Source organism: Eleginops maclovinus, chromosome 13, assembly GCF_036324505.1.
Source record: "Eleginops maclovinus isolate JMC-PN-2008 ecotype Puerto Natales chromosome 13, JC_Emac_rtc_rv5, whole genome shotgun sequence".
Classification (NCBI taxonomy): domain Eukaryota; kingdom Metazoa; phylum Chordata; class Actinopteri; order Perciformes; family Eleginopidae; genus Eleginops; species Eleginops maclovinus.
The window spans coordinates 5,661,086-5,733,174 of NC_086361.1; the positions used below are offsets into that span (position 1 = coordinate 5,661,086).

The following is a 72,089-nucleotide window of genomic DNA, read 5'->3' on the forward strand; positions in this document are numbered from 1 at the left end:
TTCTTTCTCTCTCTATATTCCAAAAGTCTGCACTGGAGGTACACTGTATTTTTACTGTATAATATTGTTCACAATCTTAAATCATGCAATGTGGCATCTATTAACAATTAAAACTAAATCTTGTGTTTTCCCTTCGTTTCAAATATCTCTTAACATTGAGGTGTATCCTGCCGAGTAGAGTAATTTAAGAATTGTTAAAATTACGCTTTCTTTCATTTTACTTTTCACCATATTCAGCCTTAACTTTTATGAAAGATTCAACTCTGAAAACAATATAATTGAGTACTTGCAAATGTATGCTAGTTCATAATCCTGCTGCACTACATTTCTGAGCCAAAATGTTGACTCTTTCCTACACTTCTTTTATAAGACAGCAAGTTCATTTGCAGATTGAAATGTTTTGAATCAAAATATAAACTAATACATTAACAAACAATAATAAAGATAAAAGGAATACCAGGGAATATATTTTTTAATCAAATATAATGAAACCTATATCTGCTGCCACATAAAAGTGACAATTAATGCATTGATAATTGTAAAGCAATAACTAGAACATATAGTACAGCTTTTCTGAAATAGGCCATTTTACTTTTGGTTCTTAAAGTATACATTTGATACATATGCTTGTAGCTTTACTTGACTACCTAAATATCATGGATTTATTTGAATAAAGGCAGACCATGTTCAGGGTTTTTATTTTACGACAGTACGACAGTATTGACTTTTGGTGGTAAGAGATGCAAGCCAATCAGAGAGCCGACATGCATTGTGATTGGTGGTTTGTTGTTCACTGATGAAGTGGCTACAATGTTGTAGAAAATTACTTCCTTTCCCCTTCCAAATAAAATGTCTGGCCATTAAATACATGGTTCAATGTTAAAAATGGCCACAGTGTGTTCAATGATGTACTCTAAAGAAACAGAAACAAGATACAGTTGTTAGTACCGGTAAAAGAAATGTGAATCTTGAAGTTCAGCATTTGATATTTGTTTCATCTAATGTCTAACAATATTTAAATGTAAAGAATACATAGGAATATTATGTTCACAAGTGTGTGAAAAGATGTGTGGGTTCATAAAATATTATAATATAGATATATTTATTTTTCGGTATGTTGTAAATACAAATATGACAAAGAAATCAATGCTGACAGGACATACATAGCCATAGATGATATTTTGGCGTTGTATGTTCTTATGCTTCTTTGTCTCGATATTAATCCAGGCAACTCAATGTTTAGATTTCAGCTCATTCACTAGCGACAAACTGCTTGTTTTATTTTGAAATTCCTGAACCGGAACCACCTTCATAGCCCCACTTCGCTTTAAGAGGCCAAGTAAAACTTGCTGATCGCAGTTCATTTCTGAAAACACACTAAACACGCATTGGCAGTAAACTACTTCTAGTTCTAAATAATTAGGGAAAGCAGCGAGTTTAAGCTCCACGATGTCTGGACACGGTCATGGCCATGGTCACGGTCACGGCTGCGGGTGTGAGGGGGAGCATGAGCCCGCGGAGAGGGGCCTGGAGTACGGACTGTACCGCAGGATCGACCTGGAGAAGATGCAGTGCCTGAATGAGAGCAGAGACGGGGACGGGAAGCTGGTGTTCAAACCGTGGGACCAGCGCAACGAGCGGGACAAGGTAACGGACACACAAAGCCACTACGCCGGCCAGCCATCCTGTTTATGTCCGGGACAGACAGATGGAAGGTTTACGGGTGAGGTTGCAGGTTTTTGGGCTTGTTGCAGCGGAGCCTCGCTGTGAAGCTGCGTACAGGTTCAACTTTCAAAGGGCATGAGGCTACAGCTGGAGCCTGGTCTGTTGTTTACTGTAATAGGAAAGATCAAAATACTTGAAAATGACCAAGAACTTACTTGGGATAGTTTTGTATGTTACATACAATGCTGCCCTGCTGTTCAGATACAGCCACTACAGTATTAGCCTGTCAATAGTTACTTTTCAAAATACAATTTGAAATCAAACATAATGTATAAATACAAGTTAGTTGCAGCTCTCTTTCCGTTGGTGCATCATTAACATCCTATAATCTAATATATTACTCAGAGGGGCCCTTTCTTTTTCACTTTGATTCTTTAAACCAAATCAAACATGGCTTTAAAATGAACATTAATGACACACTGGTATATCACAATGTGGCAAATGTTGGTAGAATGACACGTAAAATAAATGAACAGATACTTGCTAATAAAAAGGTGCTTATTTTTATTGATGAAAAACTCATTTTGTCTCTAAAATGTCAGACTCGGGGATAATGCCCAGATCTAATACAAGCATCAATAGGCCTAAAAAAAAAAACCCCAGTAAGACATGTATCCAAATCTGATGATGTAGGGTGTGTTTAATTGCCGCTGCATCTCTATTAATACTGTATTCACTCTTTTTTGTCTTTTTTCACTTAGTATGTGGAGAGCGACGCAGATGAAGAGTTGTTGTTCAACATCCCGTAAGTCCTGAACTCATCATAATTTATTTTATCAAAGTATATATTTTTAGATGACACATATGTTTTTATAATCATATAATGTGTATTTAAGTTGCTAACAAGTTTCTAAAATAATACAAATACTAATAGGATTAACTGTATGATATTTGCTGTAATTTCCAATATGTTTGTGGTTGTATTTTCATTTTTCCCTTAGTCACCAGTCATCTTCATGTGACAGCTTGTTGTCTTTCTCAGCGTTCTATTTTTTTTTTTTTGTCCTGCCATCTCTTTTGGCAAAGATCGCATTGAATATCAATGTGTCATCTCTTCCAGTTTTACAGGCAGCGTGAAGCTGAAAGGCATCATTATCTCTGGAGAAAATGACGACTCTCATCCAGCTGAGGTTCGACTGTGAGTGTTCACTGCTTCTTTGATCAGGGAGATGCACCCATTGCACTCCTTTCTTTCTAAGAACTATAATTGGCAGGATACACATGCTTTTATGTAACTTTTCTTTTATGAGAGACAGAAATTTAATTAAATGTTCATAATAGAACATTTACTATCATTTACTATCATTCCCTCTGACCCAAACAAAAAGGGGAAGGTATCTGGATAAAGTAAATCCAACTGAATACGAATTGCAGTAGATACCACCTTTATTATGTTAGTGAATTTTGGTACGGTCACAGAATATGAAATACGAGGTGCGTAAGGTACAATAACATTTTATTGTCAGTCACGTCAGACAATTTTCTTGCGTCAAAGCTATTTAATTTGCAACACGAACAAATATTTAAAATAAGAAACAAGGATTCAGACATTCAACACAACACAATCACTGAAGACAATGTGTTCAAGACTCTTCAACGTACATTTGATCTGGGCTTAAACTATGAATTGAATTAACTAGTGCACAGTATAGTTCCCAAGTCCAACCATATAAAAATGTAGGACCCTTTGCTGTGGTTTTTCATCAAAATTCATATTTACTGTAGAGGAAAGAGTTGGGGCATCTCTATTCAGGAGGCAAGGTTGAACCGATCTGGATTTGAACTGGGGACTTACCCCCCAGAACACCCCACATTTTGTTTATAAATTACTTGTCGCCATTATACAAAAAGAAAGTGTTGATTTGAAATCCTTTTGAGTGTTGAATTATTTATTTTTAATAAAAATAAATGAAAACCTGCTAGAAACTTTGATAAAATACTTCTCCATCTTCTCTCACTAGAGGGCAGCGATTTCATGAAATCATTTTTCTCTCCAGGTACAAGAACATCCCTCACATGTCCTTCGATGACACTGGCAGAGAACCTGAACAAGCCTTCAGACTCAACAGAGACCCCACCGCTGAGCTGGAGTACCCGACAAAGTGAGAGAATTAACCACGTTTAATCACCTGAGCAACTTTCTGCCATTTAAGCTTCTCTATGATGTTGTGTGGACACTTGCTGTAGACTTGTTCTTTAGTTTTCTGCTGCTTTTAGTTGTTGGTTTTGTTGGTACACCTTCCCTAAATTGTGGCTGCTAGCTGGACACTGATTGCCCCGACCATCCGACTGTTGACAAAGCCTGAAGATAAGACTGATTTTGTGGAATACTCTCTAAAGTACCTTTTATTGGCTTAGATGTAACAGAATTGAGTTTTTCAAATTTCTGTGTAATCTTTAAGAGAATTTGAAGACTTTCAGATTAGCTCTTGATTTATTTGAAATGAAATTGTGTAAAAATGGATTAAGCTTGGTGTACAAGGAGCTTGATGACATGACAATGCAGTGAAATCCAATCTTCTGAAGCGTTTAAAGCATAAGTGGAATCATTTATCCGTTTGTCTTTCTGTTTGTCTCAGTATGCTTCCCTTTAATGCATTTGTATGCGTTTCTGTTCTATTTAAAGACAAACTCCCACCAACGCAACACTCTGTATTAACAGGTTTCGTTTTTCCTTTACAACCCATTACAAATGTCTATCTAAATTGTCACAATTTACTACTTTGTTTTTTAAATTTAATGCATCCCTTTGTGTGTCATCGCTTTCAGGATTGCTCGTTTCTCCAACGTTCAGCACCTCTCCATCCACATCTCAAAGAACTTTGGAGAAGAGAACACCAGGGTGTACTATATCGGCCTGAGAGGAGAATACTCGGAGGTCAGTCGTGAAAAAGAAATGCTAAAACATGTTTAAGCGTGTCATTATTTTATTAATCCTTTATTAACCCCCCCTTACCTTACGGGTTAAGAACACCCTGTTGAAGACCGGTTCATTAAAGTGAAAGTTTGAATTTTTCTAAGTGGGGTTGTATTAGGTACTCATCCATTGTCAGTCTACTTCTTTAGGGTTGCAACTTATCTGAGAAACACACTTTTTTAAGGGAGTGTTTCTGAGCTTGCACTACACTGTAGGTGTGTATATGATATGATATGACATTAAACCTTTTAAATCTTTTAATGTAATTGATGAAGAGTATCAGTACGAAACTTTAATATGTTGTGTAAATGGCCTTTTGTGTTCAGAGAAATGTTTTTTCCCACTGTTCTATGTTTGGTTTTTCTGTGTGCGTCACGTTATATCTACATTGAAAGAACATATTATTTGGTCTCTTCTTTTATCCCCAGGGCTGCCGATTTTTTCCCAAACTGTTTAGGTATTTCTCCAGTGTTACTCCAGTTTCCCTTCCACCCTACAAAGAGCACTGTGTGTTCATCAGTTGTTGCAATGCAATGTGGTTACGGCTGTGTTGGCTGTTCACAAAGCGGCTCTTTTAAATCAACACCAAACAGTTCATGTTGAATGTAGCTTTGTAAAAACATGACAGTGTCCTCCATTATTTTTTTTAATGTTATTACGTGATTGAGTCATGGGTTTCCATTTTGCCCAACATTACAGGATAGCAACAATCAATAGCTTGTCCAGCATGAACAATATTTTCTTATTTCAGTTCTCTGTATCTTTGTCTTTATTAATCAGAGGGGTCACAGTTTCATTTTATATGGTTCACAACAACCCAATACTGGATCAATGTGGTTGGAGGGTCTGACTCAGAAATCCTTTTTGAAAGTGTTCTAAAAGCAAAGGCACAGTGCAGATGAAAGGCAAAATAAAATAAGTAGGCTAACATTAAATGAAGAGGTAAGCAAACGTGAATTAAAATGAATTAAGTACACAACCAAGGTAAAATAAATAGCATAATCAAAGGAAGTGAACTAGAAGCCAGTAATAAAAGTGATACATAAAAAAAGACATACAATACACCCAAATAGATAGTCAGCAGTAAAACAACTCCTTTTATTTAGTTGGTTGTTATTTTAATATGTAGGTTACTGAGTTAGTTAGTTAGTTAGTTAGTTAGTCTTGAAGATTCTCAGGTTACGTCACTTTCGCCTTTCTATCCTGAAACAATACTTCTACATCTGTTTCTTTGCTCTAAGTCGATATGTCTTTCTCTCTGTTTGCCTTTCAGGCTCACAGACATGAGGTGACGATCTGTAACTACGAGGCATCAGCCAACCCTGCAGATCACAAAGTGGAGAGCGTCATCCCACAAACCAACTTCATTTCCTGAAGAAGCTTCAGAGAGTGGGAAGAAAGAGTGGAGGAGGAGGAGGAGGAAGATGAAGAAATGTTTAAGTGACGTCTGCTGGCTGTCATTGTTGAAATTCAAAGTGGATTTCAGCGCTGTGTGGCGGCAGGTTGGTTGAGCTCGACAGGGATCGAGCACTGAAATCTGACCGCAGAGCTTCAGTTGTGCCGGGGAAGTGCTAAGTAGTTGCTCTATTTTCTATGGCAATAATACAGCTTAATGTGGGCAGAAAGCTTCCTATTAAATGCATGAAACATTTCACACGCAAATCGGTTGCTATCAGTTTAACCTGTTTTCATGTCTAAAGATATTCACCACTTTAATCAGGTCACAGCTTCTATGAAATAAAACACAAAAGGCTGGAATAAACCAAGTGATAGTCTTTTTTTGATTTGTGAAAAACATTGGTTGCTATGTTAATATGCTGGATTCATGATTAGCTATACACAGGAAGAAGTAAACATGTAAAGAAATGTATTTCAAACATCTGCAGGACATAGAAAACAGTGGTAACAGTCAGATTTTCTTAGCCACTCTGGATCCACAAGCAGGTACATAAAAAATACATTTATGTATTGTACTTAACGTATTTTCATTTAATGCCACTTTGGAATTTTACTCTATTACATTTCCAATATTACCTTGCACTTCATTTTTTGTAAGCTTTAGTTGCTTTAAACACAAAATATTAATTAACTAATAAAGTCTCATCTATAATCATAGATGAGACTCCCGAGTAGTATATACAGTTATCGAAATTATCTCCACCTTTACCAGCTACAGGATAAAAAGATGGACAAATTAATGCATAAAAAAAGAATAAACCAATAAGTTAATATACATGATTTTGAAGTGGACCTTTCTACATAATGAGTGCTTTTACTTTTGGTACTTTTTTAATACATTGATGCTTTTACTTTCAATGCAGGACAATTACAAGTATTTTTTTTAATTTTGACTGGTAAAAGATCTGAGTACTTCCCCCACTTCTGGTGAGGCAAACACATCCACTAAGTACTTGCCCGATATTATCGGCCAGCTAACCGTTTGTTATGTGATTAGATCATACAGTAAATGGGTTTGCTTCCATAATCCAAAATTCTGTGTTTGTCTTTCCTTGGTTTTTATCTCTGTGATGAGATGAATTCCCAGCAGCTGCATGGAGCGTTGACACAGTTAATTAAGTAGGCCTGGACCAAATCCAAGGCTTCCTGCGGTAAAGGTCTGAGCTGTGATTCACTTTAGTACAAACATGCCACATTAATAACATTAACAATCTTATCACCTACACACTTTTATCCTTTGTTTTTCCAGCAAGGGGTTATGTTGTGTTATTTTAAGTGATTTCATTGTTAGTAATGCGGTGTGTCATCATACAGTCAGCAGCAGGTTGAGTGCATTTATGGCAAATTGTATGATCAGTGTTAGAAAAGACCAATATTAGAAAATAGGATCTTTGAGTTCTATATTTTATTTAAAGAAAATAGAGTAAAATTATTTAATCACTGATTTATATATTATTTAATTCTTATTTATTAATAGATGTTTTAAATGTTTTAAAAATCACAACAACAAAAAACATGACAAGGGTTTAAAAAAAGGTGTGTCTACTTAAAAAAGGTGACATACAAATGTATTCATATTGATTTAATTTAAAATTTCAGTGACCAAATCGATTAATCCTCATTGAAGTTTTCTTTTTGATGCTTGAACTTAATTCTAAATATTTTATTTAAATCGCCCATTTTACTCTAATTTGATCTATGGCTATTCCATATGTCCAGGGGTGTGCTAAAGTACAAATATTTAAGTGTTCTTAAAATGTTCTTAACAAATGAAAAGGAACATATTAATTTATTTATGGAGCATGCTTCTCATATAGTGTCATATTTCATACGCAACATATGTGCATCATGCAGGGCAATTTTCATAATGTCACCTCCATTACTGTTGGAAATACAAATCTGTATATACTTTGAAGATAATGTACAGCAGAATGATATACTAACTTTCTTGAAATTAGAAATAGATTTGAAGCAAAAATAAAGCACAAAGAGGAGCAGGGAAATCCAAACAATAAGAAACAACGTACAAACCACAAACATTTCTTGCCATTTTACACATTCTACATTTTTTCAATCAAATCATTAATAATCGGAACAAATAAAAGCCTTTCATTTCTGACCTTGATCAAATCCATGTTTCCACAACCATGATGATTATATTAATCATGAAATAGAGGTTTTTTAAATTATATATCGATACAAATATGAAAAAATGTGAAGGGGCTCAATAGAGTGCCGCTGCTTTCAATGCAGTAATATTATTTAATCAATGTTTTTCTCAATAGTGTCTGATTTATATTTTGAATAGTTGATTTGCAGATTTTAAACATATATATTTCAGGGATTATAATACAAACGAAGTTCATTATAAAAACCATTAAAAAGACTATAATGGTATCTACAGTAGGGCGTTGCAATCCGGTTGCAATGCGGTGACGTTCTGGCCCCACCCCCTGCTTGTGTGCGGCCAGTACCGGAAGTTCCGTTCCGTCGCGAACTGGGACAGCAAAGCGGTAAGTGTAATGCATTTGTTTTAGCTAGCGGGCCTTGGGTGTTAATTTTTATCCACTTTATCCAGTTCTAATTTGATTTTTATTGGAGTATTTTGTTGCTTAAGATGACTTCTAAAAACTACCTGTGTTTGAGGTCCGAATTTGATTCACAACGTTAGCGAGAGGTAGAAGAAGAGAGGGACACCGGCAGGAGACAATACATTGATGTTAGCTAGCAGCTCTACTACAGTTAGCCCCGGTTATTGTGCAGTGAGTGCTCGCGCGCATGGTGTGTGTATGTGCGCGCTTTTTGGCCAGCTATAAATACAGATTAAAGCCGAGCGATGGGAGTAGTGTTTTTTGGGGCAGGAGAGGCTTTGCAGTGCTGAATGCCATCACTACTGAGGACGGTGATGGGTCGAATAACCATTCATTGTCTCCTTCTTATTCGACACCCAAACCACCCGCTCCCTCTGCTCCAACTAAAGCTTTTATTTTATTATATAACCGATTAATCCTTCTGCTTTCACTTTGCTCTCTTGACTGCGGTTTTTAAATCTGCTAGTAGTCGAGCTATTAACCTCAAGCAGCAGCAGGCGGAAAGCTGGTGATGGTGTGTATGAAAGTAGGAGGAAGGAGGGGGGTGCCTGTCACTCATTGCCGCATATTATCCTGTTGTTTGCCACCCATCCGAAGCCATTGAGCAAAGAGCTGTGAGAATGCAGCAGCGGGTGTTTGCGTGTGGACGACCTCACGCAACCAAACTGCTGCACGACTTTGTTTATGTGTGTGTGTTTAATTTAAATGTAATTGGAGTCATGCAGGATGGCGACTCGTGATGTGCTTTAAGTTGTATGCTGCAACACACGAGGCTTCTTTCTTTCCTATCTCGGTGTGTGTGTCACCTAAAAGTATCAGTCATGTGACAATATTTCCTTATCCTAATAAAATAAGTATCACTTGACTACAGCACAATATTTAATATAAAACACATCAATATTCCATGATACCACAAGGTTTTAATGGCACTAGCTACAGTTTAGAAATGGCAAAGAAAATGTTAAGTCCTGAGCTCTTCCAACAATGCAACATAGTTATAGAAGACATAAAACCATTCAAACAAATAATTAAAAAAAGATTAATTAGTGAGATTAAATGAAATACTGTTTACTATAGTGATAACTATTTAGATAAATAAATTGTAAGATGAAATGAGTGAACACCTACATTTAATAAGATCCACATTTATTAGATAATATTTTCACTATTCTTAAAAAAAATGCTCTTCCCATTTTCTCAAAGTCCAAGGTGATTTCATTAAATGTCTTATTGTTCAGTACAAAAACCAAAGATATCCTCATAATGTATAAAAAATAGAGAGAAGCCTCAAGTCACTTTTAATTTATCAATCGTCTAAATAGTTGGTGATTGTTTATTGACTGGTTATCGCTCTACTCTTTGGATCAATCAGCTTTATCTCTTAATTCAACCTGTAACAGAAATGAATGGGCATTTCAGTGCTGCAGTAGATATACAATACTAATATTGTTTGATAAATGAATAACCAATTCAGAGCTGAAGTGATAAGTTGACAAACAGAGAATTAACGGCAACAGTTTTGATAAACATTTAATAATTTGATAATTGTGTAAGTGTAATGGAATGATTTTCTGTTCATATTCAGTATTTGCTAATTTGAGATTTATTTGCACAAAACAAGTCAGATGGAGATCTTACTATGGGATCGGAGAACTTTTTTAATGCTGTTATAACTACACCAATAAATTATTTGCAAACACAAATGAATTAGCTCTATTTTAGCTGTTAACATGAGAAGTTGAATCATCAAATTAGCAACATGCTTCACGACTAATCCGTGAAGCACGCCCTACAGTAAATAAGCTTCTCTGGCATGTACATTTATAGTTGGTCAGATTAGATCTACTTTGTGCTACACATCCTGTTTCTTTTCAACACCCAACATGAATTGGACAAGATGCTGGTACACAGCGTGACACTATTTTTAACCAGCAGCATCCTCTAGTAGCATAGAAAGCGAGCCATTGTTTCTTAGAGCGTGCATTGAAAACCCACATGGTTATTTGTGCTGGTACTCTGGGTTACGGGTCACTGTGAACCTGCTAAACAATAACAGGTGGAGGGGGCAAAAAGGGAATAAAAGTGATGAATCGCCTCTTTGCATGTGCTGGCATGTTTAGAGAGCTTCTACCAACAGATTGTCCAATGTTCCTGCACCCCTCCTCCTCTTCCTCCATCTTTCTGTCTTTCACTCCTCTTGTGGTGTGCTATTATATTATCTAAGTGGCTCTGTTTGTTCCTGTCCAGGGCCAAATGGCAGCTAAATTGCATTTATTTCAACCCTCACTTTAGAAATTGGAAATAATGATCAACTTGTGAAGCACATGTTAACCCCACAGATATTCTATGTGTCTAAGCTTTTAGTTGAGTTAGAATTAATCACATCTTTTACTTGAGTAAGTACCAATTCCATCATTTCTCAAATACCTATTTTACATAAAAATGAAGTTATTGCAATACTTGGTAAAGGCGAAAATAACTGAGAAATATATGAAATATTATGGGACTGCACAGAAGTCCAGGTCTACAAATGGTATTCTAGACTAAATAAGAAACGCTTGTTTGGTACAGATCATCTTAAATAATAAAACAATTCTCCATTTAATATATTTAACAATTATCATTAAAAAGCTGTTTAATCCTCTCGAATATAGCAAATTATATTGTAATTAATAGTGCCGTCAATGTGGTCAAAATAAAGCGAAGCATATAATAGAAATACTCAAGTACTTAAAGGCATATTTTATTTTATAATCACAGTGTGACACTCACGCCCACCCTCTCTTCACCTCACGCGGCGGGCTTTTGTTGTCAGGCTCCTGATGCGTGCAACATAGAGGCCGTCCTTCTACACACACGGCACTGACTCAGTGCTGGCTGCAATTGGTCAAAATGTCCCTTTAAACTAACTCGAGTAAATGTAATATGTAATTGTGCATGTGGAAGATGTCCTTGAAGCTTCACAGTAGAGATTTGTACAGTTCTGAAAGACTGTTTCCTGTTGCTTCATTCTGCCCCGTTATTATTAAACTATTACTCATTTATCAAGGGTCAGGATGCAGGGCATTAACCACCGCCCTTTGCCTACTCTAAATCACTAATTCCCCGTCCACTTCCACAGGTCTTAGCTTAGAATATGACCTTCAGATGATAAATTGTCACGTGCCAAAGAGCAAACACAAAGTCCACACGGGCTAGACTAAGCAGCATTTAGCTGCTCGGCCGTAGCAGCGGAGGAATTTTAACACCCGTAGAGTGTAAACCTGCTCAAGGTTTACACATTAACTTCTGTGTCTAGACATTTCAACGTCTCCCCATCACCTATTTTCTAACCCGGCACTATGGCGTCTGACCGGCTGTCTGTCTCTCCTCATTTTTTCCCACATTAACACAAAGTGAAGGGCATCATGAGGAGGTTTTATTGCACTTTACTGTAACGCAACCACCTGATCACATGCTTTTTATCGATAGCTTACTCACAGCGCAGGGATGAATGTCTGCAGAGTACAGTAGAGGGGAGGGGCTGCGTTTCATTTAGTTAATGAGTCTCACCACCGGCTGACAAACAGACACACCTCATGACGTGTGTGTGTGTGTGTGTGTGTGTGTGTGTGTGTGTGTGTGTGTGTGTGTGTGTGTGTGTGTGTGTGTGTGTGTGTGTGTGTGTGTGTGTGTGTGTGTGTGTGTGTGTGTGTGTGTGTGTGTGTGTGTGTGTGTGTGTGTGTGTGTGTGTGTGTGTGTGTGTGTGGCACTTTGTTGTTTCTCTCTGCACACTGAATGGCTGCATTGATGACCAGCTGGAGTTGTAACTGACTGTGAGCTGGTCATTGTGTCTGCAGATGTAAAGAGAAAATGAGTGGTCTAAAATTACATGACCATACAACTGTACACCACACTGCCCATTACTCACTCTGCAAATAACCTGTTTTGAATAAGCTCCTCTTGTTTCATAGTTTAAACATCCTGGTTATCAACACATTTACTGCTTGGCTTTTTGTGAACAAGTCATGTAGTTGTAAACCCGGTTTTGTGCTTCTACATTCTATATATGGTTATTATCATCGTTCTAAATGTACATTATAAACTAATTTAACATGATTTCCATTATAAAGGTAAAAAGAGCTTCAGTAATTGATGGACCGAAAATGTGTGTAAAAAGAAAACTTGACCCATTAAGCAGCACTGATACAGATATTATTTTGTAGAACTAATACTTTTACCATTTGCATTACACAGATCACCCATATTAGTTTTTTTAGACTTTAGATGAAATTAGATGTCACTTTTTGGACTATTTGCCAGTGTTTTTAGGTGGATTTATTACCTGATAGTGAGACAGTTTCTAAGTAAACCTCTAACCTAGTTTGGCATTACTGTATTGCGATTTATTTTTGGGCGTATACAGCTTTGCAGATTATCTCTTATTCATTAATGTGATTGTATATTTTTTTTGTTCGTGATGTTGTCGGACAACACAAATTAACTGGAGACATCACTGTAGGCTTCCAGAAGTTCTACTTGGCACCAATTCAACTATATTTTGACATTTAACAGACTGAAGGAACAATTTTGAAAATAATCTCTACATTATTTCAATGATAACAACGACTTAAGTGAATATATTTAACTGAAAGTAAAAGACTATGAGGATCAAATTAAAATGCATGTCCTTGTCTGACTCATTGAAGTTGCACATCACTTGTCTTGCAGATTAAAAACACAGCGAAGAAAAATGTTGTTAATATGTGTACTCGGATGGATCAAGTTCCCAGGGCTGATTCATTAGAAGAAGTGTTGAGTGGGGATTAGCTTAAATAATATATTTGTAATATTAAAATCATTTCCAGTTAATGTTCCTGTAGATAAGGGTCTAACTAATCTCTAAACCACATGAATAAAAGATGTATAGTTTGAACTGTAAGTAGAGTCTTTAATATCTGTCATGTGAATAGTCTTACGTTTAATATGTGCAGTAGGCTCTTGAATTATGTGACAATTTGCTCTGAAATGTATGAGTTAAAGAAAGCTCTTTGTTTAGTCCCAATGCACATGACACCATCTTTTTAATGTGTCCACACTGAGCTGACCCTTTTTCTTTTTCTGTCCTCTCTTCTGCCTGCAGTACCTCTCACAGTGTATGTGTGGCAACAACATGTCTGTGCCGCTGCTCGCCGAGGCTGTGACAGTGTCTGGGATGGAAAAGGAGACTGCGGCGGTGAGTGGAAACCGGAAAACCTCTCGTATTAATACTCAGAGCATCTTACAGTACACTAAGCAGTTGAGAGCAGGTAGAGAGGAGATGTCTATGTGACCTCCAGTACTCATCCTGCTCCATTTAAACTACATCAGACAGTCTATTAAAACCAAAGTACTTTTACATCCATTCTTCTATACTTTTGGCCACCAATTCTCTGGGTAGAACATTTCGGAGGCAAGATGAGCCTTCTCTCATATATCCAGATGTGGATTTAAGCTGTAATATCCCTTTATTTGCCTTTAAGATTAGTGTTATCGATTGCCTCATTTGACATCAAAATACACAATAAACAAATTGGAAAATAAAGTTAAACGGAAAAACAAAGACAATAAAAAAAATCTGAAATAGAATAATAAAAAATAGAAATATATTGAATAAAATAATTATATATAAACATTAAAGCCTATTGGAAAGCGCTTGAGAATAATAACATTGAGTCTAAAGTAAAAATATAAATGAGGGGCATTCCTAAATGGAAATATATTGTTATTCTGAGGCAATAAATGAAAACGGAATAGTATTTAATGTCAAACTCATTCATGAAAAAGGATTTGAGGAATATTTGAACATTTGTTTGACATTGTCAGTAGGACTTGGTATTAAGCTTCAACTTATTTTAAGCAAAAGCAGAGATTTCCATCACTCCTTTTATTAGCTCATAAGTTGTTTTGCTTTTCTTTTTTATATTCACATACTGACATGACTTGACATGTTTAGTCTATACACTTTGATTGAAATAGTTTCCTTGGGTATGATAAGCATTACACTGCAGTTGTGAATTCTCAAATCAGGTGCATAGCGCATAAATTGTGATCAACTTTAAATAATGACAACCGGCAACAAAACTTCTAGTTAGATCATTGTCAAATACTTTCTTCAGGTTGTTCCTGACACTTTAAGTATTTTCTTTAATTCAGGTTTAAAATCAATTGACCTCTGAGAATTGTTTTTCTGTTTGATGAATAAAAGGGTTTTGTATTATTTAAGTATTTGAAAATGTCCGAGTTTTTACCCTCGTGTAATAAGACCACCCTTGGTTTGAAAATAACACATTAAAGGGGCACTATTATGCTTTCCCTTTCCTGTAGTGTGTTACAGTACTGTATATAGGTCCTTTTGCATGTAAATGGTCTGCAAAGGCTAAAATCCCTGCGTTCCCTCCAGAGGGAGTTTTCCTCCCACACACTACCCCGTTGCCTGAAACGCCTCCATTTGACTCCTTTGTTTTCTTCAGTTTCATAGTGACATCACTATGTAACCATGCACTTCTATTAGCTAGCACTGATAGTGTCATAAACGACAGTGCATTGTTGAAGGTCTGATAAGCTTTCATATAGTTCTGTTACTCAATCTTAACCCCGCGGGCTGTACTGGGTAATCCCACCTGAAACGTAGACACTAGCTTACTAGATACAACACCTGTAGCAGGAGGTGTAACAGGTACAGTACAGGGAGCACATATTCAGATACTCAGCTGGATCGGAGTGTAAAAAGGATCTGAGCGGGGGTTTGTTGAACGCCACAATCAAAGCCGCACTCCCCTCCAATCCTACATGGAAGAAATGTGTTTTGATCTGCGCAAAGACAGCTGAGTCTCTGATTTCCAGCCAGCGAGCAGGGAATAGCCACATTTCTTAATTGTTGTTATTCCCTTTCATGGTTTTTCTCTGGGGGTGGGGGTGAATACTGGCAGTGAGGCCATATCTTGGCAAGAATTCCAGATTGGCACCTGATTTTCTCTGTTTCTTTGGAACAAGTACGCACTCTTACCAGTCATACATTGTGGACTACAGGATAGATGTAATGTGAAGTTCAAAGACAGATTATTTTGGGTTTTCCCTCCAGCAATTAATGTGTCAGATGTGAAAAATCCCGATCAGAAACTTCTCAGTATCTTTGTATCTGGAGGGTTTGTAAGAAGTTGATCATTTCAACCAGGCTTGGAATTTCATCATTTTAGGGGCAAGGCCATTTGGCCTTCCCGTTCACATTTTTTTTAAGGGCACAAAGGCCGTTTGGTTAAATTACGCTGGTTTACCTTTCAGATAAATACCTTAACATTCTCATTCACCAAGAAACATTAATTATGTATTAAAACATTTGTTTTAATTTAAAAACATTGAGTGAGTGAGAGAGTGGGTGAGAGTGAGAGAGAACTTCAATCACTGATTCTTGAAATTAGGGAGAAAACATGTCTCCCGTCTAAATGTTGCAATTTTCCTTAAAAATCAATAAATTATTTCATTTAAAAAGGCTTTAAACGTTGGATATGAAAGATCTGTGAGTGTTTACACACTTAGTTTTGTATGTATTTATATTATTTCATAATAATTCATAAAATACCGGCACTGTACAATGAAAGTCCATGCAAATGAACTTGTCCTCCGTTAGAGGTCACAGTATCAAACTGCAAAAATAAGTGTTAAAAATGGCAAAAATGTATTTGAAGTTAATTGGAAGGCTTAATAAGAGATCACAAAATGCTTAAAGTGAACATTGCATTATTTTATCCATTAACAACAGCCTTTCAAAGTAGTGGCCTCACTTCATGTCAACTCCATCAGACTTTTTTCAAATTTGAAATAAATCAGGCATATCTTGGTCAGTTATAACCCTGAGGACCCCCTTTTTGACTTCTTTCTCTTGATGGATGCAGCAGTACACCACATGGTCCCGTAAGTTTAACATTTTTGTTAAATATTCAGAAAACAAGTTGAAATCCCTGTGGTCACAGCTTTTATGTGTCAACACTGTCTTCAAATTAGGGACTATTTCAATCAAGAATTTTGAAATAGAAGTTAGTATTTTTGTTTAGTTTGTAGTGGCAGTCGGCAACTGAGGGAAATCAAAATGGCTACCATGTACTAGACATGATTAGATTGAAAAAACATGGTAGTTTCGTCAACTCCATCAGGCGTCAACTCCTTCAGATATTTTGTCTGACGGTGTTGACATGTAAGCTGACGGAGTTGAAAAGTGCTCTAAATACTCAAGTTATTCAAATAATCCTTATACTAAAGTAATGCAAAATAACTGCATAACTTGATTATGATCTAATAACTACATGTTAATTGACTGAAAATATCTAAAATGCCAAATTGCAGCTAAAATGCATGCTTTTATCTGTACCGTAGGCAAACATGGCTAGAAAAAAAACTATCAGTTGAAGATCAAAGGAAAAGAAACAGAGAATACCAGAGAAAAAGGAGAGAAAGGTTAAACAGCAACCCAGAGAGCAGAAGGGAGAATATAGGAAAGGTGGAAAGAGAGGGTCCTAAAGAAAACTGTCAAACAAGTAGGACAATTAGGACCAAGAGAAAAGCGTCATCGCAGAAAATATTGGAGGAAAGCACAGAGAAAGTCTAGGGGGTCCAGAGCTATGCAGGAAATAGATACCCCACCAGATAGTCCAGAGCAGAATGAGGAGCCAACTACCAGCAGGCATACTGTTGCAGCCATGAGGGAGAGGAGAAAAACCAGAAAACGGCACTCGAGGGAGGTGAAAGCATTGAAAGAAAAGATTGGGAAATTGACAAAAGACAGAAACAGGCTAAAAAAACAGAAATGGCGGGTAAAGAAAAAGGCTCAAATTGACAAATCAAATGACAAACGAAGTGATAAATTGATAGTAGATTCTCCACGAACAGCAACAGACAGGATGATAGCAGGAAGCCAACTTAGGAACCCTAACATTAGGAAATCACTTCTTTTCCACAATGTTCTCTGCCGAGAGCTGAAAATAATAAAACAACGCCTGTGGCACGGAGACGTGCCATTGCTAAATCTGGTCACCCACAACTGGCATTATCAGGCAAGGTTTTAAAGAAGTATCGGCTTCTTCGTAGGGTTCGCCAGTTTGGTGTTAGCTACAAGTTAATGAATGACAAAAAACAGACAACAAAGAAGGCAGCAACATATCTCCAACGTGTCAGCCATACTGTTAAGGAGTTCATTGTAAACTCATCTCGCATGACAACTGATAAGACAGACACCATCACAAGGAACAAGATGAAACATCAACGGATGATTTTAACGGACTCAATGCTGAACCTCCATAGTGACTTTCTCAAGAAGAACCCGAGCGTGAAGCTGAGTTACTCCTCCTTCTGTGCTCTGCGGCCCTACTATGTTACAGCACCGAAGGCATCTGACAGAAGTACTTGTCTGTGTCGTCATCATGAAAATGCAGACTTGATGCTTCAGGTTCTAAGGTCATCGGGTGTACTAAAATCAACCAAACTGGAGGATAGTTTTCACTTAGTTTGTTGCACTCCAGCAAATGAGGCCTGCCTTCTTCGCAATTGCTTACGGTGCAAAACCAAGCATACAGCTCTGGCTGCTGCTCGGAGGAGCAACAGACTGATGCAAGGGCCAGGAAGAGACGTCCATTGACCATGTTGATGGTGGAGATGGAAAAAGAGATGGGAGAAGGAGGAGATTCGGTAGATGAAATGGAGGCTATGGTGGAAGAAATGGAAGAGGAGCCATTGAACGGTCCAGAGGGTGTTATAGTGGATATAACTATCAACAGTATTGAGACAGGAGATTGGCTTGCAGTGGTGTATGATGATCACTGGTGGTTAGGAAAGTCCATTGATGTAGATATAGAGCACCAAGATATCAAAGTCGAGTTTTTACATCCCTGTGGTCCTACTGCCAATTTTCACCCAAAACATGGGAGAAGGGATGTCTGTTTCTGTCCACTGAAAGATGTCCTTCTGAAACTGACAGGGACAGCATGTCCTCTCCAAGCAAGTCGGACTAGGGAACTCTATGCCATAACCCCTGATGTTATGGATTTCATAGAGCACAGACATGTTCAACACCTCTTGTCCAATGCCCAAGTCCTGCAGGTTAGACAACCAATTATATAAATATCTACATAAGATAAAATAGATGCAATTATTTATTTACTTACGTGTCGAGAGAAATTGAAGCAATAGAACTTACCTGCCTGAGGCCCTTTGGAAAAAAGAAGATGATTTATCTGTCTGAACCCCTGTGTTAGAGCATAGCTGGATTATAACAGATATTTCAACCAATTGAGATTTACAGAAACACTAACCTCATGAGTGCAACTGCTCACTTTTCTTTCAGTGAGCAGTTGGAAGGAGTCAGGAAACACATGGCGAGGATTATGGATCCTGTTACACTTTTTACACAATTAACACTATTAAATAGCTTTCTAAGTTAGTCCTCAGCTTATTGTGTCCTCAGTTCAGTTAGATATACAGTTTAGTTAAAATACTGTATAGATCACCTATAGAGGACCTCCAGATGGTCTACATTTGTTTTCTCTTTTGAGACCAGGAACATTTTGACCTTTTCATGTGTGCCTTAAATATCCTGTCACCAGGTGTTCTTAAGCTTGACATTCTTTCCCTCGATACTCTCTACCTTTTTCATGTCAAAAGTAGAGAAATATCTTTAATAAGTTTAATTTTCCATTAGTTTGTCAACACCGTCAGTTGTGTGTCAACACCGTAAGATGAAGGTTTTTCCTTTTTTTAAAGAAATTCTTTTGGATTTTGTTCAATTGAGTGTGTTCATATATTAAAACTCCAAATGATCTACATGCATTAGTGTCTTGTTTGTGCAAAGCCACTGATTTTATATGGTTAAAATTTAAAAACAAAACAAAACATTGCTGCACAAACACACAAAAAATCCTCTAATGTATGCTTATTTGAACACAACTGGGTAAAGTGTGTTTCCTTAAAAGCATCCTTCAGACACAGCTCAAGCCTGTGAGCAATGCAGTGAACCTTGATCATCCAGGGGGCCGACTGCTGCTGGAGTCTTGTCAGGACACCGGTGGTTTTTCCAAAATTTACACTAGCGCCATCAGCTGCTGCTGCAGTCAAACAGTTGCTGAGGTTCAGCTGGTTCTCCTCACACCTTTGCGCAACAGCCTTCAAAATCCCCTGAGCATCACAGGTGTCTGGCTCTACAATTCTGAAAAGAAAAAAAATACATACCAAAACATGTACAAAGGAACGGCAGTACTGCGGGGCGCGCCGGGGGGACAGTGCGCTGAGGACATGAGCACTGGGCGTCCCGGGGGTCACTTGGCCCCACGCAGCCGCCGTTGGTTGACCTCGTCGCATTGATGGACAGGGGCTGGACTGGCGTGTCAGCCGTGTCAGGGCTACGCCTGTCCTTGGGCCCCCCTGCAACGTCGTCCGACGGGAAGTTAATGGGCAAGAGGCCGAGGTTGAGCAACGACTCGTAGGAGAGGTACATGGCCCGGACTGAGCTGCTCACGTATACCATGGAACGGCAGGATGTAGTACGCCCCCCGCTGCAGGTCGTCGAGAGCCTAGCGAAGAACGCTCCCTCGATGGCTAGAGGGGAGCGGTTGGCTGCCGACAGGCTGAGGACGGGTCGCAGGCCGTCCCGCGCGAAACCGCACGGAACCCAGGAACTCCTCCAGAGACCAAAGGTCCGACTGCGCGCCAGTGTCTGCGACGGCCGAGCCCCGGTTGCTGGTGCCATCCCTCAGCCCGACTGGCATGTCCATCGAGATGGTGATTAATGCCCGGGGGTGGTCTCTCAGCCTGGCTCGCCTCCATTCGCCCTTGGAGAAGATGTGGTGCTCGAGTCTGATAGGTGCAGGCCTGTCGACACAGCCGTGCGACGTAAGGGCGCGGCGTCGGCGAAGGCTCCCACGACGTCTGCCAGGGCAGGCTCCAGCTTGCACCGACAAGACCTGGGATACCAGCTCCGACCCCATGGCGGCCTGTTGACTGTCGGATGACGGCTGGTGACGCCTCTGTCGTCGGCGGGCCCTGTAGCAGCCGATGCACACCTGGTGAGGCTTAGGATTCCACCCGCGAGGCCCCTCCGTGAAGACGTTAAAGACGCTCTTACATTCCGGGCACGAGGCACGTTTAGCCCCGTCCGCTGGGCTCGGGGCGGGGCTCGCCTGTGGAGTCGTCTTCAGGCGCCGGAATGACGACATGGCTGATAGGGAGGACGACGGGAGAGCGTTACGGGCCATCTCTTTGTTCTCAACGAGTGCAATCACGTCGTTAACTGGCTTGACCAGGACGTCAGTTGTCCCCAGCGTCTCGCGGCGTATGTCCGAGTCATAGATGCCATTGAGCAGCACATCGCGGATAATGTGGTCGGTGTAGTCCACGTCCTTACCACACTCGCATACCGCATTATATGCGCATGTCTCTGCTTTACCCCGCACTCTGGCAGCGAATGCGCGGAATGCCTCGTCGCGTTCCTGGCGTAACTGAAGTAGTTCGGTGCGCAGGACGCATGTAGCAACTGGGATGACAGCTAGGGAACGCATGACGGTGATCAGGTCTGGCAAGGGTCCGGAAGGGGCGTCGGGGACGGCTTTCAACAGGCTGTCTCCAAGTACAGGCCCAGCGCACTGAAACAGCTGGAAGGGGGCCTGTGCGTCCCCTATGCCTGAGCCAGCGCGGAATACGTTCCAACGGCGGATGAACACGTTCCATTCCTCTATTGACACGCCCACATCAACTTTGGGCCGATCGAGTCTCGGGCCATGAGGGGCTGGGGCCTGGGCTGGCGCGGCCATGACAGGCGCTGCGTGCTGGTGGCTACATCCATGAATCGTCAATATAGCAATGACGAGTGCTTCAGACAAGTCATCGGATTTGAACTCGCAGCCGGGGACAGGGCATCCAACAACGACCATGGTGTCGTCATGAAGAAATACACTCCTCAATGTCAGTTTCGGTAATTTATTGACAAGGATGACGACACCCTGAGACAGAGTAATGCAGCAAGATAAGCTGACAAAGTATTACATCCATGCAATTCAATCAACACAAATATATACCACGAAACAGAGTATAGTAGTATAACAGTATAATATATATATATAGTATAATATATAGTATAATATAATAGTGGAAACAGTCTTACATGAATGAGTGGACGAACGTATCAACTCCAGGCGGAGTGAATGAACAATGTTTGAACTAAAATGGCCGCTCGGCACTACCGGGTCAGAGCACGGCATAACCGGGCAGTGACAGCAGTGACACTGCCCTCTAGTGGCCGGCGATAAACTCTTCAAAATTGACCGCTTCCACAACTGCTGTCAAAACGTCGTTAAGTTCGGTCTGAGCTGTCTGAAAGCCAGCGCTTCCCGATGGATGATGCAGTGCGTCCACTGCGCATATGGTGCGGCCCTCTCGATTAATGCCTGCAATCCTTTCCTTTTTCCTGCCATGGTCTGTGCACCATCTGAGCAAAACCCCACACAATTTCCCCATTTCAGCTCATGTTCTGTGAAGTAGCTGTCCATAATCTTGAAGAGCTCCTCAGCCGTGGCTCTTGTTTGCACAGATTTGCAAAAGAGCAAATCCTCATTTAGTGACAGTGACTCTGAATTTACAAAGCGGACATATGAAATGAACAAACATTTTTTACTGCTGTCTGTGGCTTCGTCCACTTGTATTGCAAAACGATTTTCTTTCAGTTTTTCAGTGAGTTGTGCTTCAATGTCATTGGAAATGTCGCAAATTCGTCTAGCAACTGTGTCGTTTGACAGGGGGATTGTTTTTAGTTTTGCAGCGCTTGTCTCATCAAGCATAATTGACACCATGTCAACAGCAACGGGGAGAATAAGTTGCTCAGCTATCGTGTGTGGTTTTTTGCACTGACTCTATATGTGACTCTGTATGATGCCATTTGTGCTGTACTATTCACTGACGCAGCTTTCACCATTCGCTTTTCCTGCTGACGGTATTCGGTGAGTTTTCGTTGAAAAACAATGATGGGTTTATCAACGTGAGTTGGGTGTGATGTCTCCAAGTGTCTGCGCAATTTGTTTGGCCTCATACTGTCTGCCGCCAGACAGTCGAAGACACAGAACACACATGGGTCGCTCCTCATCACCCACCTCAGCTACAGTGAATCCTAAAGCAAGATACGCTTCATCATACTTTCTCTTTGGTTGGCATTTCGATTGGTTTGGCCTGTCTGTCTTCTCTTTCTCTGTTGTCGCCGAATCGCCAACTTTTGTTGCCCTTGTAAAAACTTGTCCATTTTGAACCTTAAACGATATAGCCTACACACGTCTGCTGCCCTGTTGTTCTGTTGTCATTATTCCGCCGCAATTAACATGCCGACGTCTAGCCTATTATTCGCACTATGGTTCCAGGCAAGCTTTTTTTTTTTTTTTGCTGGTTTCCTATCTAATGTTCTTTTAACATGTTTAGGACAATTACGGAATCCATTGTGAGTGAGCTTTATCGGCAAAACAGAAAGGAATGACAAAAAAAAAAAGAGCAATTTTCTTCTGATTCCATGCGCCCCACCTGCAGTACCTCCACACCCCACACTTTGAGAAACGCTGCATTACTCCATCTAATTACCGTATTCTAAATACTTGGATTACATCAGCGCTGTTTTACATTTTATCAAGTATGAATCAAGCTGCTATTTCCGAGTTTGAATTTTTGTATTCTGAACACGTAATCCCAAATACATGTATTCAGTTACTTCCCAACACTGGTTGCGTTTCCATCCAGCTCATTCACATATTCTATCTTGCATTCGTGAAAATTCGGCTACAGAAAATGCGCATCTGCGTGCTTGATGGTAACGCAACTATTGTTTACTTTACAGCAGGAGTCAGTCAGCTGTCAGATGCAGTAGCCAAGGTAACCCTCTTGGCATTTTGCGAGTGTCAGATATTGGAGTGACAATAGTGAGTTACAATTAAATTTATTTGGTCAACTGTGGGTATTTGGACTGGCGAGAAAGGGCTAAATTCACAGGTTCAAGTAACTAATAGGTGCCAACCTTTTTATTTCCTCCAAAGAGAGACGTATCCTAACTAGTGATAGCTCACCAGTTACCGCTAGTCAATCAACATGACAGAAAAGTGTAGCACTAACGTCAACACCAGTCGTTTTAAGATTAAAAATGGCTGAATAGCAATAGTGTTTCTTAAACGTATACGTTAAGTTCAGCCATAAACCACATAAGTCAGTCATGTATTATATCAAAACCGCTTAGCAAGAAAAATACTAGATTCAAAGCTGACAGTAGCTGACAGCTATCTGCTAGCTAGTAGAAGCAACACTACTAAAACTAGATGTCGACCCCTTGTCCCTGAGGAAGGGAAGACATTAGCACTATCCCAACTAGCTAGCTGTCGCTAGTTTTCATGACGCAAAATAAATGTAAAGTTAACGAGTCGACTTTAAATAGGCTAATACAATGTTAATTACCTATCAATAGTACTTTCTATAACAACGTAAATGTTATGTCCTGTCAAATACTACCACATACTTCAGTTAAATCATATGAAAACAGCTCGGCCCGCTTGCTTACCTGTGCTTGTCTGGCTCCCGTTTTGAGAGGCTGAGTGAGGAGGCTGGTTGACGTTCTTCTTTCATGTGATGTTGATACTTCACCTGCGCGGCTCGCGAAGATGTGCAAGTTCTATTTTGAACAATCACAGCAGAGCAATCGCTCTGATCCACAGACACGGGACTAGCCTACTGCGCGCACTAGGATGGCTGTAATTCCATAAAAGTCCACCACTCGTCACTATCGTTGTTTACACTGGAACTTTGACAGGGAAACAAAGGCCACCTTGGCCGTAAATTGAACATTTTTTCACAGGGTCATGGCCGTCGTGGCCGTCGTGAAATTCCCACCCTGATTTCAACCCTTGTGACTTTGTCAGGAATGGCTGGTAATTTGAATGTACTTTTATTTTTTCATGACGTGATTTTTAACATAATCTGGTGTTCACCAAAGTAATACAGATTATAAAAACTGATTAGAAAGACAAAGCAAATCCTCTTTTCCAACACTTCTAAAGCAAGTATCTGGTAAGAAAGGATAAAAACATTGGCACTTTAACATTTCATTCTATCAATAAATTATTCTGTTAACTTCATGTTTGTTTATTGCTATCATTGGTCGAAAAATGTTGGACTTAGCTTGTTGAGAAGATCTTGAACTCTACTCTCAATAAGCTGTTCCCTGTTTCTTTGCGCATATTGTATATATTTTGGAGTTATAAATTGTAAAGAAAAGGGTCTCAACAGCTTTTTTCTGTGCTGCAGGTGATCTTCCTTCATGGGTTAGGAGATTCAGGGTGAGTGATGTTTATTCATGTATGCAGCCACAAGTATGAAAGATTACTAGATGACTAAATTAAGTCTGTGGTGTGATCTTAATACTGTATCTCAATTCATGTCAAATGTGTCCTATACAAGACAGACACAAACTACATAGCTGTGTCGATCAGATGAATTAAAATGTCTATTTGTTTATTTGTATTAAACCGGCCCCTGATTGTTATTCTACCTGCCCAAAATACATGGTGGTCTTTTTTGGTGTTATAAGTTTAATTGATTCCCTCAATCATGTAGTTTGATAGTAAACCACTGACAAAAAAAAGAAGAATAAACCCTTTAAAAGGCTCTCAAACCAGCACTCCATGTTGGGTGAGTCACTTGTTAAATTGTGTCAATTGAGATAAAAAATAAATCCTGTTTGGTGGGTGTTTTCCTCTAAAGGGCTTAATTGTACCTCCAGTGCAAATGAGGTGTTTTTTATTTGTTGGCCATATATGGCGTTGTACTAAGTTGTTAGACATTCTGGTTTTGATACACTGCCTATCTGTGTCTCATCCAGCTTCAGCAAAATAACAAAGAGTTCTTTTCTCTCTGTATTCTTTTAGGCATGGGTGGGCCGACACTTTGACGGGGATCCAGCTGCCTCACGTCAAGTTCATCTGCCCCCACGCGTAAGTCTTTTATTTCTTCTCCGATTGTCTTATTCTGCTTCTTTTTTTGTGGGCTGGAAAAATCTTACATCTTTTTCTTTGCATGGTTGTGTGGAATGAAGACGCCTGTGAACAAAAACACAATTTCTAGCTCTATTTTAAAGCCAATTTTCGCATCAGAGTGCAAACTATACACTTGCGTTTAGCCGCAGCTGGTTTTCTAATCTGAGCGGCTCGTTTTCACTTTCTCCCTCCCTGTTTGCCCCTCACAGGCCCCCGATTCCCGTCACTCTCAACATGAATGCGATGATGCCAGCGTGGTGAGTTGGCGTGATGAAAACAGCCTTTTAGCCCAACACTGGATGCTATTGTTTCCCTGGAAACCACAATAGGCTCCCATAGCGCCATTGACAACAATGCGATTGTATCTTTTGAGTTCCCTTTAACGCTCGTCTCTTCCTGTGTGCAGGTTTGATCTAAAGGGTCTCAGTCCTGACTCCCCAGAGGATGAATCTGGAATCAAGAAGGCAGCAGACAACAGTGAGTTCAAGTGTGCACTGTGATGTTATCTGATTATAACACACAAATTGCGTCCACCTCTTCATGATTGACAGGTTTTCATCGCATCTCTACAGTACACCTGTCACCTGTAAACACTTTATATAAAACAAATTCATTCAGACCTTTAGATTTCAACCCTGATTTTCTAACTATCAGAAATGTTTTAAAGATCTGAGTCACCTCCTGCTGGTCATAGAGAATAACAACACCTTAAATACAGTATGAAGACAAAGGGCAATCTGCACTATACATTAAGGGTTCACTCAAAGTCTTGAGCGATAGGAAAATGCTACATTTTAGTCTATAGGTTTTTTAAGATTGAATGGTTGAATTCAAATATACTTTCTAGGAACGTCGTATAGCTCAGTTGATAGAACTGACGGACCATGTACTGGGGTTTGGTCCCCAAGCAGAGGACCTGGGATCGAATCTGGCTTGGGATCATGTGCTGCGTGTCATCCCCTCTGTCTCCCCCTTCCTTATCTATCTCTCTATTAAAGGCATTGGTTGTCCTGAAAAACCCCCCCCCCCCAAAAAAAAAATATATACTTTCTAAAAAGTGCTTGATCTGCCCAAAAATTGCACAATCTAGTGTTTCATTGAAAGAAATTCCTAATGCAAACCAAACATCTTTCAATGTTTCAATAAAATGATCATGTTTTCATGTTGTTTTGTAGCAGTTCCAAAAACAAAGGCCCAGAGCACAGCCTAAAGGAGAAGTAAAAGATATAAGCGCGTTGCCGTGAGCACTAAACTTCTGTATTGTAAATATTCTTCCGGAATAATCAGAACTGATATTTCTGTACACTTGAAAAGCTTTATGTTTTATTTTTATTTCACATATTGATTAACACATATTTGTTCTTGCTTTCTTCTAGTCAAGGCCATAATCGAACATGAGGTGAAAAATGGGATCCCCCCACACCGCATAATGCTCGGTGGCTTCTCTCAGGTTGGATTTCATATCTTAGCATTGTGATGTATTCCACAAGAGTAATATCTCTGAGTGTATAGTAAGAAATGTGGATTCATAATGCTCTGCTTTCTGCACTCCTCCTCAGGGTGGAGCCTTGTCCCTGTACACCGCCCTGACCTGCCAGCATCAGCTGGCCGGCGTCGTGGCCCTCAGCTGCTGGCTGCCCCTCCACAGGAGTTTCCCATCGGTACAGTTATTAATATAATAATGTGGAGAGGTTATATTGTTCTCTGCCTCCATAATCCAAACTCATTCAAAAGTTGAATAGTTTTCTTTATTTGATTTTCCCAGCATTGAATTGCGTTTTTTGTGTTTCAAATATTCTCATTGAGTCAAATAAGAGTGCCAATCTTAGGGTTTGTATTTCTACTAAATAAAAACAATAAATTGTAATTGTAATTATAATTATGTATTTAAAATGATGTTGATGTAGATAAATAAAACTGATTATATGTATAATATAGGTTCGTTTTTGACAGCAATATAACCAAAGTAAAAGTGAAAGGACATTTTTAGCAAATTAGTAACAAATAAAAAAATGGATAAATTAATATTATCTTAAAATGTATTTCTTATATGTACTTTGTTCTGCTAGTTAATCAATACAATTCACTGAAAATATTTGGGAAAAAAAGGACTACTACTACATGAAATACAGGTAGATGAAAGCTGAGTGTGTTGTCTTTGTCCTGCAGGCTTCCAGCGGCAACAAGAACATCCCCATCCTGCAGTGCCACGGTGAGATGGACAGCATGATCCCAGTGAAGTTTGGTGGCATGACAGCAGAGAAACTCAAAACCATAGTCAACCCTCAGATGATCACCTTCAAAACCTACCCAGGGCTCTCTCACAGCTCCTGCTCTCAGGTACTCTACTGCGTGTGTGTGGATTCTCTCTGCGTGTGTGAAGCTCAATCAGATCATGAGATTTGTTTCATTGGTACATTCTAATGTTTCCTTTTGTTGAAAAAGATCAATGTTCAGCAGGTTTCTACAAAGTGTAAACTTCAGCTTTTTGTCAAACTACAGCATATTTTAGCCAGATGTGTCCTTACATAATGTCAAGATTTCTCACCCAACATGTTAAGCCCTTAGAAGCTTTGATAGAGCTCCACCTACAGGTCACCAAACATTGTCTTAACAGAAAGAAAAGAAATCCAGAAATCTGAAATATTCCCCCAACCTTTGCATATTTTTTAGGCCTTTCTCTCTGAAGTCTCTCGTCAATACCCTTTTTTTTTTTGTTAATTCCTATGCAATGCTTTTATTTCTCCACAGAAGATAGGCTTAAAGATAGGCTGCACTTACAGTCTCACTATGACAATGTTTGTACAATTAGATTCCAGTGCTGGTAGGATTTATTTTACTGGTGTGATCCCAACATTTCCAATAACCCCAGAGTGTTGTAAAATCCAAAAGTGAACATTCTTTGAAAAGCTAAATTTCACAAGGTAGTTTTTTTTTACCAAATATCCAGCTTATGGCTATACAAAGTGTTTAACGTTTAGCCTTTAAAAAACTAAGTTTTCACTGAAGATACAAAAAATGCTCTCCAGCCTGCTGCACAAAAAGAGAGCCTTGAAAGAAAGACCTACTTCACTAAGATGCACCATAGAACCCCACAGGAAGTCTTCCTCTTCTACTCCTCCCTAAGAGCATCGGGTACACTGAGTCAATAGACTGGCGCTGGACTTACTACTCCATCAGCAGCAAAACCCTTTTAAACTTTGCAATTCATTCTTGGTAGCTTATTTATACTATGACATCACTGTAAATATTGTAATGTACGTGTTATACATTGAAGTAGAATGTGCACATTACATTAACTTATAAGCATAAGGAAGGAATCCTTTATTAGTCCCACAGCAGGCAAATGTACAGTGTTACAAAGAAAAGTGGCATATCAGGTAGAAAAAAGAAAGGCTTGCAATAACATAGAATAAGCTAACGTATTAAGATAGAGAAGAAAAGCACACATTAGGTATACTAGAATAAGAATAAAGAAAAATAAGTAGGTAAGTACTAGGGATGCACCGATTGAAAAAATGTCGGCTGATGTTAAGAATAACCAATTTTGCCGATACCGATGTTTTACTGTTTAAACTGTAATAGTAGCATAAGGCAGCCTAGCCCTTTAAGAGAGAGAGTGGGGGATACGTGTGTGCATGTGTAAGAGCGAGAGAGAGGTTGAGCGAGCCATAGTTAGTTTCTGGAAGTTAACGGAGTAGCAGCAAGTAATCACAAATATAAACGACGGCCTCCCAAGAACACTGAATGATGGATTTAATGGACGCTTGTGTAGTCAACGTATGTTTACATAAATATCCCTTATTTTTGCATCTTTTTATTTATCAGTTTTTCTACAAAATATATTTAGTCTTAGTTTATGTTTTATTTCTATAATATGCGCAACTTTCATAGAATGAGCCGATCAGATTTTTCAAATTATTCTGATTAACTTGGCAGTCAAGCAGCAACCCAAAACATCATCATTTTTACAACCACAATGATGATGTCATATTTTTGATTTATTTTGAAGCATCATTCAAACCCCTTAATAGAAGCTTTGAGCTTAAAAAAGGGTTCAAGTTCATTTAATTTGTCCAGTAACATTATCATCTGATTATTTCTTCTCTTGCAGGAGATGGCGACTGTAAAGGAATTTATCGAGAAGTATATGCCCCGAATCTGACCTCACCTCACCCCCACTGTGACCCTCTGAGACACTGACCTCTCACGCCTGATCCGCCATTCTCCCACAGGAAACAGCCATGAGCATCCCCTCTTCCACACACATCAGCAAGATGACAAACCCGCACACACACCTTTAATAATGATAATGATTTGATCCACACTGCTACACATAACATACTTCGGTCCAATGCAGTCCTTCAGACACTCAAACTGAAACCGCACTGATTTATTCTAACATTAAGAAGTGCTAACACTCACAAGTCTTAGCGTTTCGGAGGGAGAATACTAAACTAAACTAAATGATGCATTCCCTTTGGTTTTATTTTAACCACTTCTGTCAGTGGCTTCCACACTATATCATTTTACCTCATCTTAACCTCCAGCTGTCACATCCACTTTTGCTTTCACTCTTTCGTTGCTGCAATTTTTGAGACATTGAGTCACATAAGCAGGTTAACAGCTACATGATTCTGTGAGCCACCATTCAAAGGCGCAGTCAGACCGGATTTCACTTCCCAATCATTTCCACGTGGAATGGGATGTAACACATTTGCTCCTAGTCAGGAATTGACCTTATTTCTCTGGTTCAATCAGATTGAACATGTAAAATAGTATCTGTCCAATGCACACGTTTAGGAAAAGGGGGGTTGAATTTCTAGAAGAAATGTGGTAAATGCATGGTCAAATACTACAATCAGAGCCTAGACACACAAAGCTAAAACACATTTAATGTTTGATAAAATCCTGCACAGGCTTTTTCCTGTCCCCTCCTACATTTCTTTGCTAAATTACACAACTAAATTTGGCAAGATTAAATAAATTCATCCACGTGAAATTCTGTCCAACTGCGGCTTTGCCTCAATGCCACTGTCCCACTGAATCTGGTTTCCATCCCACCACACAAATTCCAAACCGCAGCCTGTCCGAGACTTGCATCACTAACTGCCTATGGAGGCCCCTCTTGACTAATCTTTAACAATCATACACGAGGGCTTTACATTTCTTTCTTTTTTTAAACGAGTGTAATAAAATATCTTGAAGTACATGAAGAAATAATCCAATTGAAATAAAACCAATCAATCCATGCTTTTGCCACACTGCTGTTTATTTCAAAAACATCCACACCTGCATGTTAACCTATTTCTGCTTTCTGTGATTCTTTTAGTAAAATTGCCTCAGTTGATTTAAAAAATACATAAGATTGTAGGTATGAGTTGCATGAAATAAAACCGCCCCCCAGATGTTTGCAGGCCGGCATAGACTGCTCACCATGACTCGTTTCCTTGTCCCTAAAACACACACACTTTTTCCTCAAACATTCTCCCCATTCAAGTGTTCCTGTTCCAGCATTTTCCACCCTCCTCTTCATCAGTCCCAGTGGATTTTCAGTGTTTGTTTTGTGTTTAAAACTCCAGAAAAACCTGTTAACTAAAAAAACTTCTTCCACAACACCATAGCAGTCCAGAGTTTTAAACCGTACACCATTCACCCCCAAGAAAATGTAAGAAAATATAAACTTTCTCGCTCCCTGCTTCGGCAACATACTGTAACCCACTAATATCCCATATAAGGTCAGATTTAAAGTTAATCCCAATCCTATTAAAGTTAACTTCTTAAAAATAAAATGGCTATACACCGGGAGACTTGGCAAGAAGCTGTTCCAATACTACTGTAGGGTGATTTTAAAAATGAAAAACAGTTAACTTTGAACATAGGAGTGTAACTGAGGAATCGTGTGTGCTTAAACATATATATATATATGTATATGTATATATATATATATATATATATATATGTATATGTATATGTATCAGGTGTTCTGCATTTTCCTTTGTGAATGGTTATTTTGCTCTCCTCATGATTACTTGTTCTTTGTTGCTGTTTTTTACCCTGACTTAACAAAAAGAAAAGGAGGAAAGACATCTGTTTGATTGTTGTTGTTGAATCAGTGAATGTCTCTTACCTCCACGAATCCTTTGATGTTTTCCTACAACTCTGAATCTGATGCAGCCCTGCCTTCATTCCGTGTCTGTCTTTAGTTTCTTTTCTTTAACACCAACTTTTTTTAAATTCTTACACTTCCCCTCTGCGAAAAGGTCTTGTGTGTTTTCTCCTGGGTTGTATGTTGTCATTGGATTTTACTTTTTGTTTTTTGTTGTTTATTGGACTTGTGTTTTGTTGCGTTTTGTCATGTTGTCATCTCATCCTTTGTTTGTTTTTAAATATAAGCATTAAATAAACATGTTTAGGTGAGACTGAGTGGTCTCAAGTTTTTTCTTTTCTTTTTTCGAAACACCTGTATGCGGAATAAATGACAAAAAAATGATTTCTTAAGAGTTGAGTGTTTTTCATTTTTCCTAACTTGATATGAGATGCATAAAGGCTTTTCACTAGCAGGAATTTCGGTTGGTCAAAAATTACACAGGACTGTCTGGATCCCAACAATTATAGACATTAATAGACAGACTTGAACTGTAAGGACCAGTAAGCATTTCTTGGGATTCAATGGTATTATAGTCTGTATCTGTGTACACTGCTGTTCTTGAGAGATATTAAGCTGTTGTTGGCTCTTTACTGTAACAATTGAAAATTTCCCATCAAAAAGGTATTATGATTCTGATATAATGCAAAATAAAAATCCCATTCAAAATACATCCACAAATATATACAAAACATGCATAATGTGCATCTGTTGTGAGATGTATGTTGATTCTTTTTAGCCATGACTTAATACCTCTACATTTAGATGATATCGTTTTCTAAATAGGTATATTGTGTACATTTTCTACTTTAAAATAGAAAAAGAGACCGGGAGGTTGGGAAAGAGCTGCATTTGCGCTTTTAGCTAAGAAATTAAAATGAACTGACGCTACCCTGAACGATCCTGGTGCCTCCTCCTTTTGGGCAGCAGACCAATCAGCGGCTCGTGGCGGGGCTTTGCTGCGCTTGAGAAGAAAGACTCCTCCCGACATATCCGTTAGAGGCCATTTTGAGGAGCTCGACCTGCAAACATCGGACGCTGACCGTTGTTACGCAGCACAGTTCAACTCTTTTTTTGTATTTTAATCATAGAGTTTGCTAATATAAGGATCAATGTCTCGATTCAACAATAATCGTGGTGGCTTTGCGATGAATCATTCCCAGCAACGCAGAGGAGGCGGTGGGCCAGGCGGCCCTATGAGGGGTGGGATAATGGGAAACCCACATTTCAGGAACCATCCTTTCCAGAACCAGAATCAAAACCAAAATCGGAGGGGAGCCAATAACAACTTCATCAGACCTTTGAATCAGGGGCAAAATACCCCACAGAAGCCGCAACCTAACCAGTCACTGCCAATTATTCCTCCACCAACTCCTGGCCCTGCTCTCACTATGAAGGGGCCGATGCAGCAGATACAGAAACCAGCACAACAGACCAACGCAATACCGGCAAAGCAACCGGAGCCGAAACTGGCAACCCCTGCACTGCAGCCGACGATTGAGTCACCTCCACCGAAACCCAACATCACGTCTCCACCACCGAAACCCAACATCACCTCTCCACCACCAAAACCCAACATCACTTCTCCTCCACCGAACCAGGTGAACAAGAACCAGAACCAGCAGCTGAAGTCGCCGATGGGAGACACAAACGGGAAAAAGCAGCCTCCACATCCGACCCAAAAGCCAGGGCCTCCGCAAGGCCCCAAACCCCCCCAACAAAGTCCGAGGTCCGGCCCCAGCCATGGCAATAACGGCCAGCGAGCAGGCCCTCATCAAGGCCAGAGGACAGGCCCATTCCAGGGCCAGCGGACAGGACCACCGGCATTTAGGCCCGAACGGGATCCAGGCGTAAGAATGTCCACAAACAACGACGAAGCCGAGACCGACGGCAGCCAGGATAAGGTCAGTGTTATTATTTGTAATACATGTTTTACTGTGGTTCATGTCGAGCCTTTGTTCGCTAACGTTAGCTTATTCAGTTGGCAATGCGCTCGATAAGTAATACTGTGGAGCCCGAGCGGGCGGGGGTTTCTCTCCTATCTTAACTACGTATAGTATTCAGTCGCCCGTGTCTGTCATTCGTTTTAGTAACAATAGCACTCTTCGCCGAGTAGTTCTTAAAATAAAACTATCTATTTTAAAATGACTTATATTGATAGCGGTACAGGCGGTGATTAAAATCACGCGCACCCTATTGCATTCGTTTCAGCTCTCCGCCATCTTGTCTGTAACGCGTACATTCACAAATATCATAATGTGTTGCTTGTGCTAAAACACAAGCAACACATTATGTTGCTTAACACCAATTGTCATTTTCATTGCGCCGACATCTCCCGTACACTAGTTTATCGTTTATGAATTATCGTCAGTCTGACTTATTTTTCCGTCGAGCAACAATGGCGAATGGGGGATGGGCGGCTCGTCTTGGACACATTAATGAAATACAAATTAAGCGACTGAAGAGGCAAGGTCTAGTCATATCTGAGCACAATATAACGTATGTCTATTGGCATTTTAACTTTAATGTTTCAGGGTGTTGTATTTTAGTCGGACAATTACATGTTTTTATTGTTTTATCGTCGACAGGCCTTCAGGGCAACCCTCTCCATGCTGCTGAAGCCTGGCGAGAAAACGTACACACAGAGATGTCGCCTGTTCATTGGGAATCTGCCCAACGACATCTCGGAGGAAGATTTCAAGAAGCTGTTCGCAAAATATGGGGAGCCCAGCGAAGTTTTTATCAACAAAAGCAAAGGCTTTGGATTCATCCGACTGGTAAGACATTACATTCTTATTTGTTTCAGAACTGGTCAATGAATAGGCTGACAATTCTGGAGAAAATCTGATTCAAAGTAGCTAAGGCTAATCTTACGTATTGTTTCTTGTAGGAATCCCGTGCACTTGCAGAGATAGCTAAAGCTGAGTTGGATGACAAGCCAATGAGAAGCAGACCCCTGCGTGTTCGATTTGCCACACACTCTGCTGCATTGTCTGTGAAGAACCTGTCACCATTTGTTTCGAACGAGCTCCTGGAGGAAGCCTTCTCGCAGTTTGGAATGGTTGAGCGATCCATTGTCATCGTGGATGATCGCGGACGCCCCACAGGCAAGGGAATTGTTGAATTTGCTTCCAAACCTGCTGCTAGAAAGGCATTGGATCGTTGCAACGAGGGTGTCTTCCTTCTCACCACGTAAGTGTTATTGATGTTTTATAAAAAATAAAAAGCACATATATTTTGTCTTCATTATTCAACTTTATTATGCACCTCAATAAGTTAATGAAACCATTACTCATTTGTCTTGGTTGTGTCACCGTTTTTAGGTCCCCACGGCCTGTTGTTGTGGAGCCTCTGGAGCAGTATGACGATGAAGATGGTCTCCCAGAAAAACTGGCACAGAAAAACCCCAGATATCAAGCGTAAGCGAGTTTCAGTTTGCCACAGCCATCTCCCTTTCTATTAAAAGCGATTACTAAGTAGTGTTGATATGATTTTGAGTTGAATAACGTCTTTGTCTAGAAGTCATTGTTTTGAGAGCAGCAGATGGTGTGATGGGGGTGGGGCTGCGGTTCGGGTGTTGCAGCTGTTACAAATCAATGTTCTGTGAAGAGGCAGACGGTTACCTGTGTAAACTGATTGAAGGGGTAAAAGAGATGACCGTTGCATTAAAGCCCTTTACTGGCAACACTGCTCACTGTAGGACAAATGAAAAGTTAAAATCACAATATGGCCCAGTTTTCAATCGAGTGTTACTGTTAGACTGTATTCAGCAATGTTTGTTACAATAGAGCATCTTATCTCAGCTCAAGAGTTCTTAAATTACTTGACTTTAGTAATTCCAATGGACAGGGCAATTCACAGTTGTATGTTGCGTAAACAATCATGTTAACCTAACTATTCGTACATTGTGTTGATTATTTCTATAGGGAGCGTGAGGAACCTCCTCGTTTTGCTCGTCCTGGCACTTTCGAATACGAGTACTCCAAGCGCTGGAAGTCCCTGGATGACATGGAGAAGCAGCAGAGGCAGCAGGTGGAGAAGAACATGCGCGAGGCCCGTGACAAGCTGGAGAGCGAGATGGAAGATGCCTTCCACGAGCACCAGGCCAGCCTGCTCAGACAAGGCAAGTGTAGTTGTGAATTTACCAGAGGAGGAAACAGACAAGATGGATGTCCCACTTGACATGTGGAATATTTTAAAGTGCCATAATTAAATGTGGTGTGCTCACATTTCCAGATCTGCTAAGGCGACAGGAGGAACTGAGGCGCATGGAGGAGGTGCACAGTCAGGAGATGCAGAAGAGGAAGGAGATGCAGATCAGGTATTTATGTTCATTAGAATTGAACATAGTTTGCTTATTAAAGAAAGGGATGTTGGCCACTGGGGCAACTTAATAAACACAAACCTACTACATTATTTCTACATTATTTAAGATGCACATTTTCTTATATTTATAAACTAGGATCACATAATAAACGTTTTTGTTTGTTTATCCAGACAAGAAGAAGAGCGACGCCGGCGGGAAGAAGAGATGATTCGCAAGAGGGACATGGAAGAACAGATGCGCCGCCAGCGTGAGGAGAACTTCAGGATGGGCAACTTCATGGATGTAAGTTAAACTTATTGTAAGAATTGAAAACTCTTACATATGTGCAATGCAGTTATTTCATCAGTTGTTGGTTTAATATTTATTCTCTTGTGTCTCTTTTTTTTTTATTAGAGGGACAGGGAAATGAGAATGAATCCTGGCATGAATGGTAAGTTATCTTCAACAATTTAAGCAGTCAAAAATAATCTTGTATACAGTGAGGCAAAAAAGTATTTAGTCAGCCACCAATTGTGCAAGTACTCCCATTTAAAAAGATGAGAGAGGCCTGTAATTTTTATCATAGGTATACCTCAACTATGAGAGACAGAATGAGAAAAGAAAATGCAGGAAATCACATTGTAGGATTTTTAATGAATTAATTGGTAAATTCCTCGGTAAAATAAGTATTTGGTCACCTACAAACAAGCAAGATTTCTGGCTCTCACAGACCTGTAACTTCTTCTTTAAGAGGCTCCTCTGTCCTCCACTCGTTACCTGTATTAATGGCACCTTTTTGAACTCGTTATCAGTATAAAAGACACCTGTACACAACCTCAAACAGTCATACTCCAAACTCCACTATGGCCAAGACTAAAGAGCTGTCAAAGGAGACCAGAGACAAAATTGTAGACCTGCACCAGGCTGGGAAAACTGAATCTGCAACAGGTAAGCAGCTTGGTGTGAAGAAATCAACTGTGGGAGCAATTATTAGAAAATGGAAGACATACAAGACCACTGCTAATCTCCCTCGATCTGGGGCTCCACGCAAGATCTCACCCCGTGGGGTCAAAATGATCACAAGAACGGTGAGCAAATATCCCAGAACCACACGGGGGGACCTAGTGAATGACCTGCAGAGAGCTGGGACCAAAGTAACAGAGGCTACCATCAGTAACACACTACGCCGCCAGGGACTTAAATCCTGCAGTTCCAGACGTGTCCCCCTGCTTAAGCCAGTACATGTCCAGGCCCGTCTGAAGTTTGCTAGAGGGCATTTGGATGATCCAGAAGAGGATTGGGAGAATGTCATATGGTCAGATGAAACCAAAATAGAACTTTTTGGTAAAAACTCAACTCGTCGTCTTTGGAGGAGAAAGAATGCAGAGTTGCATCCAAAGAACACAGCCTACCTACTGTGAAGCATGGGGGTGGAAACATCATGCTTTGGGGCTGTTTTTCTGCAAAGGGACCAGGACGACTGATCCGTGTAAAGGAAAGAATGAATGGGGCCATGTATCGTGAGATTTTGAGTGAAAACCTCCTTCCATCAGCAAGGGCACTGAAGATGAAGCGTGGCTGGGTCTTTCAGCATGACAATGATCCCAAACACACCGCCAGGGCAACGAAGGAGTGGCTTCATAAGAAGCATTTCAAGGTCCTGGAGTGGCCTAGCCAGTCTCCAGATCTCAACCCCATAGAAAATCTTTGGAGGGAGTTGAAAGTCCGTGTTGCCCAGCGACAGCCCCAAAACATCAGTGCTTTAGAGGAGATCTGCATGGAGGAATGGGCCAAAATACCAGCAACAGTGTGTGAAAACCTTGTGAAGACTTACAGAAAACGTTTGACCTCTGTCATTGCCAACAAAGGGTATATAACAAAGTATTGAGATGAACTTTTGTTATTGACCAAATACTTATTTTCCACAATAATTTGAAATAAATTCTTTAAAAATCCTACAATGTGATTTCCTGGATTTTCTTTTCTCATTCTGTCTCTCATAGTTGAGGTATACCTATGATAAAAATTACAGGCCTCTCTCATCTTTTTAAATGGGAGAACTTGCACAATTGGTGGCTGACTAAATACTTTTTTGCCCCACTGTATATCTTGCCTAAGTCTACTTAATCACCTTTTCCCTCACCATGCTAAATAGTGACCGTATCTCAACACTTTTATAAGGATGTGCAGAGTTTATATTTGACTTGTCATTTCTTATAGATATGCCCTTTGGTGGAGCCAACCAGAAGTTCCCAATGGGCTTTGAGGGACCGAAGGGAATGGGACCAGCTGCAGGAGGCCTGATGCCCAACGAAATGGTAACGTATCCCTCTTTTTAGACGAGTTGTAGTTCATGTAGTTGTGTTGGTTTCTTTTTTTTTTGTTGGAAGAACTCCCAGCTGATCTTTCAACATCAAGGCCAGCTGGCCAAGCACTATGGGAAGTTATGAATGATTTGTGCGGCCAGCTGTCTTCGGATGGCTTGCTTGTTGTTGTATTGACAGATGTGCTGAGTGCCTGATAGTTTCTTTCAATGGTAAGCCAAGCCCCCTCAGTTACTTCCATCTGGCTCTTACTGCTTTTCAGCTAGGAAACCCGTCAACCTGCACTAAATCATAAGAAATTGCTCTCCGGTGTGCTGTCTGACAGCTGAAGGCCGAATCCAATGGCTCTGCTCACTCTTATCACAACATTTGTGTAGTGGACTGCTATTGCAAGCCCTGTCTCATGTGAGCTGAACAGGCACCTTTTCACCAGAGGCAGAATGTCGTCTACCTGAGTTTGTTCACATAACCTTTGACAATGTGCTGATTTGTGAAAAAACAACTTTTTTTCATACTGAACTATCCTTTCATGCATTGTCTGTCATGATGAAGGGATGTTGTATAGCAACAGGCTACATGTATTTTAACTAGGGTAGGGGTGTAGTTCATCTTCTCGCCAAGCATCCTTTACTTTTGTCATAAACATCTTTTTAAATGATTGAGCATTTAAAATGCTTTTAGTGCAGGCTGACGGTATACGGCATTAAAACCGGACCACAATATTTAAACTGGATTAACTGCAGGATTAATTGATGGGGGCAGGCAAGACTTGTGAACATTTGTATTGAGAAGGTGTATTTGTGAATACTGGACAAAGATCTTGATATCTATGCTTCTGGCAGAATTGTAGTACCAATGTTAGGTTGGTTTCTGGTTGACACCTAGGGATGGGTATCGTTTGGATTATATTGAGGCGTATTCTGTCAATGATACTTCATTTCAGTTTGGTTTTCATTCAATACTGTTACTGGTTCTTTTCTTGACTAAATTATAGCTTTTTTTCCTAAATGTACACATTGAGAACAGGATGAGATTTAATTTATATTTTAATATAAGGTAATGTTGTATCTATGGATGGAACAGAAATGTTTTTGTACAGCCAACTCTGGAAACAATTTTAAAGAGCCTGCAGGGAGGAGGGCTTTGACTAAATGGGCCATAATTGGCTCAATCTTTAGATTTGTGACAAACTCTAAGCTAAACAGACTACACAGATGGCTTGTTTTAGCTTGTTTGTAAACATTTGCGATTAGCAAATCGGCACGTTGTGCTTGTGTAAAGCATAAGGGCAGGTCCCAAAAGTCTGTAGCCAGAACAGATATAATAAATATTATCTATCTAAATCTTTACATTACAATGATTTTAAATGTGTGTATTGCTTAAGAATTGGCTTTGTACTCTCAAATAGGACTTAAGTTGGACACATTTGAGTCCCAAAACAGCGAGGAGAGGAAATGCTGCGGTGTGATAATAGATTACACCAGAACGTTTTTAAAATGCCAATAAAATAACTGCTAGAGTTTATTAATACTACTACTTGTCTGTTTGCCTTGTGGTGCATTTAATTATAGTTTTCGCAGCCCATCCCTAATTACAATTGACTGTTATAACATCTTAAGATGTATTCACTTTTTAGGTTACATAAATGAATCAATCATTGAAGTTGTATATACAACCATTTTCTGTTAAGCATATGCTTTAACTTTAGAGTTTTGCCCTTGTTTGGCAAATCAAACTTTGTGTCCTCATGCTAAAAGAGCATCCCATAATTATATATTCTTGCTTTAAATGTAAAGCATGATTTTCCTTAAAGTGGTTTTAGAAATTCTTACAATCCATGAAACGCTCACTCAACCTATTTACTAATTATGCCTTAATGTAAAGCTCCTTATGGCGGCTGATCAGTTTGATATCCACTTGAGTACTCGTAATCCGCTTCCTTACTACATCGCTATGTATGTTCTGATTTGACCGTATTTTTCCACTGTAGCCATGTTGAAAAAATAGACTCTCTGTGTTTGAGTTTTTAGATTCTGAGGCTTTTCACACTATTCAGGTTCCACAGAGTATGCCAGCATTGGCATATAATGTGCATATTGTTTTCCTGTTGGCGAAATGTCTTGTGCAATGTTTCATTTTACAGTGGCAATATTCTACACATGCCTCTGATGTAGTCCTTCAGAGTCTGGTCTCATTTGGGACCATAAGTCATTTATGAATTTCATAAAAATGCAGTGTCATAAGAGGTACTGTAATAGCAGGATAGTATATTAATCTAGAATTCCCACTCAGGAAACCACATATCATTAAAGGAAACGACTTGAGCCCGCAACACAAAAGAAACAATGACATATTTATTTTCATGAATGCCTCCAACGTGTTTTCTGTTGCTACACTACGTAATAGACAATTGTGGGTAGCAAAAAGGCTAGACCTACGGAGTAGTAAGACTAGGCTAAAGGCTGGTCTTGGCATGCACTGGAGAGACCGCAATAGGTCGGCACTGACTAACGAAAGCATTACCCTCTCTTCCTTTTCTGTATGTAACCTGTGGCACCTGTGGACCTTCATATTGGAACGAACCGTTTCTTCGGATGTGTCTCCTGCTGGTTGTGTTGTAAATCTCACAATATAAAACAAATCACCTTTACTACCGTACCATTTATACACTTCCATATGGACATGAACTCTGTGCCTGCGCACTAAACCATTACTTAACCCTCCTCCCCTACAATCTGCGCATCTGTCAAATTGAACCCCTCAGCGCAACGAGCGCTTTGCCCAGGGCGGTCCTAGGGGAATGGGTCCTGGTAACCCCGGGTTCGGCAGGGTCCGCGAGGAGTTTGATGGTCCTGCTAAGAAACCCCGTTTTTAAATGCTGCTCTTTGAAGCTTCCAGCAGCACCATTTGTATAGGTTCTCCACAACAAACATGTCGAGTCGCATTTCTTGTATTTAAGTTTAAATTGTTGCTACATTTTTAGCCTGACAATTTACTCATTTTATGACAGTCAATATTTTCCTTTTTTATTTTTTATTGTCAGTAGTATGGAAAGATGGAACAGCCTTGTGTGATCGTTAGCTCTTCCTGACACATGTATACTTTTCTTTTCTAGATGTATTATGCTCTGTGAGTCGCCGTGAAGTGATAACTGTATCCATTTTCGCTACCTTCTATGGCTGTGTTTTATGCCATACATTTGGAGTCAAAGCATGTATTATAATAAAGAGACATTGGTTGTGTCCGGCAAAACGTTAACATTTATTTCTTAAAGTTTAAACTATAAACCTTTAATATGTTCCAAAAGCAACAACATACTGACAACTAGTTGTTTGTAATTGACGTGGCTATTTCTGCCACGATGGGTCTTAAAGGATCTATGTGTTATCTCTGCCGAAGTCCTAAACCTCATTGGCTCAGCGACGCGTAGCCCCGCCTGATGCATATGGTCACTGCAAATTAAGTCATTTGCTTCTTCTTCTGTTTTTTATTCCCATTTAAACTCAATGGACAAGCTGACATGATTACAATTGGCATTCTCGATGTAATATAAGTGTTTATTAGACTTAAGAAAAATAAGTAAGTGAGCAGTGATGTGTTATTGGTAAAGGGCATTCGGACATTTAGCTTCTGCAAGGCTACTCTGCCTTCAACACTTGGAACTGTACAGGAGATGCAATATTCTTATTTTACTTCAATATGCAACTCTGTGTTTTTTCTCCACAAACACATATTAGAAGCTATGGAACTCTCCTCTTTGAACCTGCCATTCTGAAGTGGTTTAAGCATGGTTCATGCACTGTATTTCAGTAACTCTTCTTTTACAGACATGTTTCAGGAAAGCAGAAATACTACACATAGGTCCTTTAAGAAAGGCTTGTTTTGTGGTTGTGGGTAGCCAACTACACACTCATCATCTTATAAAAACAAATGCTTTTATCAGATACTGAGTGACTTACAGGAAATATTAGTGCATCCTTTGAGCAATATTTGAAGGCTAATGACTACGTTCAGATGCAGTCCAATACAATATTTAAAAATGTAAGGATCACCGCGTTTTCCTTTGTTTCAAAATTGTACATTTTGAAACAAAGTTACTGTTGGCATCTTCTTGGTAGTTGAAGGGTTGTTTTGATAAATTGAGGACAGCGAATTACAAATTAAAAAACCAAAGCAATCCACCGAGATGTGCATTACGCTTTTGAATACCCTCAGTCTGTTAGCATTTTCCTTAATTAAGCCTCAGTTGGTCTTTCGACAGTGAGACCAATATATAACGATGCATTGTATACAGCTCTACAATACTTATCAGTCTTTTTTGGTTTCCATGTGAAAAAGTTGCGGTATAGAGCACCACAGGGATGATGTATTTTTGTAGGCCGACCCGGAAGTAAGCTGCACATGGGTTCCCTCGACAAAAAAGCAATGCGATTTCTCCATAGGGTTTTGGAACATTGTAAAAAAATCAGATCTGTGGAAAACCAACCTGTTTGATGAATGCAGGTTTTGTTCAGCCGGATAATCTCCACGTCTACCCTACTTCTATAATATTTGAAGCATGAATCTAATCGCCAGAAGCAAAATGCTAACGTTATGCTAAAGCAGGGTAGCAGGACTTCAACGTCCCGCCAACTTAAGATTGTTTCAACTGACTTTCGTGCGCTTGCTTATTTTAACAAAGCTTTTCCTTTTAGCTACACTGAACTAGAAGTATTTCAAGCAGAACAGGGGGAAACAAACTTAGTGGGAATGTTTACATGTTCGGCGTACTGACGTACAACCTCCTCGACAAACTCTGTAGTCCTATTCAGCTGCTTGTTAGCAACCATTGTTTTTCAGACACGTAAACTCTTCAAAAATCACCAGTGGGGGGGGGGGGGGTATTTATTTGATGTATTTAATGTCATAGAGCAAAATATGATGCTTATCTGAAATTTGTCAACCACAGACCTTCGAGCCATTTTCCCAAATCCTATGGAGAAATCACATTCACTCTGAGACGAGGGAACCAGAAGTTGTAAAATGCTAAATAACTTCTGGGTTTTAGGACTCGTTCCTGCGGCACTCTATTACTTGGTATTTTTTGCTATCTTCAGTCGACATATCAGGCAAGCTAAGCTTGCACATGAATGAGCTCAAACACTGCAGGCCAATGAGAATTGAAAAGTAACCTACTGTTAGCGAGCCCAATTTTATTTCTATTGACTCAACCAAGATTATAATGACCGTCTATAATATAACATACCTGCATCTAAACATAGTCCTATTCAGTCAAAATACTTATTTTTGGGTATAGTTATCAACAGCTTCTATGTTTAACTAAATTGAATGTTGATACAATAGATACAATATTTGTTGGCATAATTACATGCTATCAAGTTAAGACTGTGAAGGAGCTCCGTTATAAGAAAGAAAATATAAAAGGATTTAGGATTTTCAGTTGCATGAAATGAGTATAACATGAGTCAGCAAGACAGCCAATATTGTAAAATCTTGCCCTTCACAAAAGTTGAAGATAACAAGGTTGCAAAGCATTTATTATCCTGAAGAAGACGAGAACGTTCTCCCTACGCAAGGTCAACTGCATTGATGTGGTTTGAACTGCAGTTGAATACCGTGCCAATGTTGGATGCACCTTTTTCTACTTTTTGTAACTGACAAGAGATGGTGTTTGGGAATTCCCTTTTTACAACTTGTCGCTTTGCAAAAAGTCACAATTCTTTACTTTCATCAATTCTAGATTGAATTGGTTTATATTCCTTCATATCATTAATTGGGTGCCCGCTTTGCATTAAAAGAGACAACGTGTGTTAAGCTGTAGTTGCGTCAATGTCATCTGTTGCAATATTGTAGGACACAATAAGTTTCAAAAGAAAATACAATCTTATTTAAACTGCCGTCATGGGTGCTTTGTGCCCAGTATGGAGAGCCTTCAAAAACGTATTTGAACTAGAGGGCACTTGCGGAGCACAGCCCTCTGCCAAGGCCCATCGCTTCATCACCGTGTCTTTATTGGCCCATGCTACACCCTTCCACCAAATGTAATGAAAATTGCAGCAGTTTTTTTCCATAATCCTGCAAAGGGTCCAGACCGAATCCTTGGTGAAGGTAACAATGAGCTTTATAAGATCTTAAAAAAGAGCCTGCTATTTCAAAAAATCAAATGATTGGCTAAAGTCTTCCTGCAACTGATATTCAAATGATAACTTTTATGCCCTATTTGGACCCTCCCCATGAATAATGTCAGTACCCGGTCTGAAGTACTTTGACATTACGTTGGCATCAAACGGACATTGGCTTGCCTCAGCAAGCATTTCTGAGAGTTGTGTGATAGGAGATGGGCTTGAAAGTGAGTGTAAGTATTTTTGTATTAACCACATTTGAGAACTAAGTATACTTTCATCTTACTGTGTTTTTCTGATGGAAATTGAGAATTTGCTCAGAAAAGCCCTTTTTTTTTCTTTTTGGCGGTGTCCTGATCAACAGTTTTTGGTACAGTGCTTTTTTTAAACTGTAAACATCCACGGGCTGACTTTGGACAATAGTTGGACCTATAATTGGAGGACCACAGTGATCAGTGCAGTAATAGTTCTTTTCAGTTGCCTAATAGCTGCCAAAACATTAAAGTATGTAAGACGCAAAGAAACTTAAACATTACTTGAACGTCCTCATGCAGTGTGAATTTACTCTGCACAATAACAAACAATATAAAAGCATTTGTGCATTTCACCCCCTTTCATCTAATTAATATTACTTTTTGATTATGCTGAAAAAGTGTTATCCTTCCGCAAGGCTTCCCTTGTCAACAACAATTTATGAAGGTGTTAGGAGAATCATGGAGAGCTCAGACCTTGGTGTATCCAACCAATTATCGGGATCTTTGCTAATGATGCTGTTAATCAAAATCTAGACATTCTGGCACGTCCCTTAACCCTCTGATATTTCCAACAATACTGAAAGCCATTTTTTCCAGGTCCAAGTTACCCTCTCTTGGCCCAACAGTAAAAATAGAGTATTTTAAACTGAATCTCTTTTATCCTTAAACACCTTGACATTGTTTCAAAATTGTCACTAATCTGAGCCTAATCATTTTAAAGTTGTTAAACGTCCCACACACTTTCAGAGCTGCCAGTTTAATTCCCACTACAGAAAAAAAACTTCTGTAAAATGTTGATACCTCATCATGTCCTTGCCATTTTTACTGTGTAAGAATCGCTACTTATCCTTCCCCTTTGTGTGGGCTCTAAGAAACCTGAAAAACACACCGGACTATGGATACATGGTGATATAATTGGAGATCAAAGAGTGTTCATCTGTAATGTGACGTGTGTTTGTGTTATGTACATTTTTCTTTAACAGGTTTGACCAGCTTTAAAGATTGTGGACTGTGGAGGAATTTGTGGCTGTATAGCGTGGATGCTTTAGGCTAAAAGAAAACTTGACACTGGACTCGTGTACAAATTTACTTTAGTAAGACTCACAATAGAACATGTGAAAGGCAAGAAATTCAGGATGCCGACATGTTAGCCTTTGATAAGTAGATCTATCTAGCTTTGTGGCAATCCTTTTGCAAAACATGGATATAGATTTGGAGAGATAACCTCTGTTGAATACAAGACAACCATGACAGATTGCAACTTTATTTATTTCCAATGTCACTCAAGATGTTAAAACGGAATTATGCCTAAAACTTGAGGGTTTATTTAGTTTTTAAAAGCCAGTAATTGAGTTTTCTATTTTTCTAATATGTTTGAAGACATTGCTGTACCTACATGATTGCTCTTCTAGTAAAGGTTTTCCCAGTTTGGTTTGGGTTAAGTTATATTTTCTGAAGAGAGCCATTCCAAAATAAGTTCACTCTGGAAAAAGTTCACAGCAATTGTCGTAAAAGATCCATTTGTAAAGATAAGTCCAAATCTCTCTGGTAATGCAGCATTACACTGTTGAAAGCTTAAGGGGATTCCACATGTCAATTTTAGTTGTTAGTCTTTTTAGTTTAAATGTTTCATAATTTGTCAAGCTTCCATTTTCTTTTTTGGACTTCATTACAGTCCATTAATTTGAAAACTTAAAATGAACAGCAACAAAGGATTCAGTTTGGTAGTCTTATTTGGTAAATATATATATAGTCCTGTGTCTGATTCAACGGACAGATGTTTAACCAGATTTTCTGAGTTAACTTAACTTGACCTCCGGAATCTGTGTTTTCACATTGAATGCAAAAACTGTGGGGGGAACAAGTGAGTTGGTAAGACAATTAGTAAGTATCAGAGCATTGTAAGGAAACATGAAGATAAGCAAGGACTAGTTGAACAGAGACGTTTTGCTCCAACAGCATCTGAACATCCTGCAACGTAGTACAAGTGCTCATTGAAGTGACCCAGGTATATCTTTTAAAACTTTGAATGTTATGTCTGTGTTGGTGTTGTGTACAAATTGTTTTTCTTTAACAGGTTTGACCATCTTTAAAGGTGTTGGACTGTGAGAAGGAACTTTCCAAACCAAGACAAATCTGTAGCTTCTAAGCTGTTGATGATGAAAACTCAAGGACCAACTAGAACTTGTTTTTGAAAGACTTGGATTAATGTTTAATCATGAAATGCTGCGCTTTGATCGCAGCTTGTAAAGTTTGAAGATGGAGAATCTTTACTCTGGCCATCCTTTACGCACTAAAACCCTAAGCTTCCCATGTTGCAGTATATTTTCCCTTAATGTGTTAATGCAGTTGAAAAGAAAACCACTGACTTTTTTTGATAATGGCCATTGTCAGTATCAGTCTATGCAGGCATTAAGTTGTGAATTGATTTCAGATGTTTGGACAGGGTTTTCTCTTATGGCCAACACATTCTGACTTTGTTATTTACGTTGAAATATTGGCAATATTCATCAAAAGATGTTATACCAACTAGTAACGGCCCTTGTTAAAGTTAAAAACCTGTAATGTGTTTTTGCCAACACACTTATTAGCCTTTGTTATTTGAGTAAATTGGTAACCAAAGCTTTGACGCTGACATTCCTTACTAGAAGTTAAGAGTGAAGCTTTGTTCATTGCTAACCACATTGATCCAAGTACACCAAGTATAATGGCAGTTCAGCACTGGGAATAAATACCGCCCATTTAGATTGCATTGTGGTAGTTTAATCAATGCTATGGCTCTATTAATTGGCACTATATTACCGAGATGAATACAAAGGCAGTTGAGAACACGTAGCAGAATACACAGGACCTGTATCGGAGGTTGAGATCAGGGATATCCCTTATTACCCACATATTTTGACTGCAACGTTAAAGCAAAGCTTTGACAAAGTAACTATAGTAAAAAAGTTAACATGGACATCCCATAATGCAACACATTTTGGCATAGCTTGACACTGACATGCCTGAAGAATAGTTATCCAAGGACTCATGCCTTTCCATCTCATTTGCACCCATATTTGTTCTAACTTTTGGAAAATCCCTGACCTTGTTGGAGCAAAACAACACTAGTGGCCCTGACCGACCCCCCCCCCCATTCACCAACCTACCTGAGACAGGAAGTCCCGTACACCTAACGGTTGAAGAGAGGATGGCGTGTTGTGTGTGTGTGTTTCGTGTCTTTGGTTAAATGAGAGATGTGTAGCTGCTGTCAGCCAGCTTGTCAGAGACAGGCTGCCCCAGTCCACAGTAGAGGCTCTTCTCTGCAGTTGGGTTACATTGACGATGGGTAGTTCTGCAGAAGTCAGTGGACAGTAAAGCCTGGACTTGTTTGCACTGCAGCCAGAGGTATGCTTACACAGATCAGCTGAACAAGTAAGGTAAGTGTTCCATCCATGTTTATAATACCAGATGCACAGTTCTCCCCTAACTTAACTCTTCTCTCCGTCCTCTCTTACACCACGTTGCTGTTCAGTGACGCTCACAGGGCTTCTGGCATCACACTTGCAAAGAATGGCATCACAGTGCAGATTTCTGTTTTTCAACCTTTTTGTGTGTGGATGTGGCAACTCATTTTAGACCGTGCAGTGTGTGTATGGTTGTAGTACTTTGGCTTCTCTGTATGTATGCATGAACGGTACTATGTATGGACTGCTGAGTCAATGGTTCAACACTAGTTTCTAAAAAAGGGTGTGCTGCTGTCAGTTTGTGAGAGCACTGCTTGAATGCTTCAAACAAGGTAACCAGTATTGGAAGGATTAAATCTGTACGAAATGTCAAGTCTCCTCATTCAGCTTGTGCTGATTTCTTAGGTAATTTTTGCTGAATGTTTTCTGCAATATTTAAAAGCTATTGAGCTTCAGTAATAGGCAGGCTGTGTGCAACAATGACCAGACATGAGTCAAACTCAAATGGCATTTATTTAAGAGCTTTCTGGGTAGTTTTGTCTTTGTGCTCACATCTTTTTTATATCTCGAACAGTCGTAGTGCTGTGTGGACAGTTTGCAGGCTACTTTTTCACGTCTATTCACCTTAAGTACAGTAGTCCCATTGTGGTTCACAGAACCATGGTCAACAATAAAAACCATTGTAATTATTTAAATGTTACCGGAGCATCTGTTGTCATCACTCCTGACTGTCTTCAATGTAAAACTATAAACATTAATACTTTGTGGTACTGGGTTGGGATCTTTGCAGCTTTCAAGTGAAGCACATACTGTTGGGTTGCTCTGGGTGGGATTGTAAAAAAAATGTTTTGTCGTTTTGTTCCCCTGGTCTGATTCTTCCACAACAACCTTTGTGACTTACTGTTTGTAGGCTGAGAGTTTTATCTTGAAAGAACAGTTATTTAAATTGACTTATTTTCTGAGCTCATGTTTAGCCTTTTCAATTCACTTTCTCTTCAAAGAAAATGTGGATATAGTACCTCACCTGACATGTGCACTGGTGACACCAGTGCATTATTCACAACAGGTCTTAAATATCTAAAATATTTTTTATGTCTTAATACTTATAGATATTTTAGATTGTTTTGAACTTACAAGTAAACTTGTAAAGTTAAATTTAACCTCCAAATGCACAGAAATATAGTATTTTGGTACATTTCCATTTTTTACACACATGAGATTAAGCTTATATTAAAAACATTTGCAGCATGCATCCTAACTAATTAAATGTAAGGTTTACTTCCTGTTTACATCCGCCAATGCATCATGGGAACTGTAGTTTAACATTTTACAGCTTAATTATCCTTTAATGTTTTGGTTATCAAATGTTTCACTACTTTTTTGTTATACCAACATACACTTTTGACAGTATAATGGGGCAATGCCCGAAACTGATTATTTCTTCTGGTTAAAAAATATATCTATAAACTTTATTTGACATCCTTTTTAAGGGAAGGGAGGAGGAAAAGGGGTAGATGTAGTTATTTTGTGACAATTAGATTTTACAGTAGTGCTGGACTCTTTATCGCTTTTCGCTCAGTACCTCTTACTGCTGATATTTTCTAACTTCCTTTTGGAATACCATTCACTGCCAGTGTCTGCGCAGCGGGGTACACAATACATGACCACTGTGGCATTTTCCTTTTTGTTGCTTCTACGTAGGAGACTAAATAACTGTTGTGGAGTTATCGATTCTCCTTGATCAAGAGGGAACCACACTGTACAGCCAATGTCGTGAATCGAGCCCTGGAGGCTGCCGAGATGTATCTGTCTGCACTGTGATCCATTTTCTAACCATGTCCTCGGTCCTGATTGGCCACAATAATCTTCATGTCCTGTCAATGAGTGTGATGCCAGAACAACCCTTATGGCTTCTAATGGCCTCAAAGTCTGCACGACTGACAATGAAAATGACCAAGTCTTCTCTCCATAAGCTCTTGGTGTAGCTCCCAGCTCTGCTTGGGGTTTTTGCAGTAACACCCCTGATGTGTCAATATGAAGTTCAGCTTCATATGGCTTTGTGACAGTTCCCCAAGGTTTGCAACAGACCTGAACGTTGTCATGATTTTGTCTCTACTGCAGTTTCAACAAAAGTATCTACTTCAGGATCCTGAGATGCCTTTCTAAAATCTGTTGTTTACTTGTATCTCTCTCATACAACCTATTTGAACTTTTTCTCACATTCACACTTAAACTCTAAATGCATGTTTTCATTATAACATCATTATTAGTATTTACAATTAAAACATTAAGTCACTGCACATACAAAAAACATGCAAAACACCCATAGGTGCTCTTTATTTCTTGTTCTCAAATGTGGCATCCTCAAAAAAGTTATTGTGTATGAAACGAACGTTTAAAAAATGTTATTAACCTGTTGAGCAGTTCACTACTCGGCTCTCATCGTTTGTTTCTCGCCACAGGAACCTCGAGCAGTGGAAGGAGGCTGAGAATCCACGCCATTAAACAAAGGTAAGATCTACAGTGGTTAGTTCTCTGCAATCTGTTGGATTGGTGGCAAACATGTTATGCCCCCCGATTTAGTTTTTGCACTTTAATGTATAATACCGCAACCACGATATGTCCCCTGTTAACCAAGAAAATCTCATTATGCGCCTACCTGCCTAACATAAATGTATGCCATATGCATACAGTGGAGCAGGAATGGGTCCTAAAGCCTGGAGATGAGTTAGTATTTTACCACATGTCCATTGTCTCAAAGTCAATGTTTTTGGGTTGGTTTTGGCTGACAGAAGGTCTGTGGTTAACACGAGCTTTAGAGACTTTCTCATTGAGTTGGACAACTTAAAATACATGAGTAAATACCCCCACTGAACAAACTAAAACTCCAGTGAAGCTGTGCAGGGCTTCACTGGATGCACTACAAATCGTTGTTCTGTAGTTATGTAATAGATAATTAACAGTTGCTCTTGTCTTTTGTCTCTTCTGTTGTTTTTTTTTAGGTGAAATGAAGACTAATGTGTTAAAATGCCAAAGCTGCAGGAGACCCAGCTGATGCACTTTGTGCGGACGCCAGGATGACTTCCATGTAAGTTCCCCTGCAGTCATTTATCATTTAATATCTTGTTACTTAAGCATTCAAGAAAATGTATCCACAATTATAATGCAAAATAAATTATGCATTTAAGTCCTATTTAAGTTGCAGTTTACTTGCTGAAGCATCGTTTCAGTTTAACAAAACCTTTTTTCTGCTCCATGTCAGAGCTGCAGCTGGTGACGTGATGCAGTACCAGGAAGCATCCAGCAGGAGGACAAGCAGCCCGCAGTCCAGAGGAGGGATGCACTGTTTTTAAATTAAAGTGTTAATAAATTATATTAACCTGACATTAGTTGTTTTGTATTTCTTACAAGGTGGATGATCATCAGGTTATTGGAGGTATGAGTTTACTTAAACCTGTTGTAACAAAATTGCACATATTCAGTCAAATGTAAGTTGCAGCATATGAAGCCTTACAAAGAATTGAAATAAAATCACAAAGTAATACCGAAAAAAAAGCTTGATAGTCTAATCCAGTGGTTCCCAACCTGTGCCGTGGCACACTAGGGTGCCGCGAGCACTGTCCAGGTGTGCCGTAGAATCTTTTGTTTTAGGCCTATGTTCCAAATGTTTTTCCTCACTTGATTGTACAATGGAGTTGATAAGCTAATAAACGGTATATATTGCTCTGATTAAGAAATATTAAATTGAATATAGCCTCATAAGGACTGCTTAAATTCTCATGACTTATGTCAGCCGTCATTGTTTCCGGCGTGCAGAGCAGCTTTTTATCCTCGCGCCAAAACACTACAAGATGGATCGTTATGTAGTGACAACAAATAAAGCACCCCAGCACTCAACACAGGCAGGGATGGCAGAACATGATGGAACAGCAGTGCAAATAAAGTCTAAAAGCAGACAGTACAGCGAATGCTGACTGCCCAGCTCCGGGGTCCGTTTAATCCTCTCATTAATATCAGCCACTATTTTAAACAGCAGAGCTCAGGATGAACTCGCAGAGCTATCTATGGACCGTTCCCTGAAACGGAAGCACGGTGAACTACGTCTGGATATCTTTTGGCTGCTTGTGGGACACGAGCAGTGCCGCCGCTCCCATAACGCGCATTACGCGCTGTGCGTAGGGCACCAAGTGTCGAGGGGGCACCACCAAAAATAGCCTAATGAAAAATCGTCATAATAATTATAAGGCCGAAATTATTTCAGTAGACTATAGAAATATGAGGCACTTTTTAGGCATACTACTCAAAGGTACCGATGGTGCCCCCCTCTCCCCTCCCCCCCTCCCCTCCCCACTCACACAAACACAAACGAAAACACAATCTGCACAATCTGCGTCCCAAGCGCCCTGTGGGTGCCCTTGCTGTCAGTGGTCTTTTGGATTACTCAACATTTTTGGAAATGAAAAGGCAACAGGAGTCAGGTAATAAAAAAGTTAAACTTTTCCGCGAATGTTTTTTTATTGGGGGGGGGGGGGAGGGCATCATGAAGGAATTATGCTTAGGGCACCAAAATGGCTAGCAGCGGCACTGGACACGAGTATGCATCCCTCTGAGTGCCATTAACGTGCTTGTATAGTTTCCTACCTCCTACTTGTGCGATCTGGCGTTTTTCCTCACTCGCATATGTCAAAAACAAGACCCGCCCGGCTGTCAGGGGAACAGGACCTCCGCGTTGCGCTGTCCACTCTCCACCTGCGCATAGAGAGACTCTGCTGCCAAAAGCAGGCACTAACATATGCATAACATAGCTTTATTTTGTTTTGCTGTTTGAACGGATTATTCTGTTATAATTATTAAGTTATTATTTATTTTGAGATAGGCCTACCTCTTTTGAAATCCAAATGTAAAATAATAACTCATGGAATCTTTGTTTTTACACAGGTAGGCCTACTATTTTCAGTCAAAACTAAACAGCCTACTGGACGCCAGTTTATAATATTTCATGCATCATACTAAGAAACGTGATGACGTTTTTAGTCTGGTTGTTGTTATTATAGGATGGATTATATGTTTTTTAGGATGACTTCTATTTGATTATTTGTTCTATAAAATGTTCTATTAAATTAATACTTATTTGAAAAACGTATGTATGGTGTATTTGTTTTTAGTTTAAGCTCTGAAGTGGTTTTTAAATGTACGAAAAGTTGGTGTGCCTTGGGGTCAGAAATATTTTCAGGGGTGCCTTGGTAAAAAAAAAGGTTGGGAACGACTGGTCTAATCGATGCATCTTTACATCTTTTCTTCTTACTGATTGATGAAAAAAAAATGTATTTACAACTTAGTCTCTCATAAGTACACTTTCTTGCAAATAAGCACCCATTTTAAAGTACTAAACAATACAAACATACAAAGGGGAATACTTCAACAAGTGAACTCGACAAAAGTGGGAAAATAAATGGAAGGGTTTTGGTAACTGACTTAAAGACATTAATTCACTTGAGATTTTTACCTCATAACAAAGGCAGGTTCTAAGCCTTCTTCTCAGTTGGCTCGCTGACCTTCCTCAGTGCTCCTGCCCTGAACCAGCGCAGTCACAATTAAAGACAAAGGTGCAAGGTTTCCGCTGCTGGATCACTTGTATCCTGAGGTTTTGGCTGTCAACCTTGGAGGAGGTCCAGACCGGAAAGAGGAAGGCGATTACGGAGGAGCCTGAGGCTCAGGAGCCCGACGAGGGAGGCTGGATGTGGGTCAGTTTGGTGATGACTCACCTGAGTGGCTCTCTGCTTTTATAACACTCAGTTAGCAGCCAGAAACCCAGACAGGTGACAAATTAAAGGAAAAACCCAGAAACTTTAGACGGCACTATCCAATGTGTGCTAAACTGGTAATGTGCTGGAAATGCACTACGGATCTCAGTAAACAAGGAAAGCTATTTAACTGCTTATTTTACTGGATTGCATATTTATTGCAACCCATTTCCTTATATAAAAGAAATTAGAAAAGCAATGATTTAATAAGATGGAAAAAAAATCTTAACAGTATCAGTCACTCAATATTTAGACCTTCCAGGCCACTGTCATATTTCTGAGACAAAGTCATTCATTCTGTGATATATTATATTTTTACATTGCAGGTATTTGTTTGCACATTATAATCTTATAATGTATGAATCTTTCCTAATAACTTAGTAGGAAGTTACCTGGTAAGAGCAGTGAAATATCTAATTTATTTAAGGGTAATGAATGACAGTGTTCAGTTATTAAAACGATATCATTATACATATTGCTATATGTGTTTAGCACTATTACCTGTTTGTGGCTGTAAATATATGGATGTACAATCTTTGCACATAGTGTACTAACTGTAGTGCAGAAGTACATCATGGTTTATAAGTACCAGTGGTTGGGAATCCCTAAATAAGTACACATTACATTTCTTGCTAATAACTTTAGAGTCTTTTAGTCAATTCAAAGCTGAGTGGATATGAGCAGATTATTTACATGACCACATATTTAATGGCAGCTTACTTTTTAAATGTAGCATTTTTATGTACTTGTAAAGCTCTGAGGTGCACCTTATTTGAAAAGTGCTTTAGGGTTAGGGTTAGGACTGTGTTTGGTTCACACTGAACCCCAAAGATTCCCAGTATTTACAAAAACAAATAATGAGTTTATTTGAAGTTTATTGTCTCGCATCTACGTTCATCCTGTGCTTACCATCTGTTCTCTGCAACTGTAAGCCGACCTGGTGCGGAGGGAAAGGGAGAGAGGTAAGGTGCTGTCCACCTGACCAGCTCCAGCCATGTATCATTAATGGCCATGCATCATTGATGGTGTCCGCTGCCCACAGGTGGAGTCGTACAATCCCCTCTGCATTCACCCCCTGGGGCCCGTACACGACACTCATGTAGTACATGTACAACACCTAGGTACCTGCAGCAGTTCTCTGTCTGTTGGATCTATATTGATTTGTCAGGCCCATCCATGGTTTAAATTATCAGGACATTTTCTGGTAAATTCTCCAGGTGAGACACAAACTCAGGGACCAATGAGTGGCCCCGCTGAAGCTGTGCCCCAGGCAGCTGTGCTCGGCGTGGGTTCGGACGTCAGTGGACGCTGGCATCAGAAAACCACGAAGCAGAGCCGAGCTTTGGTCCAAACCTACCTTCTTCCCAACTTTGTGCATCCTCCACCAACAGCAGGAGGAGGATGGGGGGCCAGGACCCCTCTCAGACTGCCTTCACTGACTGCCCAGGGGCCCCGCAGACAAAGCATGGCTCGTCTCAGGTAAGCAACATATCACAATTTAACTGAAGGGCTGGATTGGTTCAGTTAAGTCCCAGTTTTGAGTCCATTTATCATTGTTCCTCTGAAAAATAATTTCAGAATCAGAAATACGTTATTGATCCCAACCTGGGAGATTTTTTGACAGGTTCTTTTCTACAGGGTTTTCCACATATATATATTATATAATGTTGCAAAACATATGATAAATTGGATCAATAGCTCTGCAAATTAATACCTGAAAGCAGAACCACTCATTATTTCAGGAATATTTGATGTATTACCAGCAATGTTTCTTATCCTGTAATATCAGCATTGCCAGTAAACTGCTATTCATAACAGTAAAGAATGTCAGCTGTAGCTCACAAACATTTGACAGTATGGAAAATATGTACTTGCAAAGTGAGAGGATTTATCCTACTCTCATATCTGTATGCTAATCATAAACCTCAAGAAGTGGCTGGTTAGCTTAGCATATAGACTGGAGGAAACACCATTCGAGCTCAACAACATATCATCAAATAAAAAAGCAGTTTCTGATGTCATTGTTTAATTACAACAAGTGGAGTATCATGACTTTAGAGATGTTTGGTGGATTTTGTTATGTTTAAAAAGAGCCCGGCTAGTTTATTCCAGACTTTAAGCTAAACTAAAGTAGAATAAGCTTGGCTAAACTAAGCCATGATAAATTAGCTAAAATAAACTAGGCTATGATCATTAAAAAAAAAAAAAAAAAAGGCTAATCTAAGAGGCTAGCTGGCTGGCTCCAGCTTCATAACTAAATAACAGACATGAGTATCAATTTTCGTATCTAATTCTTGCATGTATTTCTTAAAATGTCAAACTATGGAGTTCCGGTTACGGTGTTGGAGTGATCGGTCGCATTGGCGTTTGCTCCCTAATCCTTTTTCGCTTTGAAACATATACACCCAGAGGTCTGGTATTTTCTTACCTGAAGTCACTAGGAGTGCCTCAGTAACTTTTTTGTGGTCAAAATGAGTAAAACTCACGGCAGTCGCGGCAAAAGTCAGCAACATCTGACTCAACACTTTAGCTCGCAAGATAAAGATGCTAACAACATGGCTACCAGTGCTTCGGAAGCTAGCGAGCAGCCGCTAACACGGAGAACTTGAGAAACTGCGTAAAGACGTAACAAGGGAACTTACCGCTCCCATGAACACCGCCCTGGCCCCTATCCAAGCCTCTCTCCAAAATATCACTGACACCGTGGCCACACATACTGCCACCATCACCGGAATGGAAACGGCTCACAGCACACATTCAGATGGAATCACTACCCTGGAGCGAGAGGTGGCCGTATTGAAATCTAAGTGGGAGACAACTAATCAGGTGAATGACAGATTGCAGCTGGCTTGGAAGACCTGGTTTCACGTTCCAAACGACAACATCTCCGTGTGATTGGCATTCCAGAAGGAATGGAGGGGGATGATACGCGTCTCTTCATGACTACACTGTTCAAGGAGGTGGTTGGAGACCCTCAGCTGGATACCTTGGAGCTAGACCGTGCGCATCGCAGTCTGGCTCCGAAACCGCCGCAAGGATCCCGGCCCTTCATTGTCCGCTTCCATAATTATGTCCAGAAGGAACGCGTGCTGCTGTGTGCTAGGAAATCCCGGGATGTTTCGTACCAAGGGCATCCCATCAGGATCTTCAAAGATTTCAGCGCCACACTCACCAAGAAGCGGGCCGCCTTCAACAAAGTCAAGTCGCAGCTCTAGAAGCAGGGAGCACACTTCGGTTTACTCTACCCAGCCCGCCTGCGTATTACTATTAACGGACAGACTCGCATCTTTGACTCCGCGGAAGAGGCAGAGCGTTTCTATCAGGTTCATAGTAGTAAGTGAAGGATCAGGACTCTGTCCACATGCCCCCTCTGATTGTTGTTTTTCCACTTAAGTTATTTTTATTGCTATAACCGAGCTGAAGCTACACGGACATGAACGGTAAATTAGACATTACTTGCAGCTCCCTGCTAAGCCAATAGAGATGACTGCTGTCTTGTTTATGGGGTCGTGGACTGGGGATTGACTGCAATTCAGCTGGGGATGTATATGTGTAATTAGGGTGACCAGATTTGAGGTGGCGAAAAAGAGGACACTTGCGATTGTTGGGGGGTGGGGGGAAGCGCCAGTCAATTTAAGTACACGCTTAATGGCCCCAACTGTGAAAACCGGGACCCCCCCGGTGGGCGGCGGCGACGGCGCAGCCAACCGCTCATGGGCGCAGGGTGTGGCCGGCGTGTAGGCACGGAGGAACCGCCGGTTGCGCAGTGTCAGACGTCCCGAACCGTCAACCCTGACCCGATACTGGTCGTGGCCCGGCGACTCCACCACGATCCCTGACCTGTCCCATTTGTGGGGGCTCGGGCCTTGCTGGTTCTGGAGGAATACCCTTTCGCCGAGTGCCAATGGGCGGAGCGGTCTCGAGTGAGTCCCCAGAGACTCGGTGGTACGGGACATACGGGTCCGAAGGGCGTCCTCCTTCGCCGCCCATGCCTCGCGCCATAGCAGGCGGATATGCGGGTTTGAGAACTTCTCGAGGCAGTTCACGAAGGAAAGCGAGCCACGAAGGGGGCGGTCGAAGATGATCTGTGCTGGCGAGAGGTCGCAGTCGGGGTCAGGCGTGTTACGCAACTGCAGCATAGCGCGCAGGAAGTGGTCCTGATCAAGGCTGCCCGACGGGCCGGTGTTGGACATCAAGAGGCGCTTAGCAGTCTTAACCGCAACCTCCGCCCTCCCATTCGACTGCGGAAAGCTAACGGAAGACACACGGTGTTTGACGTGCCATAAGCGGAGGAAGTCCTCAGTGTGGCTCGCCTTGAATTCCGGACCACCGTCGCTCGAGAGCTCCTCCGGTACGCCGAATGTGGCGAAGAACGACCGGAGGTGTTGGACCAGGCCAGCTGAGCCCGCCACGTGGCCGAGGCATCCATCAGCCGCTGTTTCCCGTGCGAGGAGGGGCCAAGAGACGTCTCCGAGCTCCCGTGCGTCGTCGCGGATGGAGGCCATGAGTGCTGACTCCACGGCGTCAGGTCCGCTCGGCAGCCCCAATGAGAGGCCGTTCGCTGAGCCCGAGGGGGAAGGATGCCTCGACGTGGCATCAGCGGCATAGTTGCTCTTGCCAGGCAGATGCACAATGTCGAAGCGCCATGGGAGGGTGCGCTGCTTGAGTCTAAACAGACGCGAGTTTGTGATCTCATCCAGCGTACGGTCGCCAAAGATTTTCACCAACGGCTTATGGTCGGTGACCACGACGAGGTTGTCGGACCCCTGCGTGAAGTACCGCGTCTGTTCCAGGCCCCAGGCCACAGCTAGGGCCTCTCCCTCGACGGCCGCATAGCGCTGCTCCGCAGGGGACAGGAAACGCGAACCCGCGAGGGTGATCCTCCACCCTCCTGGACAGCAGTCCGGTATGCCCGAGGCACAGTGACAATGTTGCTGGAGCAGGAAGTAGCCAATGCCACGCATGGACCAGTCAGGGCCGAGGCAGGTACGCTTCTGCATGTCGTAGATCTCCACGCCCTCACGGATGGCCTCCATTATGGCCTGCTTGGACGTCTGGAAGGCCTCCTCCAGAACGGGGGACCATAGGAACACACAGCGTGGGCTGAGGAACGGCTTAAATGGAGCCATCGTGTCACGCAACTGGGCATAGTTAGCCACCTGGTTGACAAGGCCGAACCAACTCCTGATGTCCGTCGTGGAGCCTGGGGTGGGGAAGTCCCGGATGGCGTCCAAGTATTTCGGGAGCGGTTCGATGGTAGATTCCGACACCCTGAAGCCAGCGAAGTCGACGCACCTCTCCGCGAACTGAAGCTTGTCCGGATTCAACATGATGCCCGACCGGCCGACACGCGTCAGGAAGTCGATGGTCCTCCACCAATGTTGCTCCAGGTCGGTGTCATAGTGGATGGTGTCATCCACACAACGTTCCTTGCGTTCATAGTCCGAGAGGACGGCGTCAAACCGACGGTTGTAGCCATCCCCTGACGACAGGAAACCCTGTGGTGCCCTGGTGTAGCGCCAACGGCCGAAGGGCGTGATGAAGGTAGTGAGGTGGCGATCCGACTCACGCAGGGGAACACTGTGGTAGCCGTTCCAGGCGTCCGTGACGGTCTTCCAGGTGCCCTTCGGGACGCGGCGTGCGAGGTGGAACGGGGACTCAGTGGCGAAGGTCTCACGTTGGCAGAACTTGTTGAGGGGGGAGAGGTCCACGGTCCTGCGGGGGGAACCGTCATGCTTCCGAGTGACTACCATACGATGGCACCACGCCACAGGCTCGCCGTATGGCACGCGTTCAATGACCCCAAGGGCTTCGTCCCGCAGGAGGTCATCATGAACCCTCCGCTGCCAGTGTAGAGGTACCGTAGCCGCGGTGTGGCATGCCTTAGGCGTAGCTGCGGGGTCCACGTGCATCTCGATAGGTGACCCCTCCATGCATGGTAGTGCCCGATGGGGGCAAGTATTGAATGTCGACGAGGCATATCTCCCGAGTAGCCAACCTTTCATCCGGTTATTGTTCTCTGGCGTACAAGGGAACGGCAGTACTGCGGGGCGCGCCGGGGGGACAGTGCGCTGAGGACATGAGCACTGGGCGTCCCGGGGGTCACTTGGCCCCACGCAGCCGCCGTTGGTTGACCTCTTCGCATTGATGGACAGGGGCTGGACTGGCGTGTCAGCCGTGTCAGGGCTACGCCTGTCCTTGGGCCCCCCTGCACCGTCGTCCGACGGGAAGTTAATGGGCAAGAGGCCGAGGTTGAGCAACGACTCGTAGGAGAGGTACATGGCCCGGACTGAGCTGCTCACGTATACCATGGAACGGCAGGATGTAGTACGCCCCCCGCTGCAGGTCGTCGAGAGCCTAGCGAAGAACGCTCCCTCGATGGCTATAGGGCAGCGGTTGGCGGCCGACAGGCTGAGGCTGAAGGGTCGCAGGTCGTCCCGCGCGAAACCGCAGGCCAGGAACTCCTCCAGAGACCAAAGGTCCGACTGCGCGCCAGTGTCCGCGACGGCGGATATTCGAGCTCCGTTGGCCGAGCCCCGGTTGCTGGTGCCATCCCTCAGCCTGACTGGCATGTCCATCGAGATGGTGATTAATGCCCGGGGGTGGTCTCTCAGCCTGGCTCGCCTCCATTCGCCCTTGGAGAAGATGTGGTGCTCGAGTCTGATAGGTGCAGGCCTGTCAACACAGCCGTGCGACGTAAGGGCGCGGCGTCGGCGAAGGCTCCCGCAACGTCGGCCAGGGCAGGCTCCAGCTTGCACCGACGAGACCTGGGACACCAGCTCCGACCCCATGGCGGCCTGTTGACTGTCGGATGACGGCTGTTGACGCCTCTGTCGTCGGCGGGCCCTGTAGCAGCCGATGCACACCTGGTGAGGCTTAGGATTCCACCCGCGAGGCCCCTCCGTGAAGACGTTAAAGACGCTCTTACATTCCGGGCACGAGGCACGTTTAGCCCCGTCCGCAGGGCTCGGGGCGGGGCTCGCCTGTGGAGTCGTCTTCAGGCGCCGGAATGACGACATGGCTGATAGTGTTACACGATGAGTTTAGGACCAGGTTGTAGGGATTTATTAGAGATTCAGACATCTGATCTCGTTGGGCTGTGTTTTTTATGTGTTTTTTATGTGTTTTTTATTTATTTTTTATATCTCTTTTTTTTCAATACGGGAGGAATGTTTTTCTTTGGTGCTTATCTTTATAACACATTTGAAGTTATTACCTTGCTCTGTGTCGTAGCCTACTGGCTAATTCATCACTTCACCATACTATTTTAAAGGCTGATATTGTGGCTCATGCTCTATTGCTGATATGAGACAGAGAGCTACGCAAGGAGCAATCAGGTTTACAAGCTGGAATGTCAGAGGACTTGGTGGGCCTATTAAAAGAGCCAGAGTATTCTCACATCTTAAGGACGACGGACATTGCTTTTCTGCTGGAGACCCATCTGCGTGTCTGTGACGACACAAGACTGCGGAAGCCCTGGGTCGGACAAGTGTTCCACTCCAGTTTCAATAGTCGTTCCAGAGGTACAGCAATTTTACTACACAAACGACTGCAGTTCTCATTAGAAAATAATCCAAACGGGCGTTACATTATAGTCGTGGGTGTATTGCTCCAAACTCCGGTTATTATGGTTTGCACCCTTCAGTTGTCCGAATTTTATGGCGTCCTTATTCTCATTAATCCCCTCCCTGGACTCACATCACCTTATTTTGGGGGGAGATCTTAATTTGGTTGTTAATCCTACCCTTGATTTATCCAAGCCAAAAAACCTAACCCCTTCTAGTACGGCTAGAGCTCTTATGACACTCGTGGACCAAATCGGATGTGTGGATACGTGGCGAGTCAGCCACCCAACAGCAAAAGAGTTTTCATTCTATCCCCATGTTCATCAAACATATTCCCGCATTGATTATCTTTTTTTCGAAAATACTCCTTCCTTCAGTGAAATTATGTGAATACTCAGCAATGAAAGAATATCTGACCATGCCCCCCTTTTATTAGATTTGGAATTGCTTCCTAAAAGTGGACAGCGCTCAAATTGGGGACTGAATACAGGGTCATTATCATCTAATAAATTCTGCGAATTTATTTCTGAGAAAATTAGGCTCTTTATCCTAAATAACAAATCTGACTGGACTTCTCCTTCCCTCCTGTGGGAAACGTGTAAAGCAGTAATTTGTGGTGAAATTGTCTCTTACAGTGCCAGGGAACATAAGCAGCGAACACAGAGACAACATGAGCTGATGGAAGCAATTCTACAAATTGACAGACAGAACCCCTCGTCTCCTAGTCCCGCTCTTCAGACGGAGAGACTCAAGCTCCAAACTGAATTTGATCTTATTTCCACAAACAAAGCAGAGTTTGTATTAAGGTGCACAAAGAGTACCTATTATGAATATGGGGACAAGGCCAGCCGACTGCTAGCGTTACAACTAAAGCACCAATCTGCCTCACGTTTTATTACACAAATTCACCAATCCCCCATACCATAGTTACAGACCCAAAGGAGATAATTAATGTTTTCGCTTCGTACTATTCTTATCTTTACCAATCAGAGGCTCCACCTGACAACATCTTAATGAAACAATTTTTGGATAATTTGGACTTTCCTATGATCAACGAAACAAGTAAAATGAATCTAGATGCTCCACTTAGTTTAAAGGAGGTTACAGACAGTCTCAAATTAATACAGAATGGCAAGGCACCGGGGGACGGCTTCCCAGTTGACTTTTTAAAGAAATTCTCTGATCAACTGTCTCCCTTGCTATTGGATATGTTCAACAACTCCTTAGAGCGTGGTTCACTTCCTCCATCCGTAACTCAAGCATCAATTTCACTCATTCCAAAGAAAGATAAAGATCCAGCAGAATGTAGCAGCTGGAGACCTGTTAGTTTGCTCAACTCTGACATAAAACTGTTGGCTAAGACCCTGGCTAGCTGTCTGGACCCCTGTCTACCAAACATTATTTCGGGTGATCAAACTGACTTCATAAGGGGTACAGTTGTCCTCAAATATTCGTCGCCTCCTTAACATTATAATGTCCAATTCTAGTACACAAGAGGCTGAAATGGTAATCTCTATGGATGCGGAGCAGGCTTTTGACCGAGTGGAGTGGGGTTATTTATTTTCAGTTCTTAACAAGTTTGGTTTTGGTCAAAGATATATTTCATGGATTCAATTGTTATACAGTGGTATGCAAAAGTTTGGGCACCCCTTAGGAAAACCACTGCATCAGTTTGTCACTTGCTGAGCTTTTGAAGCAGCAACTTCATTTTAACATATGTTATACCTTATGGTAACAGAAACATCTCAGTAGTGAAATAACTTTTATTGGTCAAACAGAAACATGTTTATGTGCATTCAAACAAAAATAGGCATGTGCATAAATTTGGGCACCCCTAAGAAATAATTCCATTAATATTTAGTATTGCCTCCTTTTGCTGCAATAACGGCCTGTAGACGCCTCCTGTAGCCACAGACAAGTCCCTTAAGCCTGGCAGGTGGTATTTTGGCCCATTCTTCCACACAAAACGTCTCCAGTTCAGTCAGGTTTCTTGGCCTCCGTGCATGGACAGCCTTCTTCAAATAAATCCATACATTTTCAATGATGTTAAGGTCTGGGGACTGGGATGGCCATTCCAGAACATTGTACCTGTGCTTCTGCATGAATTCCTTGGTGGATTTTGATCGGTGCTTAGGATCATTGTCCTGCTGAAAAATCCAACCCCGGCGTAGCTTCAACTTTGTGACTGACTCTAGAACATTCTTGTCAAGAATCTCCTGGTACTGTAAGGAATTCATGTGGCCCTCAACTTTAACAAGTTTTCCAGTACCTGTGCTAGCCACACAGCCCCATAACATGATAGATCCTCCACCAAATTTTACAGTGGGCAACAAGTTCTTTTCATTGAATGCAGTGTGTTTTTTTCGCCATGCATACCTGTTCATGTTATGACCAAATAACTCAATCTTGGTCTCATCTGACCACAGTATTTTGTTCCAAAATGCTTCTGGCTTGTCCAGATGTGCTTTTGCATACCTCATGCGACTCTTCTTGTGATTAACACTCAGGAAAGGCTTTTTGCACATCACCCTTCCAATGAGCTCTTCCTGGTGCAAAGTACGCTGGAGGTGGTCTGTGGCTTCTCTGTGACCATTTTCACCATCCTTCGCCTGTGCCTTTCCCCTATTTTTGTCGGCCTACCACATCTTTCCTTCACACGGACTGTTCCTGTGGCCTTCCATTTCACAACTACGTTTCTGACTGTGGAGACAGACAGTTTAAACCTGTCAGATAATTTTTTGTACCCTTCTCCTAATTTATAATGTTGGATTATCTTAGCTTTCAGGTCAGTGGAGAGTTGTTTTGAGGTCCCCATCTTGCCACTCCCTAAGAAAGAACCTAGGCCAGGCACAGCCAGCTATTACCTATGTTAAATAGCCTTTTTCATGATTGGTTCCACCTGTCTTTGTAATTGAAGGTCTAATGAGCTAATCAAAGCAATTTTGTGCAGCAACCTGTCAGCTATAAATCCGTACAGGTGTTGAAATGAATGCTATTTATAAGGGTGCCCAAACTTTTGCACATCCCATTTTTTGCATTTTATTTTATTATAATAAAACTATGTAATGCTACCCTAAGAATTTTGGTCTGGAAAACACTAAAACGTCTACATCTTTGTAGGAAAACAAATGTTGTTGCTGTGATCTTCTATTATAAAGGAAAAGCAAATTGTCATGAAATCTCAGAGGGGTGCCCAAACTTTTGCATACCACTGTATAGTGCTCCTACAGTGTGACTACCAACTCCACTCAATCCAAATTTTTCCCTTTACAACGCGGTTGCCGCCAAGGCTGTCCCCTGTCGCCGTTACTGTTTGCTATTGCAATCGAGCCACTTTCCATCATTCTTAGAAACTCACCAGCTTTTACAGGTATCGGATATATAGGTATAGGTATAGGAATGGGGTTGAACACAGGGTTTCGTTGTACGCGGATGATTTGCTGCTTTATGTTTCGAACCCTACGGCCAGTGTTAACGGTATTCTTGACGTTTTACAAACGTTTGGTTCCTTTTCAGGATACAAATTGAACATCAGTGAGAGCGAATGCTTCCCTCTTAATCTTGCGGCAAAACAGATTCCGGCCGAGAGGCTGCCTTTTCGTTTGGCCTCCTCTAGTTTCCGGTACCTGGGCATTAATATCTTGCATAGTCTCCCCTCACTTCATAAGCATAACGTTTTGAAGTTGGTGAAGGAGGTTAAATCTGACCTACAGCACTGGAACTCTATCCCTTTGTCGCTTGTAGGTAGAATCAATTCAATCAAAATGAATGTGCTTCCCAGATTCTCATTTCTTTTTCAATGTTTACCGTTATTCCTTCCAAAATCTTTTTTTAAGGACTTGGACAAGACTATTTCATGTTTTATTTAGGCAGGAAAGACCCCGAGGGTAAAATATTCTGTCCTACAAAGGACTAAAGAAGTTGGTGGCTTAGCTCTACCTAATCTTCTGTCATACTATTGGGCGGCCAATATTCAAAAGATTCACACTTGGCACAACTCGGACATTACAGATTGGTCTTTCTTATACTTAGAGAAGATTAAGTATAGTATAAGGGGCTGCTCTGATACATTTAACAAAACCTGGGATCCTATTATCTCTTTTGTTAATTTTATTCCTTCTTCAGGGGATTAGATAACCCTATTATTCATTACTGCACGCTGTAGGCTACTATTTTGAGAATGGACAGTTATAACGCAACGATGAGTGATTGTCTTGATTGTCTCTGTTGGCGGGTGAATGGTCATGCAGCCCAATGTGTATTGTGTAACACAGTGTGTCTTTGTATTTCTGTGTTTTTATGATATCCTCTTGTATTTTTATTTTATTTACTTCTGTTTTTTTTTTTCTTCCCTCTTTTATATCATATTGTGACACTTTTTGGTTTGGTTTTGTAGGGGGGTGGGGGGATGGCCAATATGCCATGTTCGTTGTATAGAGAATCTAAAATCGGTGATCTTATGTCAAACAGTTTGTATGTTTAAGATTGATGGCCCAATAAAAATACTTGTGAAGAAAAAAAAGTCAAACTATTCCTTTTATATAAATTATATGTAGTAGTTTTATGCTCAAATATTTTGCATTTACTTTTACAATTTAACTGTGTGTGAACTCTATCCTCAAGTTCAGGTTGTTTTTTATCCACAACAAGTACAGAGAAGCAGACTGACGCTCTTTCCTCCAATGTTCATTAAATATGTATACGAAAGGAATAGAAGAAGATCATGAAAGCAAAAACAACAATGAGAATCTAAACTTCAAACTAATTCAAATAAGGGAAAAATAAACAATATAACACGTTGCAGTAAAATGAAATAAAACAGTTAAATGAATTAGACAGGAACGTTTAACTACATTGATAAACTGAAAGAAATGAATATAGTGGAAGCAGGTGGTACATGCATTAGTATGAATATATTAAGGGGGTCATGAGATACCAGTATTCATATAATCTTTTGTTTCTTTTTTTTTATTCCTTGAGTCTCTTCTCTAAAGCCCAACACAATAAAATACTAAGTTATCAAAGTTAACACTTCATTTGAAATATACGTAATATATATATCCAATGTGTATTATCAAATGATATTAGGAATAAAAAGGCATTATAAATAAAAAGGCAAAGGCCTGAGTAACATCAGTGTTAGTGATGCTGCATGTTTGAATGTGATTAATCCCCTGTATGTCATCTCCACTCTCACATCTCCACCCTCTCTATTCATCTCAGCAAAAGTGCCTGTCAAACGTTCAACGCTTGACTGGAATTACAGTGTGATTGTTTCCTCTCGAGTCCGTCACAATTTGATAGCATAAAGTAGGCCACTTCTGCGCTCCCCCCTGGTTTGTTTTGACTACAGAAGTCCAGGATACAGTGTGTCATAAATCTCAGGTGTGGAAGCTGATCTGTCTCCTGATGCAGCTTAACTCAGAGGAGGGAGAAACCTGAGTGACCAATGCACACAATTTAAGCTCTTAAACACACACACACACCCACACCCACCCACACACACACACACACACACACACACACACACACACACACACACACACACACACTCGCCTAACTGTTTGATAGAGTACTTTATGGCCTTCACCCAAGCAGAGCAGGTTTTGAATAACCATCAAATTGATAAAGCATTCTGTTGTGTGAACATTCCTATTTGTCTTGGTAGCCCTGACAGTGTCTTTCTGTGACTCAACCACTTCGATTATGACGGGAAAATACTTCAAGAACTATTTCATAGACTACATATTCATGGTCCCCAGAGGATGAATTGTGCTGACCTTGGTGATCCTTTGACTTTTATCTCATGTGACTTTGAGGTTGACTTTTGTGATTTTGGCTGTCTGTAATTATTGGTCTGATTTTGATGAAACTTGATTTAGACATTCATGATCCCCTCAAGATAACTCCACCATTCAGTGCCATCCTCAGGTCAATATATCAGTTTGTGAATACTTCAGTTTGTGACCAGTTACCAGCACAACTAATGACATACCATTTGGATCTTGGCTGGATGTCACGGTTCAAATTAACCTAGGGTGAATCTACTCCGGAGTATTCCTTTAAGTAAGGTATTAAGTATGTTTTAGTCAAAAGGCCAAGGTCCAAGTGAAGTAACAAGGTCATTACTGTTTCCACAGCCTCAGCGAGCCATCCCTCCTCACCCCACATGAAAACGCCCTACTCGAGGGATTCTCAAACAATCGTCGACCCAGTGTTGTAAAAAAGGGCTCTTCACCTGCGTCTCCATTTTCCAAGTCATCAGTCCTGCTCCACTGCAAGACCTGTCTCACATCTGGGACCAGCAAGCAGCAGAACCACCGGCAGGTCAAAAGCTGCAGCAGACCGACCTATTTCCACTTCTCCCAGGCCATCCAGCCCGGGTCCAAGCCAATACCAGTGAGGCGCCATTCCCACAACCCGACCCTGAGTGCAGTGATGGAAAAGCAGGGTGACCTCAGACCTTTAGTGCTGCAGTATCGCAACTCATCTCCTCAGGGAGAGCCTTTGTATGTCGTTGGGAAGCCTTGTCTCCTGAGTGGCAGTGAATGCCCGACTCCTGCTGCTGCAGCCGGTCAGGCCCGCACTCAGCTTCATGTGTTCCTGCCGACAGAGGCTGAAGGAGAGGAGGTGGACAGTGAGTCTGTGGATGAAGGCTTCATGGATGAGTTGGACAGCAAGATAACTTCTCTCAAGCTCCAACAGGTAGCAGCAAAGACTCTCACTTACTAAGGGTTCTTCCAATCTTATTTGCCTATATTCATTCATTCAAAAAAGTAAGGCCCTGCCCTGCTTCAACATGGCATTGCTCCTGTGCACAAAGCCAAGACCTGTTTTTTGTTGTGTTTGCTACTTGACTGACCTGAGTCCTGCCCAACACATTTTGGAGTAAGTGAAACAAAGCATGCACAGACCTCATTATCTACTGTATGTTTGTTCATGTAATGTTTGAATGTCCACATACTTTTGGCCATATAGTGTATGTCTTCAAATGCAGCATGGTCCAACACATCTACTTATGCTTTGGCCTGTTGAAGAAGAAGCATTGAACCTGGGAGAAAAATTTAAAACATAGGAGTCACACAGTTTAATAAGCTAATTTAAAAATGTAAATATGCCTGTGTATATTAAATTGGTTTTCTTGTTAGTGTGACAAAAACAAGTTCTTATTATGAAACAGAAAATCAAATGGTAGGAATAAAAAAAAAGAATTTTAATTATTATTCACATGACTGTAAAAACATTTTCATTGCTACCTTTTGACTGTTGAAGTCAAGAGCTTGCATAAGGATATCACTTATCGGAGAAAATATGTCATTCATATTGAGAAGGAGCAAAAAATGTTTTTCATGGCAAGTTTCATTTGGTGATGAGCTTGTCTTGATGTATTAGAGTTGGTTTGATGCTATGTGAATTATTCATGTTTTTTAAAATATTAATTAAACATTTTTGAAAATATGCAAGCATTATCATTGTTAAACACATCTAAAACCTTTGCAAGCAACATAATTAAACAAGGAGAATAAAATCAAAATAACCATAATAATCTGTCTAATTCATAATTTGATGTTTCCAAAATCCAAATCATGTCTCAGACACGCCCCTAAATAAATACACGCTTTTGATTGGCCCAGAGGATGTACACCTTAATGGCGTCCTCCTGTTCCAATATGTTCTCTTCTATCTATCCATGTTGTTTATGCGCAGTATTTAACTATTAGAGAATATTACCATTTGTTATATAGGGTAGCTGATGGATAATATAATATGGTCGTTGTTGTTCATTTCCCAATTGCAACAATAAACAAACAACTTAGTCTGCAGTTCGTTTTTCACCCGAACACTTGATCCTCCATGAAGTGTTGCAACTATCCGACCCCCAGGGCCGTCCCCTCCACTAACTGTACCCGGGAGCAGCAGACTGTTGGAAGGCGTACCGTCACGGCATCAGTAGGCTAAGCAGGGACCTGCACTGACATTTTGCTCGAACAATTAACTCATGCATACATGTTTAAAGAATCTTTATAAAGTTTGTTGAGGATGAGCTCATAACCTCTTTGTAGGGTTTCCAAAAATCTCATTTTGTAACTAAAGCTGTCAGACTTAAGTGATGTGGAAAGTAGGCTACAATATGTTTCCATCTGAGATCTAAGTTACTGGAGTTAAAGAAGAAAGTTGCATTGAAATAAAAGACTCAAGTAAAATATAAATACCTCTAAATTCCACTGAAGCATAGTTATTGAGTATATGAAGCGTAATGAGATACATTCCACTCTCGTTTCCCCCTTCTTACGCACATGTTTGAATATGCATTTTTCAGTGTTACTTATGGTCAACATGTATGACATGTGCAATGTGTTCAATAAATCAGATGTGGGAAGTAACTAAGTACATTTACTCAAGTACTGTACTTAAGTAACATTTTTGTACTTTGTACTATTACTCCTCTACAATTCAGAGGTAAATGTTGTACTTTTACTCCACTACATTTATTTAGTACCTTTAGTTACTTTGCAGATTTGGATTAATGATGTGAAACAACTTAAACACTTAAATAAGACCTAAAGAGCTTACGAAATGCTATCCGTACGTGTGGGCTTGGTATATGATAGAGGTTGCATTTTTATTGTGAAATGTGCCATTTTTTAATGTTTTATTATTGATGTATTTTTAATAAATAACTATACTAACAGCATAACAACAGTTGTTGCTGGACCAGGAAAACTGGGGTCAAAGGAACCGACAATTTGTGGGCAGCACAGAGATCGTGTTTCGAACAGTCAACTATGCTCGCCAGGGAAATGGGATTAAAAAATAAATACAAACTGAACGCAAATGCTGTGCCGACAATACTGCCAAGACCCCAATCGCCACCACAAGCCACCACGCCGAAGAATACACGTCCGTCGATGCAGAGACCTCCACCAAAGGCACGACGAAAGGCATTCGCCAAAAGGCAGAGTCCCGGTAAGCCGTGCTGCTTGTTGTTTTCCTCTCTCCCTCTCCTGACAGCCCGTCTGTATCAGTCTCATGCAGCTTGCGGATCCACTAATGAGTGACCCAACAGTGAAGAATACACATACTTATATCTAGAGTTAACTATTTGATTAATGATTTGAATTATATTCAACACTTAAATCAGACTTTAGCCTGCATGTAGTAAATTCACAAGCTACCTGCAAAGTACAAAGCAATTAAAACTAGCTGCGCCTTTGCCAGCTTTGATAACACTTCAATGATCAATACCTATAATCAAAACGTATAACATATTTTTCTGAAATGGGCAAAATATCATAATGAGTACTTTTTTTACTTTATGTATATTTTGATGCAAATACTTTTGTAGTTTTACTTTGGCAACGTTTTGAATGCAGGACTTTTACTTGTACACTCTAAAGAATACTGGGTTATTTTATGAACCCAACCACTGGGTCGAGGCTGTTTAGCCCTGTATTGTGTATATTCAACCCATATTGGGTTACTTTCAGTAACCCAGTTGTTGGGTTAATGGTTTTGGAATCTTCCTTGATTTGAATAACCCAACCAATGATTATTGTAACCCAGGGGTTTGGTTACATGCATGTTTGGGTTTTCATGATGAGATATAGCCTATTTTGGTGATCAATAAAATAAAATAAAATAATAATCAAACCAAGTCAAATCACTTCAAACACTAACTTATACTGATGACAGAAGAAGATGAAACACATTTTTATTCAAGACCTTATTGTAGTTTCCTGTTCCCTAATTAATAACTTATTGCCTGACTCCATGATGCAGCTGTGAAATGTAGGCCTAATTTTCTTCAACATGCACTGGCCTTCTCTGCATAGGCAACACAGCATGCCATGCATGGCGAAAGCTGAGAGCCTAATGCCTAAGAAGTTTTACAGCAAACATATTTCCTCAATTTCCATTTCTGATGAGGCCAAGGAGGCCACTACAGGGGAGATACCGGGCCATATGTTGGGCCGCCGGTTGCTGACTCCTGCGTCCAGGGCCGAAATGTCACTCGCTAGCCTGTCTTCATGTCAAAGTGGCTGACGGAGCATTTGTAAGCATGTAAAACGACTTGTGTACAAATTGCCATATTCACAGGATATGTTTCGTTTAATGTAAATACAAATGGACATGCAATCGGTTTTCCCGAACCTACACAAGGAAAATTGCCATTTGAAATGACAATTGAGCTCAACCAAACTCCTTATAAAACGTCTCTGTCTCAACCACTTAAACGTTGGTTTCGGAAATAAGCATCGTCATTCCAGATGATGCAAACAGATATCTTCCCCTCCCTCTCCCCTACATTCACGGGTGCATAAACAAACAAACAAACAAACAAACAAACAAACAAACAAACAAACAAACAAACAAA

The 72,089-nt window shown here is 40.9% G+C and overlaps 3 protein-coding genes across 4 annotated transcripts; all 3 read left to right on the plus strand.

The window, feature by feature from the left end:
- The first annotated feature begins 1,321 nt into the window (after positions 1 to 1,321).
- pithd1 (PITH (C-terminal proteasome-interacting domain of thioredoxin-like) domain containing 1) lies at positions 1,322 to 6,408 on the plus strand. Its single transcript, XM_063898418.1, has 6 exons — positions 1,322 to 1,647; positions 2,427 to 2,470; positions 2,786 to 2,863; positions 3,723 to 3,827; positions 4,495 to 4,603; positions 5,916 to 6,408. The coding sequence occupies exons 1-6, from the start codon at positions 1,450 to 1,452 to the stop codon at positions 6,015 to 6,017; spliced, it is 636 nt and encodes a 211-aa protein (XP_063754488.1). The 5' UTR covers positions 1,322 to 1,449; the 3' UTR covers positions 6,018 to 6,408.
- Positions 6,409 to 8,532: 2,124 nt separating this feature from the next.
- On the plus strand, positions 8,533 to 32,238 carry lypla2 (lysophospholipase 2). The gene is made up of 10 exons (XM_063899078.1): positions 8,533 to 8,613; positions 13,814 to 13,906; positions 25,018 to 25,049; positions 25,638 to 25,703; positions 25,955 to 26,002; positions 26,152 to 26,222; positions 27,122 to 27,195; positions 27,305 to 27,406; positions 27,915 to 28,085; positions 29,860 to 32,238. The coding sequence occupies exons 2-10, from the start codon at positions 13,829 to 13,831 to the stop codon at positions 29,908 to 29,910; spliced, it is 693 nt and encodes a 230-aa protein (XP_063755148.1). The 5' UTR covers positions 8,533 to 8,613; positions 13,814 to 13,828; the 3' UTR covers positions 29,911 to 32,238.
- A 654-nt stretch (positions 32,239 to 32,892) lies between these two features.
- On the plus strand, positions 32,893 to 51,729 carry sfpq (splicing factor proline/glutamine-rich). Of its 2 annotated transcripts, none has more exons than XM_063899095.1 (12): positions 32,893 to 33,797; positions 34,482 to 34,670; positions 34,784 to 35,085; positions 35,217 to 35,312; positions 35,820 to 36,016; positions 36,130 to 36,214; positions 36,391 to 36,502; positions 36,614 to 36,650; positions 38,420 to 38,517; positions 41,288 to 50,856; positions 51,348 to 51,433; positions 51,608 to 51,729. In XM_063899095.1, exons 1-10 carry the CDS (start codon positions 33,006 to 33,008, stop codon positions 41,396 to 41,398), a joined length of 2,019 nt encoding a protein of 672 aa, XP_063755165.1. In that variant the 5' UTR covers positions 32,893 to 33,005; the 3' UTR covers positions 41,399 to 50,856; positions 51,348 to 51,433; positions 51,608 to 51,729. The 2 variants fall into 2 exon arrangements, with proteins under 2 accessions (XP_063755165.1, XP_063755166.1); XM_063899096.1 differs by having other exon boundaries at positions 50,808 to 50,856.
- The last annotated feature ends 20,360 nt before the right edge of the window (positions 51,730 to 72,089 follow it).

Coding starts and splice junctions, on each gene's coding strand:
- pithd1 (XM_063898418.1), top strand. CDS start 1,450: ATGTCTGGACACGGTCATGGCCATGGTCACGGTCACGGCTGCGGGTGT. Junction 1,648..2,426: donor AGCGCAACGAGCGGGACAAG/GTAACGGACACA, acceptor TTTTTCACTTAG/TATGTGGAGAGCGACGCAGA. Junction 2,471..2,785: donor GAGTTGTTGTTCAACATCCC/GTAAGTCCTGAA, acceptor CATCTCTTCCAG/TTTTACAGGCAGCGTGAAGC.
- lypla2 (XM_063899078.1), top strand. CDS start 13,829: ATGTGTGGCAACAACATGTCTGTGCCGCTGCTCGCCGAGGCTGTGACA. Junction 13,907..25,017: donor TGGAAAAGGAGACTGCGGCG/GTGAGTGGAAAC, acceptor TCTGTGCTGCAG/GTGATCTTCCTTCATGGGTT. Junction 28,086..29,859: donor CTCACAGCTCCTGCTCTCAG/GTACTCTACTGC, acceptor CTTCTCTTGCAG/GAGATGGCGACTGTAAAGGA.
- sfpq (XM_063899095.1), top strand. CDS start 33,006: ATGTCTCGATTCAACAATAATCGTGGTGGCTTTGCGATGAATCATTCC. Junction 34,671..34,783: donor GCTTTGGATTCATCCGACTG/GTAAGACATTAC, acceptor TGTTTCTTGTAG/GAATCCCGTGCACTTGCAGA. Junction 35,313..35,819: donor AAAAACCCCAGATATCAAGC/GTAAGCGAGTTT, acceptor TTATTTCTATAG/GGAGCGTGAGGAACCTCCTC.